Raw genomic sequence first — 60,948 nt, forward strand, 5'->3', positions numbered from 1 at the left:
AAAATAATCTTTATGAATAACGGTGAGGATAAGTGTCCACTGTATAATTTGTTTTTATACAAACCATAAAACACACTCATCCAGTAGATACACATGCAGTATATCATATACAGTGTTGGGAACATTACTTTATAAAAATAATTAGTTATAATTACTCATTACTTGCTCAAAAAATGAACTGAGTTAGTAATTGAATTACAGTACTTCATAATAAACGTAACTCGTTACCAGGCAAAGTAACTATTTTCACTATGTACTATTTTCAATACTTTTTTAATAAAAATAAACAATAAAAAATACAATTTTTTATATTATTATTATTTTTTTTTAATTATTATTAAAAATCTATGGTATTACTTTTTTTTTAATTATTATTATTTATACAAGGAATTCAAATTATGTCCATGCTGTAAAGGGTGTTTTCAATTATTTTTGTGAATATTTAATGTATGTCACACAAATGTCTCACTCCATAATGACAGATACAGTACCATGCTATGTTGGACCACTGCCAATTGGGTATTTGCCACGGATATGGCGGGACTTCCGACTTCCGTATGTCACGTACCTTCGCTGTTTCCGGTTACCGCTTGCGCCTTTTAGGCCACGTTCCAATACTTGCACTTCCACCCTTGTGTCCCTCAATTGCACTTTTCGGTCGATGGGTGCGAGTGTGTAGCGTGTCTGTCTCAGTTCTCCGAAGCATTTCAAAGGACTGAGACACCCTACACACTCGCACCCATCAACGGGAGCACGCAATTGAGGGGCACAAGAGTGGAAGTGCGAGTATTGGGACAGAGCCCAAATTGCTTTTCTTTAGAGTTGTCATGGTGTTTGTGGAGTTGTGAAGTCCCCTAATTGTTAGTAAATCGCTTCTCATGGCCGCCATGTTTGGGCAGATCTCGAACAAGGTTATTTTGACCAGCGTGATTCTTGTCAAATAAACCCCGAATGAGTTCCAGGCGAGGGCTGTGGACTCTTGCTAATAATGCTAACATGTTCATTGTGAAGGAAGACACGTCGTGACACGTTTCCTCCGGCACCTACAAAATAAAAGTCACTATGCATTCCAGCTGTCAAGACATCTTTAATGTGACGAGGCGCGACAACAAAGTGCCTCTAACTGTGGACAAAATACATTTTAATGAATGGACTGAGCCAGCTCCCGAAACCTACTGTAAACTTATTTCGAGGCTTGAAACTAATAAATCAAATGGAACATAACGCCTTTCACATACAATAACGATAACGGTGTTTCAAATATGAGTAAAATAATTAGATTACAGTGGAACCTCGGAGTTTGAACATCTCGGAACTCGTACAAATCGGACTTCAACCAAAAAAATCTGAGCAAAAAATGCCTTGGAGTTTGAACTGATTTTCGGAGAACACCCAAGCAAAGATAGCCAAGCCGAACGTACCTTGAAAACGCGTAGCCGAGTGAAGCCAAGCGATGCCGAGCAATGCCGAATGCTCACGTTGCGGTAGTTGAGACGATGCACTGCTCATTTCCAGTCAGATCGTGAATACTCCCGGAGGTGCTCCATACTTGCGAGTGCATTTTGATTTCTTTCACGACAATTTTCTTTGCCATGGGCCCAATGAAAGACAACCGTGCCAGTGGCAGCAAAGACAAACATACAGTGCTACGAACCACAGTGGAATTGGGAAGGAGATTATTGCGCCGTTGTAACTAACGTGACTACTTCCGTAAATACTGGCATGAGGACCCCCCTTAGCTGTTCAATAACATGCCTGATGTTAAACAACGCACGCAAGGACCGCTTAGTAGTCGATATGCCCAATGTAAAATACACAAACTCAGCACTGAACAAGAGCAAGCATTAACATAGCATTTACGATCCACTGATGCCATCACACCACAACAAAAAGGTAAGGTCTTTTTTATTGTTTAAATACTGTACAGGGTATACAAAAAAACATAAATAGAAATTAAAATATGAATTTTCAATTTTTGGAGCTTGGGAACGGATTAATTGCATTTACATTATTTCCTATGGGGAAAAAAAATCAGATTCGGACATTAAAAAATTCTGACTTTGAAAACTTTGCAGGAACAAATTATGTCTAAACTCCGAGGTACCACTGTACTCTGTTTATGAAAAAAAAGGACGGAGTTACCAACGCCGTTATTCCCAACATAGATTATACACTATTATTCTTCCTCCATTTTCCACACAAATTTTCTTCAATACTCATGTGAGCAATGACAGTGAGACCTGGAAGGGCCTCAGTGGGAAGAATGGCAGCCCCCGATTAGAACTCGAGCTGTAACTGGACTTCCCTAAGTGCACTTGGCACCAAGACACCCTGGGCCGCAGTTGATCGGCTTTGTGGTTGTGTTGGATTTGCGCCCCATATTTTGGACCCATGGGTGAAGTGAGGGGTGGAGCTGTCCACTGATTACCACCTGGTGGTGTATTGGCTCCATTGGTGGGGGAAGGGGCCGGTCCTACCTGGTAGACCCAAACGTGTTGTGACCATGTGCCACGGCTCCATTGCTCAGTCAGCTGATCGGAACTGTGGCCGTACAGTGGCTAGTGCCTGTCGTGGCAACAATCCCCTGAACCCGCTGGTGGACACCGGCGGTAAGTGTTGCCATCAAGCTGAAGAGGGCCTATTGGGCTTTTTTGGCCTGTGGATCCCAAAAGGCAGCTGACAGGTAACGTCTGGCCAAGCGGAACGCAGCATCGATTGGCGCCGAGGCAAAAACTTGCGCATGAGAGTACTTCGGCGAGGCCAGGAAAATTACTTCTTCAAAGAAAATTCTGGTCCATCCGCCATTTCAGGATGTGTACGAAACGCACAATTAACACTGTTTATTGGAGACTCGACTAGGATGTTGTGAGTCGGTGGTGAGAATACTTTGAAGACCTCCTCAATTTCACCAAAATGCCTTCCTTTGAGGAAGCAGTCTGTGGACTCTGACGTGGGCTCTCCTATCTCTGGGATTAAAGTCATTGAGATGGTGAAAAAGCTTCTTGGTGGCTGAGCCTTGGGGGTGTATGTGATCTGCCCAAAATTCCTAAAGGCTTTAGATGTTGTGTGGCTGTGGTTGACATGCCTCTAAAACATCGATCGCATGGACATCTGGGATAGTGCCTCTGGATTTGCAGACCGAGGTGGTGGTCTCTCTTTTTAGTGGGTGAGTTCCAACTACAGACAAATCACACTTTTCAGCTTTCTTGTTAAGGTCTATGCAGGGGTGCCGGAGAGAAGGGTCAGTCGAGAAGTTGAATCTCAAGACTGTCCTCCAAGTAATACGACCACAAAGGTCGTTTTGAAATGTGCCAAATTACAACCAAGTGTTGCATATTGTAGTTTAGCGACCCCTATTGGCCATGTAAATAAAAACAACAACAACAGAAAATAGTCAACTGAACCACAACGGGAGTTACTGGGACTCGAACCCTGCTCGGCTGGTCGAAAAACACACATCTATCTTAACTGAGCTAACCAGCAAGAAATTGTTTTAGTGTTGACTACATGTTTTGTAACATCAACCATACTACAACCTTAGCCGCTTCCTAACCTCAACCATTAGTGTCCCATGTGAAGACATAACATGTAGGCCGTACAACCTCACTGAAAGCCTAATACTAACCCCAACCATTAGTATCCCATCCCAGAAGTGATGATGAATTCCCAAAAGTGACGATGAATTGACGTCAAGAAGCATGCCCAGAACGTACCAGCGTCTTGTTCGTCTTGTGATGTGGGGGGACCTGTCGGGGAATACGCTCTATTTGGTCGTATTTTCGTGCATGGCAAAATAACCAATATGGTCATTTTTGTTGGAGAACTTGTTGGGAATATCAGATCCAGGAAGAGCAGGGTCATTTATGTCCTGGCCATGGAACAGTAGACCGGTTCTACACCCTTGCCAGGGTCTTCGAGAGTGCATGGTAGTTCGCTCAACCAGTCCACATGTGTTTGATGGGGGGTGCTTCTACCAAACCCCCTAATACGGGCTATTTGTTCCCTGTACCATCGTCAGAGTTTGGTTCGCATTGCAGATGTTCTTGCTCTAGATGTCGCATTGCACCACGTCATATTTGTTGCCAGTGAGAGTTGGACTCCAAGGCAGCCATTTGACACCCATTCTGTTCATAACCTTTTTGGACAGAATTTCCAGACACAGCCGAGGTGTTGAGGGGGTCCGGTTTTGTGTCCTTAGTCGGTCTCTTCTTCAAGCTGAGATCTCCAACTCTCTCTGTAGCGGTTTGCAGCAGAGTATAAAACAGTTGGAATGAGAATCAGCACCTCCAAATCTGAGACCATGGTCCTCAGTCAGGAAAGGGTGGAGTATCCTCTCCGGGTCAGGGATGAGAGCCTGCCAAAAGGGGAGGAGTTCAACATTCTTGTGGAGAAAGTCTGGGCTTCCCTGCTAAAGCTGCAGCAGGGACTGGACTTCGGTTTATAACCCCCAGGAAACGCATAACACAGCTCCGACAGACCTGAAATCCTGTCTGATAAGCAATCCCCAGACCATATTTTAGTGTCTGGCCTATCCACAGGAATTAGCCATGTGTTTTTTGGGGGGAAAACAATGCCCCATGGAATGTGTATGGTACAACAGTGCCCTCCAACGGTCACTATCGATTATCCTCAAGAATCCTGCCGCTCCTAATTAATCTGAAGTCTACATAATTCGGGACATACACGGACTCTATGTACTTGACTGACATCAAGTAACGCCTGTTGTTTATCATTGTAAACAACCTGTATGTCTATCTCAAATGAATGATGTGTGTAATTTCTGTAGCCACCTAAATTTCCCTAATTAGTAAGCTTAGTGGATTAAATAACTTTATGATCGTGGTAATGCTTGAAATGTGTTCAGAATGATAAATGAAGCATCTGGCTGCTTCATGCGCACGGAGGGGGTGTGACTCCTGCTTTTTAAAGCGCGCGAAAGAGCTTCTCTGTCTTTTCCTGCAACTCTCTTTTCCTGACGCTCTTTCCTGCAACTCTTTTCCTCACGCTCTTTTCCTGGAACTCTTTTCCTGAACCCTCTGCCCCTGAACTGCTCAAGGACTCTCTCATTCCTGCAACTCCTCCACCTCACGTCTGGCCCCGTGAACTTTTCCTGATTATCACGAGAAACGTGGTCGCTGAGGGTGACCAGACAGCTTCTTCCTTTGAGCCCTGGACTTGAGTCGCAACGCGCGTCCCCAAAACGTGCATCAAGCAAGGACTCACAAACACACTGCGCATCCCCAAAACGCGCGTGTCTGTTTCAGCTGTGAGTCCGAGGCACCCCCGCAGCCCTCACACAAGGACCTGCAGACCTCCAGGTCGCGTGTGCATCACCGGGCAGCATTCCAGCTGGACGTGAAGCCAGCCAAGGACCAGCCACTGCCTCAACACCGCGTGTGCACCTGACCAGCAGCCGGAGACCTGCTGCAGTATTCCAACATTCAACCGAGGATCGACGCTCGAGTCTCTCGCTCTCTCCCGTGTGACTGAAGCAGTTCGTGAGTTGCGCCTCCATTGCAATCTGATCATACACTACTAGTGCAACGCTTTTATTCAAACATGAAATAATTAACAGGTCAAGCGCTTCCATCTTTATCCCCCATCCACCTTTTTCATCATTTTCTTTTATCTTAATTAGTTAGGTTGCAAGTTTTCTTTTTATTTTTGATTCACATTTTTATTCCGTTTCATTAATAGGTTAGGCTGTGACTGATATATATATGTTTACTAAATAAATTTGTTGAAATTCAATTTCTGCCGAATCATTTGTGTTTACTGAGTGGAATAGTAATTCTCTTATGAAAGCAAAGATCTCCATGATTAACTAAAGTAGCAACTTCAGATTATGGATACTTGATAATAGGATTTTTATCGTTTATTTTGCTCCTACAAACAAGCAAAATTCAACGTGGTGCCCTCGAGGTTGCTGAGGAAATTACAACTCCCCTCAGTACCGTTTAAATTTCTCATAAGCCATTACGGCAACCCAAATAATCGCTACATTATTATTATTATTATTACCCTATTTGTGCTTCTTTTGGTCAAGCATGCAAGTGGAACATGGGAGAACTCTCCTGTGGGTGGTGTCCAAAACACAGCCTTGGTTATGTCAGCAGTGTTAACAACACAATGAAAAACACAATAGAAATGGTGGGGCTATTATGGCAACAGGTGGAATTTTCTCCCTGTTGGTATTTATTTATTTATTTATTTATTCGTAGCGCATGTAAGCATCAATCTACAGACAACAGTAAAATCCATAAATAGCTAAATGTGTTTGTGAAATTGCATGGCTCTGCAATCAACAACAAAACACATCAAGTCAGCCCAGCAATTTTGGAGAAAACCTCCAACTAATGTTGTTTACCAGTTTTGGCCAATACACTTTATATAGTGTAAATAAAGGGTAAACATATTATTGTTTGTTTCTCCCACCCAGTGTGAGTAGCCTTTTTTTGTAAAGGGATTTCTAATGTTGAATGAATCATATGTCAAAGTTTTGACAAAAGACAGCTTTACTCATACTGCATGTAATAATTATCCTGCTCATATAAAAACAGAGATCCATATATTTCCAAATATTTTATTTTTATTATTATTATTATTAGTAGTAGTATTAGTAGTAGTAGTTGTAGTAGTAGTAGAAGTAGTAGTATTTATTGTTTAAGGCCCTATTGGCCAGACACCACTTATATTTGCATTTTCTGTACAAGTAGGTTACATCACATTAAATCCTTTATGAGAGAGAGAGAAAAAAATCCTGTTTAAAACATTATTATTATTTATGACCATATTACCGTCCAAATGGCATGAAATAAAGAAAGACCTGCTGTACTACACACATGTTATTTCTACTTCTGTGACTGAGAGCCTAAGAGCTTAAAAGATGAAACTGGTACATCAGTGTTTGTATTACATTGGTCTCTTTGGGATGATGTTCCAATAGTCTGTAACGTGGAACACTTTTGCTGTTTAGATTGATGAGACATTTAGCATGGGACTCGATGACAAGGGGTGTTTCAGTGTGTGTGTGTGTGTGTGTGTGTGTGTGTGTGTGTGTGTGTGTGTGCGTGTGTGTGTGCGTGTGTGTGTGTGTGTGTGTGTGTGTGTGTGTGTGTGTGCGTGTGTGTGTGTGTGTGTGTGCGTGTGTGTGTGTGTGTGTTTATGCCTACACTGATTGACGTCACAGACTCCCACTCATTTCCATCTTGCCTGCATGCGCAGAGAATAGATTCCCATCTGCATCCAGATTTTCTCCCCTGGAACATTTTTTTGTACCCCTTTTTTTTTCTCCCGCCCTTAATGCTCACCTCCTGTTTCTTTCTATCATCCTTCCTCCCCTTGCCTTCCTATATTCACTTACTCGTTTGCATCCATGGGGCGCAGATAGCTTGGCAGATAAACAAGACAGTTAAGCATAAACATTTGAAGACAGCAAGACAACATCCTCTTAGAAAAGCACTTTAAAGACCCCTGCCATAAATGTCTGTTCATTTCAAGCATCACTAAGGTTCTGCATGGAGGGAGGGGGCATTGACTCCTGCACCTGATGGCTTCTTGTGTGTGTGTATGTGTGTACACTGTCCTCTTTTCTATTGTGTGTGCTTCTGTCTCCATGTGTGCTAAATTGTGACGTTGTTTCCACAGTAGATGTTCATCCACACTCAGCCGTCTGTATCCCTGGTGATGACAGGACATCATTTAAATCGCTTCCTCATGAAAGGTCATCCTCATGTTTTACGCAGAAGAAGGTGTGTGCAAACTCTCTCACCCTCTCTCACCCTCTCTCACCCTCCCCTCGCCCCCGTGTGCAAAACCATAACCATAATTAAGTGCACAGTAGGGCTGGGGAAGACAGAGGCTGAAAATGCGTGGGATGACAGGGTAGGACATCTACATGTTTGGAAAAAAAACAAACATGAAAGCTATTTTAGTCACCATTCCGAGACTTAGACAGGACATGGGTGCATAAGCAAGACTTGTGTGACCAAATATCCCCTGTGATTACCCTGAAACCCACTGACAAACCTAAGCAAGTGGAACAGAGACAAGAGGGTGCGCGTGTGTTTGTGTGTGTGATTTTCAAGTAAAGCCATTAACAAGTCAAAGGGCTGATCACAGGAGACAGAGTGAACGGACTGATCGATGCATGTGTTGGAACTGTGAAATATCACAAGGGCTTTGCAGATGAAAGAAAGCATACGGGTGCGAAGTAAAAAGGCATGACACCTCTGTATGATCAATGCACATTTTTTTTTGCTAATGATAAAGGCAGTGGATAATTCATGACACAAACAGCCTCAGCATGAGTATCTCTCAATCGAACTGTCTGAGGTTAATGGAGAAGTGTCATCAAATATAAATACATCAAAATAAAATCTGCAGTTAGTTTCCCTATTTCAGGTTTCCTTATTCAATTCTCTCTTTTTGGGCTGTGCCTGGGCAGGTGCCATGGTTTTAGTCCAGGTGCTTGCCACCAAGCCCCCTAGTGATTCAAATTTTCATTATAAGGGGTCATTCGAGCCGTTTTGTCTGGTCTGCTCACACCGCCATAAAGCCCCACCAACACCGTAGCTCTTAGAATCATTGAGACACACAAACCCATCCACCACTATTAGGTGACAATTCTTCCTTCGCAACCCAGGAAAGTTGGAGGACATCATTTAGACATGATCTAACTGTACTGTTTACGTTTTGTGCAAAATTGGCCCAGTTCTGAGTTTCTAATAAAACTACAGGTTGCAATTAAACTAATCAAAACGCTAACCTTGCTCTTGCAAGATGTATTCTCGCGATATTTGTGAGTTTACAAACTCCCGAGAATCCATCTTGTACCGCTCCCATTAATTTCCACCGATACGAACCACTGGTGGTTCGGACCAATCACAGAGCGACATTGTATTTAGGGGCGGGATATGCAGCTGTGATGAAAATAAGAAACGCCGAAGCCGTGGGAAGAAACAAACCAAACATGGCGACACCGGTGGACGAATGCGTGGACGCTGCAATTAATTTTGTTCTCGTCGAATTAGTCTATTGTATCCGCATATCAACATTGCAAAACCGACAACATAAACTCAACGCCATGATATCAGCTAGTCACAACAGTCGCATGTCGGTGACAGCATTTTCATCCATTGCCGTGATTGGTCGAAACTAAAGTTAGTTTGTTGTGCACACGATTCTGCTTCGTCCAATCAGCTCGAAGTGTTGTACACCATGCCCTGGGCCTTTCCCGAGCAAATCAACCCGGAGGAGTCCCAGACTGATATTGTGGAGAACTCCCTCGAGTGAAGCACAAATCAATCTGGCTATTACCAGGCTATCAAAACGCCTTTGCTTCGGCAAAAATACATGTGTATCAACCAGCAAAAAATTATAAAAATTTACTAAAAATTAGCAAGATGCATTTGTCTTTGAGAGGGGTGTCCACCATAAGACGCGAATGTATGGCACAGTGCTTTGCACACCACTGCTCGAATTGGACAGAAAAGAATTATAATATCCCTTGTTTGATGAACCAATCATTGGCCTCCAAAATAATTACGTCACATTTTGGAACTGGCATACTGTTTTTTAGAACCGCAAAGGAGGAGGTACCAGAAAAAGCGAGTAGAGTAGAGCAGGGTTGATTTGTTGGTGGAGATGGGGCAGAGTAGAGTAGAGTAGAGTAGAGTAGCTTTATAGAACATTAGCCACAGTCTCTCATATCTATTGTCGAACAGGCAACCCCCTCAACCACTCTTGTCCCAGTGTAGCGTGATGTCTTGTCAATTTTCTTGTATGAAGTTTCTTGCTTTCTTTCAGTGTTTGTTCACTGTTGTTTCTGTCATCGTCAGTCACGATTCCCTGAGTTGAATTTTGTTTACAGTGTTCCCTCTCTTTTGATGGTAATATGTTCCAAAGCCCTCCCCCAATAGGTGAATTTCCATGAAGGAGAAGCTGACTTGTTTCTTTTTTCTTTTTTCTTTTATGTATTTCTTTATTTTGTTTGGGGGGGTTACACCTTCATAAAGAGATTAAGGTGCAAATATTTGGATGGTGCAAATGTTTGGTGGTGGTTGGAGGTAACCTGGCAATAGCCAGATTGATCATTATGATTCGCTCAAGGGAATTCTCCACAATATCAATCTGGGACTGCTCCGCTGTGATTTGCTCAGGAAAGGCGGGACACTCTGAACAATACTTCCAGCTGATTGGATGATGCACAAACTTGTGCACCGCTACTAAACTTTTGTTTTGACCAATCACGGCAACGCATGTGAATGTCGTTGTTGTCGGGGGAAAAAAGCACAAACATCTTTACCAGATAAAAGTACATGACGCGCCTCTCGCTGTTCTTCATCAGAAAGGAAACTGTGAGTAATTCTGCAAGAATACAATTAATTGCAGCGTCTAGTCGTTTATTCACCCAAGTCGCCATGTTAGGTTTGTTTCTGATGGCTTCGGCACTTTCGTCAAAGTTGCATATCCCACCCCCAAACACATTGTTGTTTTGTGATTGGTCCGAACCACCAACGGTTCAGATCGGTGAAAATCAGCGGGCTCGGTACAATTTACAAGATGTATTCCCCGGAGTTTGTGAACTCACAAATACCGCAAGAAGGCCGTAGGCGCACACTGGCAGGCACATTTCATGGCTACAGATGTTGTTTACCAGCACCAAAGTGTGAATGTGTGAGTGCATTGTGAAGCGTCTTTGAGTGTCCTGAAAAGTGTGATATAAATCAGCTGCATTATAAATATTCAAAAATATTTCAAGAAGGAGAGGGGTGATGAATTAAGACAGAAACATAACTTTAAAATGCATTTCCAAAAATATGAATTATGCCTAAAACTATACAAATATCAATCAGAACAACATACAAAAAAAACAAAAATACAGTACTTTCACAGCATACAGAGGTAATGGTCACTAGATGTTCACTGGATTTCTGTTAATATTTTTTTCTAAGTATTTTAAACATAATGGAGATATTCAAATCAAATAGAAGCAATTATTCTTAAGCATGTGTAAGATGAATACATAAATCTGTCATTGTTTATTCCAACACTGCAATTAGATTGACAAACAGTAATATAGAATGATAAAACATAATACAACCCACATATACAGTGTATGAAACATCTGTTGTTCCACATATGTCAGCATTTCAATTTTATTGAATAAATAAAGAAGTGAGTGAAATTTGAACTGTATGATGTGATAGTTATAAGGCATGCGGTGTCCAACTCCGGAGTTGGTGACCCTGGTCTAGACTCTATAGTCCAAACACAGAGCAGGTTCAGGTTGTTTATTTCCTGCCCAAAGAAGTGGTTTCCTCTTCTTTGACAAAGCAGAATGAAGGGTATTATTATCGCTACCAAGTGTTTATTCATCAAACTGACAACTGACTTACTCCGAGTCAATTAATTTGAACACTAGCAATTCCATGACTGAGAGCTACTATTAATTTTCACAACACTTAACCACTGATAGCATAGACTCAAAATGTTGGCTAAAATGTATTAAACTTACTTTATTTCGCGAAAGGTTGCATGCATAACTTATACAATATTTAAAGCCACAGATTGTAATCTTTAGCACGGGGATGGGCAAACTCGGTCCTCGAGGGCCATAGTCCTGCAGGTTTTGGAGGTTTCTCTCTTCCAATACAAGTTGATTCAAATCGGCAGAATAATTATCAGGGCTATGCAGAGCTTGCTGATGAGATGATCACATATCAGCTGTGTTGGAGATGGAAACATCCAAAACCTGCAGTACTCCGGCCCTCGAGGACCGAGTTTTCCCACCACTGCTTTAGCACCATCTAGTGGTCAAGTAATAATTAATTCCATTTAAAAACCCATTATTGATTTCAATAATATGCCAAAAATATACAATAGTAGGTCTAGTCATCGCTATAGTAATTATATTTATCAATGCCCACTGCTGGGAGATGTGGTCAAAGTTATTTCAGGGTGTTTAAATTGAAACTACTTCTGACAGGGGAAACTGTGTATGGGATGTTCCCAGCAGACCCTCACAATACATTTAGGTCTGCCAGCCCGGTGGTGGTTGACAATAAGTTGATCACCAGACTGCTGTATAGGGTGTCTTGGTGCTGATCCATTGGCCTCTTCCACAGGTGGTGACCCCTTGTGAAGGGCCACATGGCAATCAGACCTGGCTCCAAATGCCCTGGTGATTCGTGCCTAGGCAATGGAAAACAGGGTCCACATTTTGGTTTTATCATAGGGAGGTGTTCACCAATACTTTGCCTAAGAACTGTTTGCCCAGGGTAACGAAAGAAAGAAAGAAAGAAAGAAAGAAAAGGTAAAAAAAAAAAAACGTTATTTTTTACAGGAATTAAAGTAATTTTAAAAAAACAAGGCCAATTTAATTTGAATATTTAAAGCCTCTGTTTGTCGAGCCAGAGCTCTGTGTTGAGCGTGGCATGGTCGCCACCTAGCGGCAGATACTTGCAACAACACCCAACCCTTGGGAAACATAATATCGACAAAATGGAGCCCAGTGCACGGCCAATGACGATTGTGGCTAGCTCAGAGAAGTCGCATCTGCTCCACAATAGACAACGAGCAGGAAACTAAAGCGATTATGACGTATTTGCTGTGGTGCATGCTGGCCGCGAATCATGGATGGATTTGCAGCATTTGCGGCCTGCGAAAGAGAAAAACAGTGGGGGAGGGAGAGAGAGAGAGAGAGAGGGAGAGAGAGTAAATCCCACTTTAACATATCCTATTTAGGTGTGAGTTCAAGCAAATGTGCACCATATAATGACAACACTCTGCTCTGAAAAGGTTTATGTACACTAAACATGCACAAAGGACTCATGCGTTTTGGTGTAGGTAAAAAAACAAATCCACTGAACCAAGAGAATTGGTTAGCTTAACAACACCATGCATCTTTCATGATTCTGCTTGCATGTAGGTCTCAATAGAGACTGAGCTAAATGTGGAGGAAGATTGTATAGAAATAATATAATAGTGCATCTGGGTCATGGTACTCACATAGGGACTCATGCAGAGTTGTATGTGAACATGTGAAGACTAAGGGGGAGATGCTGACTTTCAGATGACAGGAGCGTGCCAGAATGAACGACCTTGATCAGGCCAGACTCATTATTAATTAGGCATCATTATTTTTGTGATTCTGTTTATTTCGGTCTAGCTGTAAACACATCTTAATATTTTTATGTGTTACGTTAATGCATTTGACATTTTTCATTTACACGATTTGTATGTTATATATGCAATAAAAAAAATCAGTCTCCAGACACATGCTTCGAGGAAAATTCCCAGGACTTGTTTTTATTAAGAGAATTTCAGAACATAAGGGAGGGACCCGACACCTGCGTTTGTGAGTGATTTCCAAATTCAAATTATTTAAAAACACAACCGTTTAAAAAATAAGCTGACATGACAGCGTGGATCGCGGAGGAGCTGTTTTTTTCATCTTGCTCAAAACGCAGGGTCGTCTCGGACACAGGTCGGAGGCATCACTGTTCCAGGAATGTTTCGCATGTTCGTCTTCCTCTTTCTTATGGGCAATGCGCTTAATTACTTTGAAAAACACATTTTTAATGAGGAAAAAAAAATCATGTGACACAAGCAAAAGGGAACTCACTGCACATTAAGAGATCTAAAAGAAACAGCCACGACGACATGGCTGAACCGTTAATAAAACATGGATAGGAAGCTGAACTGCGGGAGAGGAGGGTCTAATCTGCAGAGGAGGTGGAGGGAGGAAAAGCACAGGAATACACAAGTCACGACAGAACCAATCCGGCAGGGGACACTTTCTACACCAAACAAGGCTTTAACAATCACGAAATGCCATTTAAAAAAGATTTTAGTGTGTTTGTCTTGCTTGCAGACACTTGATATGACCACTGCAAATCTGCAAGGTGCTCCATAATCAGCTTTGCATTTTGTGCTAAAAATCTGTACGGATACTTATAAAATCATTGATAAAAATATTCCTCTGTTAACAATACGCCTTGGAGGGAAACCATGTGAGAGACTTGAGAAGGGAGATTCAAGGGGAGGGGCTGTAGAGGAGGAACGCTAGGGCAGTGGTGCTACTCTGACTTGGCCTCCTCCTTGGCCTCCTCGGGTGCTTCCTCCACCTGAGGGACAAAACACAACAAGTAAGGTCAACGCCATCATTTCAGCTTTCCAAATCCACAGCCGAGGTATCCGCTCACCTCATTGGTCTTGGCCTCTCCATTCTCAGAGTGGTTTTCTTCATTGGCCTCTGCCTCGGCGTTCTCCTTTGTCTTCTTGGTCTTCTTGTCTTCCTTCTTGTCATTCACAGCCTTCTCTTTCTGAGAAAGGCAGCAAGATAAGCACTTAAGTGGATTCATATTCAAATGGTGGGTGGCGGTGTGCACTTTCCTACCTTCGCTGCCTTCTTAACCTTTGGTTCCACTTTAGATGTGGCCGGCTTCAGCTGACACGAACAGAAATAAAAATAACTCAAACAGGTGTTTTTTTGGTCATTTTCAAGATTTTTTTTTTTGCATGGGCACACTAGGTCCAAGGATACAATTTTTAAAAGCAATTGCTATCTCAGTTTCTCGTTCCTTTATTATACTGTAACAGTAAGAAGGATTTTAGAAATGTTTACAATATGCAAAACTAAGATGTTAGAGTATTGGGTTACTTTAAGGCAAGCTGCCAAATATGTCGTGCCCTTTTCTGTGCTGCTCTTATCAAATCATGCGATAGGGCTCCAAATTACTGTCCCACTGAGGTTTGTAAAATAAATAAGTCGATTAAAAAACAACAACATTGTTTTGCCTTTGATTACATTTTTAAAACTCACCAAAATCTAAAAGCAGCAAATTAAATAAATATCCATTATAAAGATACGCGAGTAGGGTCTAGTATCAAATTTCTACAACCACGGTTGGTTTTGCGATCTTAATTTTTGTCTGAGCTTTTGAATGTAATGTGAAAGTATTCTATTATAAACATCAGATAACTTTTTTTTTTTTTAAAGAAGCATAATTATCTAAAACAATGTTGGCTAATGCCACAACCCCTTTATGCTCAGGTTTCATATTATTCTGTAAAGAATATGAACCACTAACCTTTGTTGGAAACTTGTTTTAAACTTCTGAATGTAAAAGTGTATAATATTTGATAAAAATGCTTTTTTTTTAGCTTTAAGATGGCAGCCTGTGCTTCTACAAGGTATTGTGATTCAAATAAATTGTTGATTTTGTTAAAATGATTTAATTATAACTTTTTAAGCTTAATGTAAATTACCCTTAAAACTGCTGCGTTAAGAAATAAAGTTTTAACTCACATTGAACTGTTTGCAACCCATAATGGGTTGTTTTTAACCCAGCACTTTGAACGGTTTATATTTACCGTTTAGACTACAATGTTATTTATGAATGATTAATGTACACTCAAATGAATTAGAAAAATAAAAGTTTTGCCTGGAAAACTGCCTGTTTTCATCAAATTAGCTGTTTGCCTGTATTTGTTTAAGTGTCGTTTATCTCAAGTTAATTAGCCATATTATTTAATGAAAACATTATTTCTACTTTGGTTCTCTTACCTCTAATAACCGTGCTGATCTCCTCTTGGGCTGTAACAGAACACAGGTTATTTTAATCATGTTGCTTTGTAATCTTGGGACAGTGTGCAGATGACAAATATAAAATTACCTTTAAAGTGCATTATTTGTATACATTTGCATATAAAGTACAATTTAACATTTTAAACACTTACCTCCTCCTTGTCCTCTGTTTCTTGTCTCTGCAAAACAGAAAAACAACAGTTAAACACAGAAGCATGAAAATGACATTATTAAAAGCTTAATTTGTGATTATAAGCACAATAAAGTTCCACCATACGACTTGTGCACTTAATATGATTAACAACAGAGGTGTTGAAAAAACTTTTTCATATCATCCAAAAACATGAAAGTGTGACAAATAGAGCTGCTTTAAACCGTTTGGGGCTAGGAAATATGGCGGCAAAGCGTGGTGGGCGAGAGGGGCTACGAGAAGTTGAGCATGCGGGCCTCTGGGGACACATTTGGAGGGCCCCGGCCTCGCTTGTCCCTTTCACTCCCCCATGTCTGCCTCCCATTCAATGCATGCAGCTCAGATTTGAAAGCTGGCGCGGGAGTCTCAGAGAGGGGGGGGGGGGACCTCGCTTAGCCTCACAGGCGCCACCCGCAGGCACAGCGCCGCCACCGCAGCCATTTGGGACTACGAACAAAGAGAGAAAATATAAAATTGTATTCAAACGCGACGGCGAATGTCGGATTTTGCGGCCAAAACGCAAAGTAAAGTCACCGTAGTATTTTCTGGCGCTACTTTGGAGCGGTTTGGCGGGCAAACGACGATAAGCTAGCCGTTTGTTCTCGGCTGGCTCGCCGACGAAGGTGGACAAGAGCTGCAAAGCATGGCTGCTGCTGCTTGTGCTTTAACTGCATGGAGAGCCACCGACTTCGAGCTACATAACGGACCGCGGCGGCTTGCACCATTACAGACCGTATCAGCGCGGGAAAATGTTCATTCCAACACACAAAAAATCCACATTATTTTTAGAAAACTGGGAAAAATTACCAATTACATCCGAGTACTATACATTGCGTTATAATTAAGTAATGTCTCAGAGGAATGTCTCGCGCACGCTTGCATTGCATCCGCGTTCCCTGTAACCCTCTAAGTATTTTTACGTGTTTTAGATCACTCACCTTTCTCCTGGGCATGTTGATCTCTTGGATGTTTTAATGCAAACACAACTAAAAAAAACAGTTGTTCTCAGTGCATGTGAAGACGAGTGTCTCTCCTATGCTCGCCAGTGTAGTAAACACACAGAAACAGAGAGGCGAGTGGTTGAATGGGGGGAGGGGTGCGGCTAAGCGCTGGATTGACAGCTTGGCCAGCCAATCGCGTGTCGCCATTCAGGGCTGCGGAACACTTGGAATTTTGGAGCCGGTGATGGTTAGGGGCTCTGCACGAATGGCTTCCTCTTACAGGGGGAGATGGGAGGACGCCTGTGAGAATGAAAGGATTCGAGGACATGTTGGCCGAATACATGTGTAGTGATTGTTCAAGGGGAGGGAGGGATTCACGGGAAAGCCGCCGTGTTCGAGCCCCCCACCGGTGGAAACATGCAACGTAAAAGCCGCGCTTTCTTGTTGATTTTTCTAAATAAAACAAATCAAACCGACATCCACCGACAATGGGCGATTTTTGTCGTGAACTGTATTCGTGATTGAGTCCAATATGGCGCCCACTCTTCTCCTCGTGGACACATTTTTTTTGTTTCGGCTTTCCTAAATTCATTTGAGTGGAAAGGAGTGCGTCGTCTGCTCCAGACGCCTGCAGGGGGCCCACTGAGCACGTCTCTTGAACATGGCTGCCCTCGCTTCTCACTGCTGTCTAGTGCACAACCACACGCAGACAAAAAGACAAAAAAAACTCATTAGCGGCGTGTTCTATGCATGGCAACTCATTCATTCGCTTTTTTTTTTTAGTTTGACACATGTGCGTGTTGTAACGCAAAGAGAACAATGAGGTGAAGAAGGTTCAGCCAGACAGTCAAGCACAGTCTCGCCACCTTTTATTATTTGCCTTTCTGCAGTTACGTGTCTCTCTGCGACTCGAGCTGTGCACTTCTCACTGACTAGAATCTCTCGAGAGGGACTAAAAGGGGCGGGGAGGCCAGGAGAGGCGGAGGAGGAATGCAAAGCTCCATCCAGTGCAGTAGAGTAGGAGTGTTTGTGCAGGCAGTCTGTTTGTACCAGAGGATCAAACCTGAGAACTTTGTCGGTTTTCTCTCGCTCTCGCAACAATTCCTGCACACCAACCTGCCTCCAAAAGAGCCAGAGCAGCAAACGCTTGCATCCGGGATTGACCATGGTGATCAAAGTGTACATAGCGTCCTCCTCTGGGTCCACTTCGGTAAGGGATGAGACAATGTTACATCTTTGTTGTGATGTGTGGCTATTTGCAGCATCCCCTGCCCTCAAAAACCAATAGGAGGGCAGCTGAACTTTGCTTGAACTCGGAATATGTATCAGTATAGAAATGTCTGGCCCTGTTACATGACCTGTCATGTTTTGGATATTCTGTACACTTATTTAGCTGCGTTACAGGAGAGTTGTTAGAGTACAACGTACAACATGCTGCTGTCAACTGCTGGGGTTTTGGTTATTGTGTTTACTGACAAGTGATGTTGATGGCAGCTAAAACCAGGCTAGAAAACAGGAAATGCTAGCGGTTTACCAAACATTTGCTGCACATTCTCTGCTTGCTTGGAATGGTTTGGATTTGCTTAGGAACCGAGGGTGTTTAGTTTCAGGCATGCCAATTTCGCTGAGAGTGGAAAGGAATGATGGTGATGCAACTCTCCAGGGCCTTTATAAAAGTGCAGCTGCAGAAAGTTTAAGGCATTTTAGACATCTGGTTTAGGAGTGACACATTATTTTGTACATTAAAAATTAATCTTGGGTAGTACCTCTGATTAAAGTGAGCACACATCCACGGGTGCAATCACACGAGCTGTGTCTCACCCTGACTTTCACAAATGTTTATGTTTACACTATATGTTTATTATTGTAATGTAGAGAGTTGAACTGCGCTTCATCATATTGAGACATGTTGCCGATGTTTTTGTTTCCTAATTTAGTTACATGAAGTGCCATAACATAAGATAACATACCCCTCACAGTGATACAGGGCACTTTACTACCATCACAAACTACAAGTAGAGTCACAGTGTTGTTAAATTATTTCTACTTTTCTACAGTGTCATAAAACAGGACATTCCTGTAATATTAGCATTCAAAAAGGATCCAATTGGATGGCCTAATGTGGCCAATGAGTGTCATTCACTGTTGTAATCTTTTCAGTTGACTAAACTAACATGCCTTTGTTATGAGGTTTACATCACCTTAAGATTGTGTACTTACATTCAACACTCACAGTGACATAGAGTCCCTTTCTTTTCGGCCGGCAGTGCTTAAATGGCTTTATTACCCTTACAGTAAATGATTGGTGAAGACTGCGGTGGTCTAAAAGGACAGAGCCAGTCAACAATTCAGAGACACGCTTGCTATATCAGCCTTGATTCTGATCTGTTTTAGCAATCAGGAGCAACAGAGCCTGATGAATGTGCCATTACAAGCCTGGTCTGGTATATCAGCTCACATTACAGCTTAATTGACTTTCCCTAGGCATTTTCGACTGCTTGATGGGAAATTGTCCTTGTTTAGAGTACACGCGATATGAAAGTATTTGAATGGCTGACAGTTGTAGAAACAACTTCATTTGTCACCAAGTATTGCGACCAGTTTTGGGCTATTTGAAGGTTCTGAGTTGACCAAGCCATTTCAAAATAATATACTGCCCATGGGTTAATGCAATAAAAATGTCATTCCATGTGGCATAGTTGACATTTGCTAATAGAGATAGAAAGAACAGCTCAAATACAAGGACAACTCTTGTTCGTGTGTGAGTTACGGAGTTTTCAAATTATTTGTCTGCATAAATCGGATGGTTGTAGGGCATTTTCCAAGGCCACAAAGTATATTTTGTCTTCAGATTGTGTATTTTAGCTTATATCATTTAATGATAGCCTAATCAGTACTACCATACTTAGAACCACTTCATTAGACACATCTGTAGAGTCTAACAAGATTTAAATATAGTGCTGTAACAGTGTCTTTTGAAAGATCGCCGTGTCAGAGAAATATTGAGCCAACCGTACACTACATTTATTATTGCACTGGTAGTTAAGAACAGTACTGCACAATGAGATATACAGTATATGAATCTTACACTCTGCAAATAATCCCTAATAAAATCATATACATTTTACAAATATCTCATTAAATCCTATCTAATGAAGTTTATAGGTCCTGTGTGAAAGGTGTAATCAATCTAACTCTTGCACAGAGCAATGATCAGTCAGTCATGTGGTGTCCATAGATGTATTGTTTTGTTTACTTGCGTGTACCTATAAGTATTTACAATATAATATATCAAAACAAGACTGTGTGGTTTAGGTGACACAGTTCAGATGTTTTGTTTTCAAGTGCCACAATTTGGATATGGTCATGTAGGATAAAATTAAGATAAATGCATTTTCATCCGTGGCCGTGATTAGTCAAAAACAAATGTGCGCAATGCTTCATCGTCCAATCAGCTCAAAGTATTGTACATAATGTTCCGCCTTTCCCGAGCAAATCACCGTGGAGAAGTCCCAGATTGATATTGTGGAGAACTCCCTTGAGTGATTCACAATATCAATCTGGCTATTGCCAGGTTATGAAATTGCATGTTTTTATATTGGAATTCGACCTCTTCTAAAAAAAAAAAAAAATGTTTTAAATCTGATACGTTGCAGATACTTGCCAATTTGAGTCCAGCCTAAATGTACCTGGTCAATGCAATCTTGACGTCATCGAAAAACATACACACACAAGTATACACATCCATGTCTGCTGAAACAACACAAATGAAACGTAAAAAACAAACAAAAAACATCTATGTTAATTATTACATAAGCAAACTACACTAAATTTCCGCTATTTGTGAAAAGCAAAAAATAAAATAAAATAAACCGTGAGTAATGAAACGCTGCCCTGCTCCAAATGTTTAGAATTGACTATTTGTACATATTTTTCGGAGTTGCTCTTAAGTATAAGTTGCACCAGTCCAAAAATGAATCATGAAGAAGACAAAACATAAAAAGTCCCTTGATGGTCGTTTCTCATCCCAAAAGAATAATTCCATTCTTGGTGGTGGGGTGTGCCTCCAAATTGGAGCTTAAGTAGTTGGGTTTTCCACACCAACTCAGGCTGGTCAGTTCGAACCAAGCCTTGCTGCATGAACTAATGAAGCCTTTCAGATAAGAGGTGCAATGTCTTCTAAGACAACTGGATCAGTCAATGCCCTGTGAAAGAAATGGCCCGAATGAATGAGAAAATCCACAAACATGCAAACCAAATAAAAGTACAGCTTCATAAAGACTGCAAAGGTTGGTCAGAGACAGAAGATGGGCCAGATGTGGCCCGCAGACCATACTTTGTCTCTGTCAGGTTGCTGGTGTGTTTTGGATCATTGTCCTGCTGCAGAACCCAAGTGCCCTTCAGATTGAAGTCAAAATGATTTTTCCTCCGGATGTTCTGGTAAAAAGAAAGATACATTGTTCCGTCACTCACAGTAAACCATCCAGGTTCTGTAGAAGCAAAACAGCTCCAGACCATCACACTTCCCCCACAATGTTTGATTGCTGGTATGATGTTCTTTTTTTCTGGAACTCTGTGTTACATTTATGTCAGATGTAACGAGACACAGCTTTCAAAAATGAATATTTTCAAAAGTAAGATGAGCCTTGTGGTTTATATGTTTTTTTGTTTTGTTTCATGGCACTGCACTGCCCGTGTCAGAAGTAATGCACCTACATAGACTTTTAACCCACCTTTGGTGACTATTGTAGTTTTCATCAAATAAGCTAACAAACATGATCACAGGCTTGTGTAGTTTGACTGTTACCTTTATGTATGTATTGGGGAACAACTTATATTACCCCTGAACCCAGATAAAAGGTGGCCTCTCTGTACAGTGACATCATTTTTCTACCACAGTATGTTTGTGGCTCAAAAGACTTGTTGGAGAAGATGAGGTCATCCTAGTCCTTATAATTAGTTTTTTTATTATATACTGTATCATAAACACTCATAACACATGCCATTGTTTGATAGAGATTTTAAGTAATTTCCTGCTACATATCTTTACTGCCTAGTCCCTAGTACAATCCACTGTAGCCACACATGTTTTCCTTATTGCCAGCGAGATAAGGTTGTAACGGTGAATGCGATAACATATTTAGTACATATCTGCATTATTTGTGTGTCTTACTTCCCAGATTTTGTAGGTCAGACAATGTGCAATAGGTCAGTTGTAGGCTTCTGAGGGAGCCTAGCCAAAGCTGTTCTTTTGTAAGTGTGTTGCAATGCTGACGGAGCTCAGGCTTGGGTGGAGGCTACTGTTGCTGTCAAACCTCCAGCAAGCCTCTGTTTTCAGCACAAATCACATTTCCTTTAATCAAGGCCAAACTATTTTCACTGTAATACTCACATACATATATATCCAGTGGCTTGACTTGGGGGTTTCCTGCCTTCTGAAAACAAACATCTGTGTCTGTTTGTTTCATAAGTATTTGCATTTTTTGTGCGAAGAATTTTTAGATTTCTGTTTAGTATTTGAACTAAATGTAAGTTGACACTCATTGTGGGCTATTGACGCTTGTACTGGATACAGTTAATGTAATCAATCCCTGCTCTTGTCTGCCTGCAGTTAATGACTGGCCTTTTTTTAGGGATTGATCGGACCTGAATCTAATTTCACTTCCTTGACAACACAGCACTCAAATGCTGGTGATGATAACAATGATTATGATGATGTCATTTGTAACCCAAAGAGGATTCTTCTCACAAGGCTATACTGTATGCCAAAAATAAGACCTGGAGAGCTATGCAAAATCTTATTATTGTCTTACATTGTAGTTAGGTATAAGCTGTTTTGAGGTTTAAAAAAACAACAACATAAACAACTGACCTTATTGTTCAGTTCTATCCTATTCTACTCTTTTCCCTATGCTTAGTATTTATGCTAAATGAGAAATTTTATGAACAAGAGGAGTTCACAGGCAGCCTAGGGATTCTCATTCTCCCTCACAGTTCTGAATATACTAAAGTCCATATTCCAAAAAGACGCATGTTAGTTTAATTAAAGACTATAAGTTTGACTAAACAGTACATATTAGTGTTGCGCTAAATACCGAATTGAAGTTGAGTACTGTGAAAGGACCTTAACTGTGCATATAAAGTCCAAAGTGTTTTCTGTGATTATTTTCAGGGGTGCACATAAGTGTTGCACAGGTGTGCATGTATACTAAAAATTGTCATGTGCGCACCAGATTGGATGGCCTCAGTGTGCATTTGCATTTCAAGCATATCTCAGTTCAGTCAGTCAGCATGACTGTCGGCAGGCCAGCCTACAGCTGTGTCCAAATTTGCAAGATGGGTCTTTCAAAGGCCCCTCCTCATGCAGCCTCCATGGAAAGCATAAACCGTGGCGAATTTGGTTAGGCGCAAATAATTGTCCTGCAATGAGAGGCCGCTTCGAGCACAGTCGTCCGATGGAAACACATAAAACTAGTAAAAGTTCCGTCATCCTCCCCCTTTTTGGAAATGTTGAAGTAATTATGAAATAGTATATTATTGGAAGTAAAATTTCTTCAAGGTTTTTAGAGCTTCGCTATACAAAAATAATTAATTGTCAAAGCAGAATGCTCCACTGGAAACAGGGAAGACATGCACAGAAGAAGAGCGGCGTAGAAGATCGGAGCAATGTAGGCTATAAAAATGTGCTCCAAAGTAGTGTTAATTTTATCAGCCATATTTAAATTTAGTCTCATCTTAAGTCCAGTTTCAATCACGCTTTTTAGTTTTTAAGATAGTTAGACAATCTTATCCCATTTTTATTTAGTAAATTTTTAGTCGACTATAAATCTAGCATTTTAGGTCTTCATTTTAGTCCGAGAAAACATAGTTGTATTTACCTAGTCAACAAAAACTGTCAACATTTTAGTCTAGTTTTAGTCAAGACAATCATTTCACCCCTGTATATTTTTTGTCAGCAGATAATGTTGAACATTTCAGATCTAAAACTATTTCACATAAAATTTTCTCTCATCTTTTTGATGAAAAACAACTTGACACTCAATTTCAGTAGATCAAGTGGCTACGATGGTTTCATCCTATGAGCTAGTAAATTAGCCAGCATTAGTTAGCAGTCGGATTAACATTATTGTTGGAACGTTATAGTTGTTGGATTATTGTTACATTATAACTATAATTTACTTTTGTTTTTTTAAACCGTTCACTGTGAATCCACCTCCTGTCTGTCCCATTTTGCATGTTGCACTGGCTAACTGCAGATTTGAAAAGGGGTGTGTAGTGACAGATTAGCAGAGACAAGATTTTACAAAATCATAACATTTTCATCTTGTTTTTGTCCATGAACTAAAATGTCCATAGATTTTAGTCAAATTTTTCTTAAGTACATTTTTGTCTCGTCTTCATTAGTCGCCGAAATTATATACTGATTTAGTCCCAGTTATTAATGAGCGTTTTAGTCTAGTCTAGTCTAGTTTTAGTCCGGTGAAAAATGTGTGTTGACAAAAGTATTATTTTTTTTAGTTTTTGTTGACGAAATTAGCACTACTTCGAAGCAGCCTTTGCTCAGGGCCCATCTCTATGGGAATGAAGGCCAGATTTGAAGGCTGTGTGAATTTAGACAGCGGCACGCGATTGTGGCAGTTACTGTACATCATGTGGCCTTCAAATTTGGCTTTTGGAGGACACAGCCCATGAATCTGGACACACGGCAATAGTATACCAATCACAGCTCAGCCTTATAAAACAGATGATCGGTCACCGTGATTGGTTGCTACCTGAGGCCTGAGCAACTGGGATGTCAATTAAATTGACAGCAAGTTGTAAAATGGCCGCCCCCTGAGATGGATTTTCCTTAATTCAAATACAAATAATAATCAGAATACCGTGTTTAGACAATTGGGGCTTCAATTTTTGTGGGTTGACTTCTCCATGAATAACATATTAAAGATGCAGCAGGTGGTAATCAGTGGTACTTTAACCTTTTTATTACTCATTGTTGTTATTGATTTGCTTATGATGCTAAACATGAATGTAGAATTGTTGTTCATTAAATCCAGGCACTTTTCCTTAAAAATGTAGAAGGCTTTATACAAAAATGTGTTTGGCATGAGCGGAATGACCTGCATCAGCAGTCTTCATTCTCTGGGTATTAGAAACACATGATCCATTTCTAGACAAACAATACAATGTGGGTGCTACTTTTCCATGGGCCCATTCTCAGTGCTATTTGCTGAGCTATCTAGCTATATTGTGCAAGGCAACATAGTTTATGGAAATGAATTATTTAAAGCAGCAGACCACACACTGATTCAGGACTCTCACTTTAACATTCTTAGCATTATATACTCCCGTCTAAAAGTATTGGAACACTAAGGCCAGTTTTTTTTTTCTGGCCCCTGAAAACATTTGGGTACGTCAGCAAGAGGAATATGACCCAAGAGATCAACATTTCCGTTTTTTTTTCTCCATCTGGAACTGATACACACAGCTTAAACCACTGTTTCTCAGCCCTGGCCCTCGAGTACCCCTATCCAGCCTCTCCCCAGCCAACACAGCTGAGGATCGTTATCAGGCTTCATGCAGAGCTTGCTGATTAGCTGATCGTTTGAAACACCTGTGTTGCTTGTGGGAGACATGGAAAACAGGCTGGATAGGGGTACTTGAGGACCGCGGTTGAGAACCACTGGCTTAAACGATACAAAACTACGCAACACCACATTTTTAGGTTAGCAAAAATATTGGACTTATAGACTTAATGAATTCAAATGAATATGACAACAAGTTGCAGATTAGTACCTCTTGTGGTAGGCAGGTCCGGTAGATGCAAAAGAAGTCACTCACTTAAATGTGCAAAAATGTTGCAGTGGTTTGAATAATAAAAAAAAAGATTACGTGGTTAATCATGTTATTTTGTTGGTCATGTTGCATGTGTGGGATGTAAAATTGAGATAATGGGCTCAAATTTTGTGCCCAGTACAAGTCTAGTGCGGCGAGATGTCGAGCCCTACACGGAGGCAGGCTAGACAAAGTTTTGGTATTTTTGCAGGTGTATGCAGATTGCTGCAGTTAAAAGTGTGTGTTTTGTGCCGTTGGGCGTGAAGACACATGACTTGATTCGCCGCTGGCTCCTTTCATTCCCTTTAAAACCAGCTCACAAGAGACACAGCCCTTAACATGGCGGAAGTAGAAACTGTTGAGACAAAGTAGATTTTTATTTGTAGCGAACTGCAAGCAGACCTCCTTGGACGGATGATATAAAGTTGGCCAGGAGATTAAAGATCCGTGAATTGGGCACTTGGAGACTTCAAGCCCAACCTTTCATGTCCATTTGTGACCTCCTCACACTTCCCGTAGCTGTGCCGCGGCCATGATGGTGATTTTACACTCTAAAAACAGTTGGGTCTAAAGTAACCCAATTATGGACCAAAAATGGACCGATCCACTTTATGGGTCAATTTGACCCAACTTTCTGGGTTGTTTTGTACAAAATTGCCCTTTTTTTTTTTTACCCAAGTAAAGGATCTAAACAATATTTATGAGTTGTTTTACACTAAAAGACCAATGTCTTGACTCAAAGTTGGGTCAAAATGACCCAAGTAGAGGATCGGTCCATTTTTGACCCATAGTCGGGTTATTTTTACCCATCTGTTTTTAGAGTGTAAAAAATGCATAAAAATGATATTTTGTAATAATAATTGAATTGATTTATGATTTAAATACAGTAACTCCACCACACATGTCTGATGAGCAAATAATCTGTCTGCCTGTGCCCTGATCAAACTGTTATACTACCTGCGCCACTAGGTAGACATTGTCTCAGCAGCCGGCAGGCATAACGTTTAGTTGACTTTCAGCCACCAAATTGTTAAGTGCGCTAGGCAAATGTTAAAGGAAAGCACGATGCTATCTCCCCCATTATCACTCATACAATCCTGTAGTCCTTTGCCATGATACTGGTTAGCATTGCACCATGTGTGTGAGGCTGAGTGAGAGTGTGTGTGTGTGCGCGTGTGTATGTGTCAACTTGCTGCAGGCCTTATTTGGCTCTTGTTTGACTGGTTACCTCCTCTCAAGACCCAGAGGAGCGTTTGTTTCCGTCTGGCCTTGTAGGGCTATCCGCACTCTTACATGCACCCATCAAGGCCCTATTGGACCTATTGGACTCAAACACACATCCATGCAAGAGGCAGGGCTAAAATACACTCTCCAATTCAACAGAATGGCTGAAGGACCTGCACCTTCTTTCCTTTTCAGCTTGTCCCATTTTGGGTCACCACAGCATGTCATCCTTTTCCATTGAAGTCTATCTTCTGCACACTCCTCTCTAACTCCAAGGGCCTGCTTATTCTCTTAAAAAAATTCTTGCATCTAATATAATAAAAATATTCATACAAATCAGTGGTATAGGTTTTGTTAAATCAGGTGTGTAATATTCTTTTGTATGCTTCTAGAGACACACCCATTTTATGTTAAATCATAAGAAACTGATTTAAGATGTATATAGCTAATTTAATTTCCTTTAAATGTTAAATGCATGCAAAATTAGGGATGTTCGATACCACTTTTTTTTTTTAAACGATACCGATACTCAAATCTTCAGTACCCAGCGATACTGATACCAAGTGCCAATACCATTAGTACTTATGATACATAAAATTTCCCCAAAAAACAATGACAGATAATAATAATCAAAAAAAAAAGACATCCCAACTATAGCAAATTTTCTTAAAATTGCATGAAATTCATGGCAATTTTATTTTTTTCAATTTGCTCATAAAAGTAATTTTGCATAGAGCACACAATAAAATACATTAAAAAAAAAAAGATAAATAAAATGAAACAAATAATCCAGTGGCCAGGAAAAAAAGTCCCAATCAAAATATGTGGTTGTACAACTTCCGTTTAAGGAATACAGTGAAGTGCAAAGAATTTAATTCAATACAAAGTGCTTCAAGTAATTTAGTAATATCTACCATGTGAAGAATTCCTCAAGCTGTTTAGTGTGTGATGTTTAATTATATCTTATTTTGAAATCCATGCTTTTAATTTAGAAGGCTGCTCTGTATTTCCGTTTCTTGTTTCACGTTCTCCGTTCGTCATTCATCTCATATCAGTCAATGACGATATACTATATAATATTCAAAGATCTGTCTGCACTTCAGAGCTAATTAAATTGTTGCGTACAACTGAAGACGTATGTGCTCTCTTAACGGCGTCCCCTGTGGCGGTCAATAAATGCAAAATAACCAATTCAGCCTTTAGTTCTTGCCCGAAAAACGGCCACAAGAGCGGGGGGCGATACCAGTATTGATATCCGTCACGAGTAGTGTTGTTCCAGTACCGAGTAGTGTTGTTCCAGTACCGATATTGCATTAAAACAGCGGTACTACTATTAACTATTAATTAGTAACATGCCGATACCATTATTTCCGACGCTGATATAGGACTTTGGATGCAGCATCTTGTGTCTTTGTGCACAACATTCACTAAAGTGTGACGTGTTCGCTGCAAGCCGAGCCAAGAAATCTTATTGGCTCTTGAATGCTGTGAACCAATGGCAGGGCAGCTTTTTCATGTTGAAAAAAACAACAACAAAAAAAAATAGGTATTGGCATCGGCCGATACTGCAAAACTGGGTATTGGAATCGATATTGGGGGCCAAAAAACAGAACAACACTAGTCACGAGTACCGATACCGTGAAATGTGGCATCGGCCCGATATCGATACCTGGTATTGGTACTCGCCCATCCCTATGCAAAATTTATTGCTACTGAGACTTTCTTGATTTTTCAGTGCATTTAAATATGCAGGCAGATAAAATCAAAACTAGAATGTCACTCAGTGTAGCACACTGAGTGACATTCGAGATCAGGTGTGGTCATACACAGCCCTCAAGGGCCGGAGGCTTGCTGGTTTTGGATGTTTCCCTTCTCCAACACAGCTAATAGATGATCAGCTCATCAGCAAGCCCTGCATAAGCCTGATAACGATCTTGTTGTTTGGAATCAGCTTGTGTTGGAAGGGAAACCTCCAAAACCTGCAGGACTGCGGCCCTCGAGGCCTGAGTTTGCCCACCCCTGTTCTATATCTATTTCTATATCTAGATCTATTTTCTAGCAAGCTCCCCCCTGGTGTGAGTCTGAACGCTATGGACATTTTTAATGAAGGCATGTGAATGTTAAAAAAATTAATTACTTTTTCTACGCCAGGGGTGTCCAAACATTTTTCTTTGAGGGCCACAAACCGAAAAATCTGCGGATGCCAAGGCCACGTTGAAATTTTTTACTTAAATTTATCAAGCACATCAAACATCAGTCGATCAAGCAATTGCGTATTGTTCAGATATTAGAATGTTTTTTGAAAAACTGATACCTTAACAGCTTTCGAAAAGTAAAATAGTTAATAGGAGGAACCAATTCTTGCTTGTAAAAATGTTCTTTCTTTAGCAGTGTTATGAAAAGATATGTTACCTGTTTAAATGTAAATAGTTAATTTGCATATTTGCGTATTTTTAAAAATGCAAAAACATTTATTAGTTGCAGATGTCATTTTTAGTATATGCTGCGGGTCGCTTAAAAAGGGGTGGCAGGCCACAGTTGGGCCGCGGGCCATAGTTTGGACACCACTGTTCTACGCCAATATCAGGATCATTACTAATATATAGTGGGATATTCCCTGACCTTTTTTTCCCCCTTAAGTGTAACCTAGAAGTGAGTAATTTACAGTTTCATCATTCCGCTGATAAAAAAACAAAAACACGATAATTTAAGAGAGAGAATAGATTTTTATTTTATTTATTCAAATATTGAGCTCTCAAGTACAACGGCGTATTAGGGCCACGTACAAATATATATTTTTAAGAGGGCGGGGGCAATATTCCGAGAAAAAAAACTTGCAAATTTGCCACTTTAGAAAGTGGCAAAATTGAGAGAAAAAAACTCAGAAACTTACAAGAAATACACGTAGCATAGCTATAATCTAATCATGTGAGGATTTGTTGGTGGTTAATGGAAGGCTGTTTATAAAATGAAATGGCAGGATTGAGACAGATTCATTCTTAAATGAAAACTTTACGCGTCATTCACCGCAGATAGAGCGACAACATACTTCCTGATCCCCTATCAGTTGACTAACACTAACCAATCAGATGCTAGCATATTTAAGGTAAATGCTAGTGAATGAGCAGCAGATTCGACACATCAACTTAGATACTTGTACAAAAAAAATACCCAAATGTATGAATGTGTAAATAATAATTCTGGAAACATAAATGTACAAGTAAATATACATTTTAACAAATTAACTTGCTTAATCGTCCGGGTGTAGACCTTCGCAAAGTGAGGCGTCTTTGTCACTGGCCAGTGGCCATACACAACGCTTAAAAAAAAAAACGAATGCTCAACATGATATGGTTAATCTACGCTAAAGCAATTACTATCTCCTTATTTGGCAACCCGACCGAAAAGTATAGGCACAAACAGTCGAGTAGTACGCTACGTGTAGTTCTTGTAACTTTCTGAGTTTTTCTCTCTCACAAATTTGCCACTTTATAAAGTGGCAAATTTTAGAGTTTTTTTCTCTGAATATTGCCCCTGCCCTCAAAACATTTTTTTTTTTACGTAGCCCTAATGCGTCGTCGTACTCAAGTACTAATGACACAAATATTTTAAATATGTTAGCGTTCCTTACCACACAGTGAACGCTTTTCATGTGTGTTTTGTGTATCCCAGCAAAGAGGAAGTGTGGATCTTTTTTTGTTTTGTTTAGTTTTTTTGCAGATCCATGACGGTTGTGTGAAACCAAGCTGTGTTTCCTCAAATGGCTCCTCGCAGTTGACACATGACTAACTGACAACTTCCTCTTCACCACCCACCTACAGATTAAAAAGCAGCAGCAGGATGTGATGGGCTTCCTGGCAGCCAATAAGATCGGGTTTGAGGAGTGTGACATCGCAGCCAACGAGGCCAACCGGAAGTGGATGCGAGAAAACGTTCCCGAGGAGTCACGGCCGGCCACAGGGCACCCTCTTCCGCCACAGATATTTAATGATAGCAAATATTGTGGGGTGAGATAGAAGCAAATGATTCGAATTATTAGCATGATGGGAACTAGTACACTGTGGTACACGTCTGTTTGTCTGTCTATCTAATGTATTAACAGCATTCTCTTTTATATATGCATTTATTTTCTATATATTTTACTTTTTTACTTTAAATTATCATTCCTTGGAGGAGAGTTAGTTTTTTGGGGGGAGCATACGTCTCTAAAGTTGTCTTTCCTTCTCTTTCCTGGCTTCTCAGAACTACGAGGCTTTCTTCGATGCCAGAGAGGACAACGCTGTGTATGCATTCCTCGGTCTGACTGCTCCCCCGGGCTCAAAGGTAAAATTTTAGCAACCCATCATAACTGCCTTGTTTTCTTACAGCCCACAATAATTTAATTCCACATTTTTCTGTCATGCCACACAAACATGGCTCATGTGCTTCTCTCTGCTGCACAATGGCGCCTCCCTTCTGTCTTAATAGCCAATGACGGAAGGTCTGTTTTACCATAGAAACATAGAAGAGGTTTCCTCTTTTGTGTAGCAGGAGATATTTAATACATAACCAATTTTAATATCACACTCTATCTAACACCATGTCCTTCCTTACTTTCCATTTGTGTTACTTTGCAGGAGGCTGAGGCTCAGCTGAAGAAAGCACAACAGTAGCATTCACCTTTTCTGTTTGAGGACCAGACTGAGACTGAGAAGAATACGTTTAAAAATATATGTGAAAAATGTTACTCTTCATTTTTCAAGTTTTTACAGTTCTGTCATTAACTGTGCCTTGTCAGTTATTGTGAAATGAAGTACAACAAAAGAAAACCATATTCCGCTAAACAAGACTCTGCAAGTGCTTCCTCAACCTACCTTAACCTCAGCCTGCTAGCCTATTAGTCCAATCTCAAGTCAGTCATCCATTTAGCATCATTAAAAGATGTGCAATGTAGCCTCAAGACATCCTTGTGCTCAATATAATGTGCATGCCAGACTCATTGTGACGTTGATTTTTAAAAGGTCTTAAATCTTCTTGAATTACAGAAACATTTCCATTTTGTGCTCCTGTCTGTTCTGTTATTGCCAAAAGTGCAGCACCTTGTTCAGGAGCAATTCAGTCCCATTTTTTATGTGTATGTATCCTTCCTTCAAACTGTCTTAAAGCTGTTTTAACAGCAACCTTTTCTACAAGTAAATATATGTTTAACGATGAGACTTCAGACAGCAACTGATGTGACATTTTGATGTGCTGTTTGATTTTTTTGTGATTTTTTTTATTTTTATGAGTAGAACAGATATTATGTAAACCTCCTGTTTTATATTGTGTTGCAGAATGTTAGTTAACTTCCCGAAACAAAAATAAAATGCTGAACTAAAAATGTGTCTTCCTAGTCAGTTTGATAAAGGACAAGACACTTATTCATTATTGAGTTTAACACCTAGGCTTCATTTTCACATGGATGCTTACAACTGGAATGGTTCAGCAGTCAAACAATTTAAGTTCAAATTAAAAAAAGCTTACCATACTTGGCGTACTGCAACGAGGGACTCTCATAAGGTAATACGGATATTTAACTTCTTTTGTATTTGCATTCGAACTCTACCTTTCTCACAGCACTTTCTCTGGAATCACCAGATCACACCAAACTCATGAAATGACGTCCTGGTGGACTTGCTTTATGCACTACGCCGCAGTCATGCTGGAACAGAAAAGTCTTTACACAAAATCGGAAGCATAGAATTTTCCAAAATATCTCACAAAAATGAAAATAGACTATTAAAATGAAGAATAATGAATGTATTTTGATGTACAACAGAATGCCTATGTCTCAGGGGTGTCAAACTTAAGGCCCGAGGGCTAGAAGCAGCCCGTCACAATGTCCTATCCGGCTATTAGGGCTAAAACACATTACCGTATCTGTAATTTTTAAATTTAAGTAACTGTTGTTGCTGATTTCATCCACCGGAGGACAAACTGACAACCATTTCAATGACACAGCAAAATTGGCTTCTGCTCAAAATTTGGCACCTGATAATGATTCAGATTCAGACAACTTTATTTGTCTCACAAGCAGTGTTGTATCTGAACGAGTTCAATGAACGTTCATGAGCTCGTTCATATTTTGGGCAAACGTGAACTGAGCGTAGTGCATTTTTGCTTTGTGAACGTTTCTGTGAACTAGCTCATTCTGGGACAAATGAACGGCTTTGAACGCAGTTAATTTTTTATCCAGGTTGCCAGGTTTTCTCTTCTTAAGAAAACCAGAGATAAAGACAATGTAAATGTGCTTTAATTTGGCGTGAAATGCCACTATCTGGCAACCCCAGCGGCGACAAGCATCGCAAGGCACATACATCATCAAAATGCGACGCATGCTTGCCCGATGTAATTCACAGCCGAGCTGTGTGTTGTTTGTGTAGCAAACGCGGAGTGCACGTGTTTCTGCCGTCCCTAAGTGTAAACATGCAACAAAAAGAAATACACACATTGTATACTGAAATACAAAACATGCTTTGTTTATAGTATCTAATGCTAAAGTCAATGGAGGATACCATTCAAATGCTAACAGGAAATGAGCATCAACTTCGGGAGTGATACTCTTTTCAATTAACAGATATTCACAAACACTTTGGACAAAGGTAAGATAAGACTACTCAAAGGCTGAGTGAACTCCGGCAAGTAATTAAATTTATGTTTTGTATTTATTATAAATGTTTTAAGGTTCTTAAAACCCCTCACCACACAGTATATATTCATTTTTCTCATCGAGGCATTTACATTTTCTCACATTTCTCTCTTGTTTAAACATTTTCGATGTTCAAACCTACATAGATTGCATTAAATAGGTAAACTACTGTAAAAAAAAAAAAATGCATGCGAAATGGCACAAAAAAAAAAGATATTTAGATTTCTAAAGATTTATTTAAAGTACTGTATAAGTAAAAAAAAAATAAAAATAGAAAGAATAACTATGAACTCATTCATTTGTAAACCGATGAACTTAGTTAAAAAAAAATGTAAATATGAACTGAACTAGTTAATTTTAAGCTTCCCAGTTTGCATTCATAGTTAGTCCAGGAATTAATGAATGGATAGTATAATATAATGTAGGTAATATATACTGTATAGTAATATCAAGAAACACAATGAACACAGAGAGACTAATCTCACAAGCTAGATTGATAATTGTGATTTATTCACATTATCAATCTGGAACTTTACTCGGCAGACCTGTTCGGGAAAGGAGGAACTTGCTGACTGGACAATACGGCATCCTTGCACCTTTGTTTTGACCAATCAAGGCAACGGATGAAAATGCCGTCTTCCGTCTCGTTTTAGGGGAAGGTGGGGGAACACGAATATCTTTACCAGATAAAAATGTGCAAAGCACCTCTCACTGTTTAAATTCAACAAGGCAACAATGAGTAATTCTGCGAGAACAGAATTAATTGCAGCGTCCATTCGTCTGTTAGGTTTGTTTGTTTCTCCCGCGCCATCAGCACTTATTGGTTTCGTCCCGCCCTAAACAACGCCTGATTGGTCCGACCTAAGTACCGGGAGCGGTACAAGATGTATTCTCCCGAGTTTGTGAACTCACAAATACCGCGAGAATTCAGCTTGCTGGCAAGGTTACAGAGAGACGTCTGGGCCTAAGAAGTCTACAAATTGCAAGTTAAACAAGATATGATAAGATAAATGCAAATAAGGTAATACAAAGACTGTTCCCCCAAAAACAATAAATAAATAAAAAAACAGTAATGAGAGAAATCAGTAATGCATATGTGAAAGCTAAACGATGGTAAGGTAAGCGTGTGGATACCTCCTTTTTATTTGCAGACGGAATAGCAGCTTCAGTTCAAAAGAGATTGCTTTGACAGAAGCCTTTTATGTTTTTATTCATGTACTGCCACAACTTCTCTGTATTTTTTTGTCTTCATTTACAAGGCAGGGGGACAAGTTCACAATTTTTTTCACTTGAGTTTTTATGGTGTCAGTTGAGGTTGTTAGGATTTCCAGATGGATGTGTAAATTTATGTCAATTCAAAATAATTTCTAGATCTTAGCAAGTCATTTTAGGAATGGTAAAGCCACTCTGATGTGTACTCTGCACATGTAAATGAAAGCACTGACTCATATTGTTGTATTTGCAATTATTTTTGTGAAGAAATTTCAGATTGTTCATCTGGTTTGCAACAAGATAATAGTCACTACAAGTATATATCAGGTCACAAATGTAGTGTTGTGGTCGACAAGAGATCAAATTCGTGTGAATGTTGCCATTGAACACTCGAGCTGTGTGTCATTTACCCTCAAGAGTGTTTTTCATTGCTGATTATGAAATGGCATTTACCTTCTTCTCTTTTTTTATTTTCTTTTTCATTCTTAATAAGGGAAGTAAGTTGAGAGGGTGGAGGGGTCACTTCTCTGTTGGAGAAGTGACACAGGCCAGTAGAGCGCCACATTTACAGTACATCCGCATTCACATTTCACCTAGAAGAGCTCCTCCAAGAGCTGACGAACGGCAACAAAAAAAGGGAAAACGGCAAGATTTTTTGTGAATCATGCTAGGAGAAGGTTTTTTGAGTTTGTTGCATTACAAGGAGGACTACAAAAAGGATGCTGCAGTTTCCATGGGACACAAGTTGCAGACAAGTTCGATGGCTCCTCAGACAGATATTCAACAAAGAGGTGAGTGGCATTTTCGATGCTCAACGAGCGGCTGCAATGTGAAATAGACCTTGTTGTGGACTGATCCCACAGCCTGACACAAACTAAAAACTGTCTTATTGTATGTGTATCGTGTGTGTGGTCCAGGTCTAGACCAGGAAGATCCTGGCTTCAGACTCTCTCAAGGATTGCGAGCAGCACCTCTAGCTGTCGCAGGCCTTTCTATCCCCAGGTCTCCAACTGTTCAAACCCTGGAAACAGACCCGACACTCTACTCAGGCGCTTGCAGCCTCTTGGAACATTATCCTGATCTGCAGGTGGCCGACTCTGGCTTCATCTCCTCCAACCCTCTCAGAACCAGCGCCACTCAGCAAGATCTTTACACTGAGTCTTGTTCTCTGACGCGATCAGAGAGTGCAGAACAACAGCAGTTACTTCACCAGCCTCTCCTGTCACTTCCAGACCAGGGCCATCTAGTTATATGTGACGACGGAAACACTAGCTTGGGTCTGCCGGCTTCACAGTTAGAGCCCATGTCTAACTCATTGCTGAATGGACTTTTGGAGAAAAAGCTCGATGAGGTATATCTGCAACACCTGACTGATAACCTGGCTCGATGCAACTCCAACCTGGGGAACAGCCTCCTGCATGACCTGGTGCCTCCTCTGCAACCGAACAACCTTCAGCACGGCCCAGATTCACTAGAGTCCAGTCTGGAAAAGGGACCTGGAGGAGAAGGTGGCAAGAAGATAAGTCAGCTTAACACCCAAAATTTAGCTCCATGTTCATCCAACTTTAGCACCCCTATCTTTCGTATTTCTGAGGATCCATAATGAAAGCATTTAGCATGCTAGTTGTTGCATGCATTAAAAACAGAGCTGGTGTTTGATTTTTTTCATCCATCAAAAAAATCAAGGAGTAAAATGTGCTTTGTTGAACTGAAATTAGAAATTTTGCTCACTGTTGGTAACGTGAATTAACTTCAGCTGCTTGCATATGACACCTGCTGGTAGATTTTTGCACGACATCACTAGCTCTAATCGATGACTGTAAACCATTTATTAGAAATCGGACATTTAATAATAATATTTTTTTTCAAAGCGTAGAAATAAATAATGTTTTTGTTTGTTTGTATGTTTGTTGAAGGGGCCTAGAAAAATCAGAGATTGATTCCTGAGTGTTAGGACTAAACATGTACATAAGAAAGTCAGATTTATGTTAAAAATCAGTACATTCATCAAAATCAACATGCTTTGAAAAGTTACATCTAAAGGAATTGTGCATATGAATGTAATTTGTTATAATCCATTTTAAAACTTTTTTTTTGCTCATTGGTTTTATTGTGTGGTCTACAGTTAGGAGGTCTATGTTACTCAACCTGTTTGGAAGTTTGCAAGTTTGGCAATATATACTGTACATGTTTTAATATAAAGAAGTGTTTATGAATTTATAAAACAATGTACAAAGTGAACTTCAAACAATGTCCCCCACCCATCAATTTTACCTATCAAAGGTTTGTCTTGCAGTTTATGTCAACTCCATCAGATCTGTTCACCATCCTCAGTAAATTGGACAATAGCATGATATCCCCCTACCTCAAAACCCTGCCTGATCGGACTCCAATGCCTCCGGGAGAGTGACCCACCTCCGAACTCAAAATATTAGGCCTTTTTTTTTTTAATCATGTGACCATGCTATTAAATTCTCCACAACTTTATCCCTGACCTTCCTGCTGAGCTCTTGATGCTGTTGTTTACTTGTGTTGCGGAACAAACCTTCACCTAACATGTGTATTTATACTGAGACTAAATTACATACAAGGGTTACGGGAGGTAGATACAGTATATGGTGCTTGGCAAAACTGCCCTTTTTTTTATTTTAAATGTGCTGGCTTGTGATTGTCCACAAGATTACCAACAACCAGGCTAACATGCTACCACAAAGATTTACGCTGCAGTCATGAAAATTGAGCCCGTAATGATTAGTAAATATTTTCTTTATTTTTATTGAAAGGTGTGCCTTTGACCTGTAAATTAGTTAGTTTTTAGTTTTAAATTATTAGGGTTTTTTTTTCCATTCTTGCCGCCGCAACCAAGTCTAAGCATTCCCGAATGCTGCTGTTAAAATCATCGACCACAAAATCCCAGTGGGCAGGAAAAATGGGAAAAGGAAATTTATTTAATACATTAGTGAAGTTTGCAGCGACTTGAGGGGTAAGCTAGTGGTTTGTCAGTTAGAGGCCTCCTGCTGAATAAAAAGGGTGATATTATAACACTCAATGGTGGTCAGAGACAATAAGCACACTCTAGTGGTCTAAATCAACATTCAATTTGGGTACTTTTACATGATCCATTTTCATCAAAGGTGTCAAATCTAGGTCTCGAAATTACAGTTTTTCTCAATTGCCAAAACACATTTCTTGAAACCTGAACCCACTTTCTCATAACCTTAAACACAAATGCAAACATTCTAACAATTTTCACAAAACCCTTGACTTCTTACTTCAAAACCTTTTATCAGGTGTTCAAATCCAAACAAGATCATGTGTTGGACACTACATAAAATTACATAAGAGACAGCACCCAGGGCATGTAGTCAAAAGAAAGGTTTATTTGACATGCATGATCAAGTGAAAATCGGCACCTTGAACAAAAAACACACATTTAGCAAAACATAATCACTCAGTGATATCAGCATTCAAAAACATGCATTTAGCAAATCATAGTCAAAATGATATTAGCACTTGCGATTTGTCTTGTAAACTGAAAATTTGGTTCAGGGAATGGGGTTTAGTGTTTTAGCAACTGTGAAAAACTGTAAATACCTAAATAGCCACAGTTTGGCTTTAGCCACATGTGCTTGGGCGGGAGCTCGTTTACCTGCTGGTTAATTGAGTGGAAAAACCTGAGGCTAAATGCAAACTGTAGCAGGGTTTTTACATTCTGAACCTGGATGTAGCACTTCTGATTTTAATTAGAATTTATTTTCATATGTGTGTAGGTGTGTGTACCTCTCCTGCCTTTGTGTTTTTTATTGCTGATCATGTCGAAACACAAATCATTTGTATGTCATCTATTTCATTTCTATGTCATTGGGTATGTTTTATGTAGGAGACATTTGTCTCCAGTAGATGGCAACAAATACCACATTTTAAAGTTCTACACCCAGGCCATATGGGAATGCCAATTGTTCGTTGTTTGAGGAATAATGGTGGATATATTTTGACTTTTAAATTCTTTGTCAAGTCAAGTCAAGTTTATTTATATAGCTCTTAATCACAAAATAGTTTCAAAGTGCTTCACATGTCCACAGTTGACAAATGTTAACAACATCCCCCGATGGAACCACAAGAGGGCAAAGAAAAACTAAAAAATAAATAATAAAAACATAATTTTTGGGGGAAGATTCTGTTCAGAAAAAAATAAAACACATTGAAGTGTCAGTGAAATTATACAACACTAATTAAAAAAAAAAATCTCAAGATTTTCAAGTAATTTTGAGACCAAAACAAAAAATTGTGTTCCTCCTTCCCCTACATTATGTATACATAATGTCTTATTTTAACCTTTTTTTATAGGCAAAATCAAATGATAAATGTAGGCTACATGATACTGTACAATATCGTCACATAACCAGGAGTAGATTAAGTGGTAATTAGAGAACATACTGGTTTAGTCAGAAAATACAAATTATTATGAAAATTCAACTTTTATATTGTGTGATAACGCTTTTTAATTCATTTTTCAAGAATTGTACTCATAACACATGGCGGAACATAACTATGTGCTTTGATTTTTTATTTCATTTTTTCTACACTTATACCTAAACACTTGTTAGATAGAATGTATAAAGCACAACATTAAAATTAAAAACAACCAAACAAACAAACAAACAGAAATGTGTCATAGCTGATAGGTTGTCTGAATGGCAAACTATGGGTTAATGCCCTCGAAAGAGATCAGGAAGAGAAAACAAATGATACACAGGTAATTCTACAATTCAATGAAATATCTGCTTGATATTTAATATGAAACATTTAGAAACAAAGCAAACAGCAAAATGTGGTTGAGCACTGCCCATTGCTCATAATGTGTCACCACTGGAAAGGAGATAAAAGTACACATTGTGACATCATACAGAAAAAAAAAATATCCCATTGATGCTGTCCTCCATGCCATGCTAAGCACTCATTCGATAATAAAATCTTATCCCGCAAGATGGTCTCTGATAGTTTCAGTTCTACGGGCCTCATAGAAACATCCTAGCTTTGCTTTGGATCAGAAGATCAACACGGACAAAAAAGAGATGAACAGGAAACACATGACCATTACAGGGAATGTTTCCAACTTTAAAACCTTCCTTGACTTGAACTCCGACACGTTAAAGTTTCAAAGGTCATTTGCATCACCAGTCTAATTCATTTCCAAAGAGCTCCTCAAAGAGTAACACCAAGCTAACAAATACCTCGCGTTCCTTAATACTCACACACTTGCCGTCTTCATTTTACATAAACAACCGGTCCACAAATGCCCGGCACACCAAGGGTAATTTGACGAGGACAGACATGCTTCCTAAAATAACTCTGGCGTACCCCCGCCTGCCCTCCTTAGTCACTGGAGCTTCTTTCCCCCAAACAACACCCCGCATGCCAGGGAGTGGTCCAGAGACAGTTGGGCAGAGGGCTGCAAAGTGGACAGTGTCGAGCTGTCACTGATCTCAAAGTCTGAAAAGACGATACAGTCGTTGTCGAGAGGATTCGCGATTGGAGATATGAGGGTGGGAGCTGCAGCCTTAGCTGGGGGGATATTTGGAGCATTGGGGACCATATGTTTCTTTCTGGCCTTTGGAACAGACTACTGGTTTGTGGCCAGTGACAACTGCGGACCTTACACATGGCCCACCACAGAAACAATAGAAAAAGATGCCAATGGGACCGAGGTAAGACATGTATGAAGACTGATTGTCAAAAAAATGGGTGATGTGTATTTAGTATACAGGTACATATAAAAAGTATAGATTTTTTTTTGTTGGTTTGTTTTTCCCCACAAAATGGCCATTTATATACAAATGTCCAGTATTGTTATTTATTTATTTTTTTGTATTTTATTTTATTTTTTAACTATAGTCACTTCCATTGAGGTTCAGCAGACTGTGTCCAGTGCGTTCCACAACATTCCACAGATAATCATCAGATTTCAAGACTTCAAGTGTGCAGCTGCTACTATGAACATATAATATTTTGTTTACGTGGGATTGTAATACTCTAAACAAGCTACTTTTTTCATTGTAAAACCTAGTCAAAAGAGTGTATTTTTTATAGAATTAAACAAGTCACAATTATTCCGTGTTCTGTGCACTTATTTTATGAAATACATATTTTGAATTGTAGCCTCACATGGAGTAGAATCAATTACGCAAGCACACTCAAACTCATACTGTACACAATGCTGCACAAATTATTCAGTTGTGCAAATGTTATAACAGCCTTCAGGAGTCCTGGTGGTGAAATGCTAAAAGTTTATACCTGCACACAAGTCTTGATTTCTTGATATAGCGATGCTATAATGGTTTCAGAATATTCTTTTGATGCCACAAAGTAGGACACACATCCCATTAACAGAAGTGATAAAAAAAAAAAATACTACGTGTATTGTGTTATATGACTAACATAAAGTCCATTTGTTTGACAGTTGCCGTTACTGTTGTGCCTAAATTGTGGAATGCATTCCTCCTCTGTTGACATTTTCTGCTAACTGGACGTCTTACTAGTTGTTTACAATACCATAAAGACAGCTGTTATGATGGTAATTGTTTACAGCAACGCTAGTCATGGTCCGAGACGCATAATTTTTAGGACATGAGTATTTCAGCGTTCTTGGTTGCCTTTAACTAGCCATATTTTATTTCATTTACAAGTAATCTCCCATCAAGATTTTTGACACAGCCAGCATGTGCAAATTGGGAAAGAGCGTGGCCATACCAAAGATCCTTGCATGATTCATTAGAAATGATGGCTGCTTGGAAATCATGGAACATTGTTTTTTCCTGAAACTTGTGAATGTCCAGCAAAACTTACAATTTGAGGGATAGTGTATTTTTGTTTAAAAATTGGTGTGAAAAAATCCAGGTAAAGTACAGAACACTGTGCTTATGACTGAATACATATTTGGTGTCCCATTAAAATGGAAGAAGTCAACCCAGAAATTGTCTTTACAATGATATGTTCTATGTATGCCCACTAGTCAAAGCACTGTATTCTGATTAGTATTACATTCGTAATATCTTAGTTAAAGGTGAAGTCAACCTTAAACATTTCACAGTAAATAGACAATAAAATGTAATATGTGAATTTTGTATTTATATTTGTGGAATATAAATTATAAAGCAAAATCCAGCCATTTTTATTCATCTCACGGGGCAGCCATTTTGCCACTTGCTGTCGACTTAAGATGTCATCACAGTTGCTTAGGTCTCAGGTAACAACCAATCATAGCTAATCTTCAGAAAACAATGGAGCTGTGATTGGTCGTTGCCTGATCCCTGAGCAGGGACAAGTGGCAAAATGGCCGCCTTCTGATATTTATAAACACTGGTGCAACAACCAATCAGAGTTCACCTGTTTTCTGAAGCTGCACTGTGATTGGTTGTTACCTGAGACCTGAGCAACATTGATGTCATCTTCAGTCGACAGCACGTGGCAAAATGGCCGCTCCCTGAGATGGATAATAACGGCTGGATTTTCCTGCTTAGTTTATTCCACTAACACAATATTAACCAGAATACCATATTTAGACCAGTAGGGCTGCATAAAACATAATATTGTAAAAAAAAAAAAAAAAAGACAAAAAAAGACAGAAAAAAGGTTGACTTTCCTTTTTTAATCCATTTGTTTTTATCCATCTCAGGGGGCGGCCATTTTGACACTTGCTGTCGACTGAAAATTACATCACTGTTGCTCAGGGCTCAGGTAACAAGTTACAACCAATCACGGCTCAGCTGATGTAATTTTCAGTTGACAGCAAGTGTCAAAATGGCCGCCCCAGGGATGGAGAAGAACGGGTGGATTTAGCTGTATTTGTTCTTCTGGTCTGTAGGCCTACATGTGGCATGTTTTGAAATTGGATCCAAACTTCATGTCTAATATGAGGTTGCACCCTCTCGGGGCTTACTACAGCTTCAGAAGCATTGTCGTGTTGATCCACTCAGAATGCGTATCTAGCATGAAGGTGCGTAAATGGCAGAGTTCAGTCAAGGCACAGCTGCAAACGTATGCAATTGCAAGCATTTTCCCCTCTTACACACACACACACGAAAGAATATGGCCACTAAGTGGATAGTCTCACATTAATGAGAGCAAGTAGTGTTGAAAAGTCCAATCTGCTGTAAGTCTTTCATTTTCCATAAGAGGTTGATTAAAGTTTCTGTGTCATCAATCATATTTTTGACAAGTCGGCGGAATGTATGAGCATGCATGTTTCATAAGTTCGTGTTGAAAGCTGCACAAACCTCCCGATCAGAACCACATTGGAGGCCTTGGAACCTTTCAGTCAGCGATGTGCGCCCTCGGAGCAGCAGCGCAGCCACATGTTACTGACTGACAGATATTTCAGGTGTGTGTCTTTATTTAACAACTGATGTCAGCTTGTCTGTTTTTTTTCTTCAGCTGCAGTTTGTGAAAGCAGTCACCAGCTCTCCTGCGTCTCTCACCCTCCAACATGAAGGCTTTTTTTGGCGCTGTTTGTTCCATGTGGAACCCACCGCAAATGAAGTCTTGGCAACTTTTTTCAGTATGTGAAAGACTTTTATAATGAGGCTCGTTTTGCTCCGGATAGTGCACTGCATATTGTAATATAACAAAATACACAGACTAAATACACTAAACTTTTGGGCATGTAGTTTATGTTCATTTTCTTAAATAGTCAATCCAATTATTTTCTGCCAAAAGTATTTGTTTATTTTTATTTTTTCAATTTACTCAAACTCCAATGTATCAAATTCTGCACAGCCATTCAGAAAGACAATTTTCAATTTGAATTTTAATGAAATAAAATTCACTTATACAGTCATAACCCATCCAAGAACATGAAGCCTGGTGGGTTGCCAATCAGCGCCCCAAGAAATCATTCTTATCAACACAAAAACATTTTTCAAAAGTTTAAGTCAAAATCCTTAATGCTACCTTTACTAGGCCCCTCTTTGATATCAAGCTAACAATTCATTCATCAATTGAAATCGTCAGCATTCATCAGCAGACAGATCCTTCTTGTTTACATTGCGCATACAAATTTTGACTTGCTTCATATTGTGGAACACATCTGAGATAATGATAATCTAAATAGACAGAAAAAAAGAATATAGCATCTTCTTGTGTCTGTTCCTTTGTTCAGAATGACAGCATTTTCTCTCATGTCTAATTCGCCAACCATCAACAACTTTTTGTGGGCATTTGTAAGTGATGTTTTTTTGCATGATCATGCAAAATGTATCTGTCCTACTTAATTTACATGCCAAAATAATTGCACTGAAAAAGATACCTATTAAAAAAAAAGAGCTAATGGTGGTATAAGACTTCTGCACTACATAGAATACTTGATAAATTCATAATTTATTAGACCACATTGCAATGTAATAAAAACAATGTTGCTCTGCAATGATTAATACACCAATATGTAGAATCACTTCAATTCAAATAACTTTTATTTTATTTTATCATTAAGCATATTTATTACCGTTGGACAATAGTAATCTGTTGTCCATGAATAAAAAAAAGAACAAATGGTGAAGAACAATATCTTTTAATTAACAAAATTTGAGTTATTTCCTCATTTCAATCAGCTGAATTGCTTTAGTGGGTGAATGCTATATTTAATTTATTTCTGACTTTTCAGAAAAACTTTTCTAGAATGTGGGTTTCAGAAGATGTATTCAGTTTGAAATTCCTCATTCTTTTACAAATATAATTATACAAAAAAGGTGTTTTGATTGGGACCTTTTTTTTTAAACTTGGTTTTCCCTTTTTTTTGTTTTGTTGCAGCAAACCAACCAAAATCCAAAGTGTGTGTCCATGGCTACCTCTTCCCATTACCAGTTGCACTTGGACGAGTACCTCATCCCAGTTATGATGCCACAGCAGGTGTTGAAAACTTCAGTCATGACTCTACCATACATACAGTTACTTACTTTAATGCTATGATGAACAAAATATTTCCAGTCAAAAGCACAGATACACTTTACAGGTTCGATTGTTTCTAACTGCGATGTGCTTGTATTTGTTTCAGTGTTTCGAGGTTTCTGGACCGTGATTATAATTCTCGCGCTGGCCTCAGCCCTGACTGGAAGCTTCCTACTTGTCTGTGGGGTTCCCTTTATCAGCCATAAACTCTACAAACTGGGTGGAGCCTTTTTCATCATTGCTGGTAAGAGAGCTCTGCAAATAACACAATTGGTCTTAAATATATAGTAGATAATCAAAAGTATTGGGACAATTGGTCATTATTAGGGGTGTGCCCCAAAAAACGATTCTCATAAGAATCGCGATTCTCATTTAGTATGTTTCAGAATTGATTTTAAATGTCCCAAAATCGATTTTATTTAAATCATTTTATTCTGTCTTCCCTTTGTTTGTGTGTGCCTTTATTGGGAGCACTGTTCATGTTGTACCCGATTTGGCCACTTAGGGGCAGTGTGGCTCCATGAGGTCTGATACACTGTTAAGTTGTAGCCAGATTAGAGAAGAAGGAAAAAGTCACGATCAAGTTATTCCAATAAAAGTTGTTTTTTTGCAGCGTGGAGACGTTCTTTCGAGCAATAAAAGTGTCGCGAGTAGCGCACTAATTAACATTAGCAAGTCAGACTGGAGTAGATCATTACGATTCCTTGAACATCTATAAATTGAAGCAAAAATCCGTGTCAATCAAATCATTGTGAATCAAAAATTGCTTTTAATCGAAAATCGATTCTGAATCGAACCGCACACCCAAAAATCAGAATCGAATCGAATTGTGAGACATTCAAAGATTCCCACCCATAGTCATTATACTGTGCATTTCTGGAGAAAATGTGGAGTTGCCCCTTTTATAGCTTTAACAATTCTTGCTCTTCTGGGCAATCTGTGTATCTGAGGGACCTTTGCTAATTAATCAAGAAGAATGTTTATGAGGTCAGATAGTGACGTTGGATGTAAATATTTCATAATTTCTACTGTAATCCTAACGGTGTTTAGTGGAGTTGATATCAGGGCCAGGAATGTTTGGCTCACCAAACTCACCCAACCATGTATTTATGCACCTTGTTTGTTGTACTGGAGCACATACAGTAAAGGCCATGCTGGAGCACTACTTAAGCAAACATCAAAGAAAATTATTCAAAAAGGCTAGAGAATGTTTATTTTAGTGTATCTTGCAACGGAAATACATGTTGCAGTGATTGCTGACGATCTGACACTGACGCACAGGTCTCACTCACTGTTGTTATAATTATTGTGGGTGTAAACGTCACTACCATGGTATTGGTAAAAACAGGAAGGGTCATACATTAGTCCCCTAATGTATATTTCTCCACAGCATGCTTGTTTCTCCTTGTGCTGCTGCTCTTCGTACTTTGGATGGAGGTGGTGGATGTGAAGCGCTACATCCTCCAGGAGAGAGGGGAGGCTTGTAGCGATCTCCAGGTCTCGGTGCTCTATGGCCTGTCGTTCATGGTGGGTGCCGCTGGCGTGCCGCTGGAGCTGGTTGCTGGGTTGATCTTCATGCTCGTGGGACGAGCGCTGCTTGCCAACAAGTGAGCCAGGCCATCTGGCGTAGAAGAGGAGACAACTGACCTTTTTATGGCCTGCACAGGGACTGAGCAAAAATTCGCTCAAAATCACATCATTGTCCTTCAAAGGCATTGCTGCAGACGCTTTCATTTTTTTAAATATACAGCATGTAAAAAGTTTCTGTGCCATCCCTCCCATAGGTTCTTAGACATTTGTCACTGTAAGGATGTCGAAAATAAATTACAACCTAATTTGATACAAGCAGCTGAACAGATGTGGCAATTTGTTTGACAATGGGATCAAATTGAACAGTCACCGTATTTGGTAAAGTTTCTTTTCACCCATTAAATATCGATTGAGACTTTTCTCACATTTTTTCCTTTTTTTTTCGACACCACAAATGAAAAACAACAACAACTTGATTTAATGTAAAACAAGTTGCTTTATTAAAGATTAAGTTGGCTACTAACCAACCGTTTGGAAAACATAACATTTCAGATCTATCTATCTATCTATCTATCTATCTATCTATCTATCTATCTATCTATCTATCTATCTATCTATCTATCTATCTATCTATCTATCTATCTATCTATCTATCTATCTATCTATCTATCTATCTATCTATCTATCTATCTATCTATCTATCTATCTATCTATCCAGCTACCTAGCTAACTAGCTAGCTAACCTATCAAGGTATACAGTATAAGAAGTAAAGGACAAATAAAAGAAAAATTTAAAAAGTAGCCTCCAGTTAATCAATAATGAGATAACAGATAGTAGATCATTGTTAAGCATCTTAACAAAGCTTTACAAAGCTTTTTGTTAACATACATTAATGAAGCTTTGTTGATATTTAATTAAAACTACCCGATGCTAGACGAACAGTGTTTAATGATTCGGTTCATGAATTTCTGTATGTATCAATGCTGCAAGTGACAAAGGCAGGCGATGCAGCTGTGTTTCCTGTCCTTTGGCAAAGGATCAAACAAAATGGAGTGGCGCAAGACCAGGGTGAGTGGCTGGATGGACCAGAAACTGGAATATGGACAGGAAGGTGGATGCATTTTGAGTGACTGGTTAATATGCAGCATACAATCACCCAGCTCTCCTAACTAGCAAAACCAAGCTCTAACTAACAATCAGGGACCCCATTTTAACCAGCATCATCCAGCCATCCATTTTCTACGGCACTTGCCCTTATTAGGATCATTTATGAGCTGGAGCCTTTCCCATCTGACTTCAAACGAGAGGCGGAGTAGGCCTACGTCCTGGACTGGTCATCAGTTAATCATTCACAGAGAACTAAACAACCAACAATCTCAATTAAATCTATCAGCAGTCTAAGCCGAGGCCACCTTGCTGCCCACCAACACTATATTCATAATTTTCATCTAACATGGCAGAATAATTGTTGCCTATATTGATACCAATCAATGAAGTCAAAATCTCTTAAAATAAAGAAATAAAAAGAAGTTAAAAAGTTCCACCATAGTCAACATTAAAATTCTGTCTGAAAAGTAATTGTAGAGGAGACACTGACCCTCCATGAACAATAAATTCATTTATCACCTCAATAAACATTTTCCAACAGGCTTAATGGTCTAAATCAGGGACAGGCAACTGAAATGTTTTTTGTTTTTTTCAAGGATGGCACAAAACTGCTGGAATGTAAACCAACATTAAGTGCAAGAGCTGCTCAATGCAGAAAATTCAATTTTGAATCACTACTGCCACCTTTGGCCAAAAAATGAAACTGCACACATGCGCCCTTCTTCACAAACACAATGCGCACATGAAGTTACATACGCAGACAGGAGGTGGGAAATTCAGACCCAAACCCAGTCTGAAAACTACTAGCCATAGGCTTCTAGGAGTACCCACTGTGAACAGCTAAGGTGTTAATCAACTAATTAGAAGATGTTTCAGTCATAAATGGTCAAATAAAAAGGCTATTGTACAGATATTTTTGGGGCAAATAGCAGCTTTGATTTTGTTCATTATTTATCCACAAAAATTAACTCACTCATTTTTATAATATTTTTTATATTGTCCTTCAAGTCATTCCAAATCCGCATTTTTTTTAGGCCTACTCATGTTGTAGAATACGGCAGTATAAAACCAAGTGTAAGCACAACCAAGCCATGTCTGCCATCAAGTGGTGAATGGTGATATTACAATTCAAAACTAGGATTGGTGCAAATTCTACACCCACAAATTTGCATATATGCAGATTAACCCCACCCACCCCCATTTTTTTCCATCAATATATATTTTTAATTAGTTTTGTTTTGTTTGGTTGTTTTTCTGTACACCCCCCATATACCCCCCCCCCCGTGATTTTTACCCATTTACTCATGTTTTACATGGACAACGTATTTGCACGTGAACGTTTGTCAGCATGTTTTAAAGAATTAGATTTAAACGTGTATTAAAACTTTTTTGTTATTAATCAATGGGCCACCAGTTACTCAACCCTGGTCAGGTGTAAAGGGATTATTTGCATAATTCTATAAACAATAAAAAATACAACTTTAATCTGTGTGATGCATTGTGTCTTGATGGTAAACCCAAAGTGATACAGTCAGTTATTGATACACAAGTGATCTGTGCAACTGATTCTCTAATAATATGGCATGCAACTGGGACAGAAGCACCTGCAAAATAACAAAAATCCCATAAAAGCGCTTTATTCAAGCACTGTATTGAAAAGCAGCCCATGTTAAAAGAATTTCCACAAGTGGCCAGCAGAGGTCTCTGCAGCTCTCCACTTCCGAAGGAACGTTTTGCATGCATGCTTGGACACAAGGAAGAATTATGGTGGAAAAAGCACCGGAAAGGAAGGGAAAACATAAGAAGTAATACCAAACAGAAATTTAAACTTCAACTGACTGTATTTATTTTCAGGATTTTTTTCCCCTTAGCCCCTTATCAATAATAGTATGGAGAAATGTTCACTTCCTTGCAAAAAGTCTTTGTTAATTTTGTACATGAAACACAGTGGATGAACACAAACACTTACATTCCGCTTCATTAGGTACCCCTACAACAAAGATAAAAATGGGCTTGACCAGTTTTTGGCCCACAAATATTATGCATTGATCTATAATTTTGACTTGCATGAGTTAAACAGTTTTATTATTATTTTTAAATAAATTAAATTAAGGTCAATCATTACATAATTTATTAAAATGTTAAAATATCCCATAAAAATAGTATTCCGTCATGAACATATTGTCAGTAGTTAACACTGTCATTCAAAATTAAGCATTATTAATATATATATATATAAGATAAAATAAGTACTGCATGCAATATAAATTTGTAATATAGTGATTATTATGTTTTTGCTCCCCTGAGCACTGTTGAGAACCCTTCACAGCCCTCAGTCCTCTTTGGAGCACCAGGACCCAAATGCAAGTGAGCTCTAATCCAGTCAAAGACAGGATACACTTGGTGAGAACACTTTTCTTCCATACTCTAACCCTTTAACCACGCTGAGCCGATTACCTGCTGTGTGTGTGTGTGTGTGTGTTGTGTGTGTGCGTGCCCTCTCAGTGTGTTTGTATGTGTGTTGGTTATTTCCTCATGTTGTGAGGACATAAGTCTATTGACATAGATACATGTTTGGGTGTTAGCCTCTCTATTGGAGGTCGTTACTGTCGCTTAGCTTAAGGGAAGCGTTGTGAGTGGGACAGCAAAATGTCCTCAAAAATGATGCAAACACAATTTTAAGTGTTTATGTATGTATGCCTGCGTGTGTTTGTGTGTGTGGCAGCACACAGTTCCTCAGATAAAAGCTTTTCTCCTGTCAAAAATGACTGCCGAGATAAGTGCTGATATGAGAGAAAAGCAAGCCTTATGGCATCACTCCTTGCTTTTTTTTTGTACACCCTAAATCCCCAGGAACGGACCCACCTCCTCCAAATTCACTTGTGCGCGCGCGCACACTCACTCACACTCACACGCACTGCTAATATGTTTTGAGGGCTTAAGGTAGAAAGGCAGCAGGTGGAGGGATAAAGAAGAGTTGCTGTGTGCATTTCTTTCCCCAGTTTTGTATAAATAACAAGAGTGGACTTATGAAAGACATCCCTCCCCTTGACACACATGCGCACGCACACACACGGAAGTAAATGCAGGCAGATTATGTCTGAGACAGTCACAGCTCCTGCCTTCAATTAACCTCACAAAGACCGGATCACTTTCACACAGATGATGATAGCAGAAGGCAGTAAAAAGGTTGAACTAATGGAGAAGGGTATCGCGTCATAAGTGATTCCCATTTTGAGAAATAATATGCAACTGTGCATCTGAGTAAGAGCAATTAGGCTGCTCTTGCTCTTTTTTTTTTTTGACTAAACATGGTTAGGAATGCAAAAACATGACTCCTGTTTCATTATTCATCTATCACATACGGTGGACAAACTGTTTTAAAAAGTATACTTAATATCCGGAAGCGTTCCATTTTGGCATCATATAAAGGTTAAGGGGAGAAATATACTTTATAGTTGTGCAAAATTTGCGAGCACCAAAAGCGTCACTCTGCGTGTGTTTGTCTTTTTCTTGGCCAATGGACTTTTTTGTCAAGAAAAAATAACATGAGAAGTGGGGAAGAATATGCTTTACAACGGAAATAAGTGGGCTGCCATTCAAAACGGTAAGAATGCAGATTAAGCAAAAAATAGTTGCTGTGTGTTTTATTTTTTTATTTTCACTTTGAACAGTAAAAAAAAAAAGGGATCATTGACTTATTTAGCCATTTTCAGCAGTAAGTATTTTATCTAGAATTAATGTGATAACTTCATTGTTTCTTTATGTGCAATTAATACCTTTAAAAACACATTTTGCCACTTGCTGTCGACTGAAAATGGCTTCATGTGTACTCAGGACTCTAAAGACCAATCATGGCTGAGTTTGTGTAAGTCACATGACCAAACCCAGAAAACAGGTGCGCTTTGATTGGCCATTACCTGAGCTCTGAGCAGCTGTGATGTCATTTTCAGTCAACTGCAACTGGCAAAATGTGTTCTTAAAGGTAATAATTGTACATGAATAAAAGCGAAGTTATCAAATGCATCCTAGATAAAATAATAACTTTTTATTTCTGAAAATAGTATGTCTTTAAGAATGTGAGATGCACATGCAACATTATTCACCAATAAATTATACCTTTTGACACCATCTATCATTTAAAGTTCAAATTGATTGCTTGCTTGTTTTGTTTTTTTAAAGTACAAATGTATGACAATTGGAAATGTTAATCAAAGGCTTTGTGCTGGCCATTGTTGATATGTTTTCCTTTCTTTTTCTTTTTAATTTGCATGTAGTTTGACTTTTTTTTTCAACCCCAAAATCCAGCCTGCTAGACAGTTGCAGTGTTTTGTTACCATTGCAAGTGTTGCTTTAGCCGCAAAGCTTTTGAGCCAAAATGAATACCACAGCTCATTTTCTCTGTTTTCTTGGTTGGTGTTACTCACAATATTTGTGCCAGAGGAAAAGCAAGGCCGATTTTATGAAGACAGCAACTCCAGTTGGGATTTTTTTCCTTTCTTTTTGTATATTTTGGATTAACTGATGATGGATAGACAGTTGTTCTAAAGTAAATATTATCTTTATTGCGTAAATGTAAATTTTTACGTTATTCAATTTTTTTTATTATAATAATGACTCACAATTGAACTGTAAATGAAATAAACTAAGGATGCTCAATTCCTTTTTTTTTTCAGGCAGATACCAGTACGAGTAATCAACTCTTGAGTAGTCACCGATACCGATACCACTAATATCCCCCAAAAATGGCAAATAACTTTAAAGAAAGACCTACATGTATATATTCCAATATAGCATTTACCCTTAAAATTGCATGAAATTAATGGGATTTTTCTAAGCTTCTAATTAATCATTTCTGGCAAAAGGGCCACAAGAGGGCGGCCGATAAATCGCTTGTGGCGGCTCGAGTACTGATACCTTAAAATCCGTGTTGTGCTTGTTACAAAAAATAGTAACTAGTTAGTTCATTTTAAAAGTAACTCAATTACTCTGATGATTACGATAAAAAGTAACGTGTCACTATTAAAAGTAACTCTTTAGTCACTTTTTTTAAAATCAAAAGAACATACACTGTAACTTTATGCTCAACTAAAGTAAAGTAATGAGCGTATTTCCTTTAAAAAAAAACTCGTCTTGCACTCGCCTTGACTCTCCAAAACTGTCAAATCCGATACCCGCCCGCAATGCGTCTTCTTCGTTAGTATGGCAGCGACAATCCATTGTAAACAGGAAGTAGTACAGTACACAGCAGCCATCCATTCATTATTTGATTCTGGACCGCTTATCCTCACGAGTGTTGGACATTTAAATTTTTCAGTTAAATAATTTATCAAGTAACTGACTAACGCACGAGTTACTGTATTTAAAAAAGTAATGCTTTAGAGTATTAGTTATTGTAAAAAGTAAGTAAGTTACAGTATCGCGTTACTAGTAACTAGTTACTGCCCAACACTACTTAAAATAAAGCTGTCAGCCACATATGATATCTGGCATCAATACTTGCCCGACCCTAACATAAAGAAACAAGCAGCTGAACTGAATTTGAAGTTAATCAAGGGCATTTTAAATGGTGGCAGGTGTGTATTAGCTCCATTTAACATGAATTTGGAACCACAAAGAAATGTAAAGTGCATTACAAACACAAATTATTATTATTTATTATTATTATCATTACTATTATTATTATTATATTCCCCAAGTGAGTTGTATGTGTTATACGTCACATTCATGGTGAAAAAGGTTTAAAAACATTTTTTAACTACCATTTCCATCGGGGTGTGCAGACTTTTTATATCTGCTACATGGGTGACCTCCACTTGAATAACTCACCACAGTGCTTTCCAGATTTTTGTTGCAGCTGCACTGTTTGTGTTTCAGCAAGCATGACACACAAATCAATATGCACACGTACTTACTGCACACTCTCAAAGTTCTCTAGCAAACAAAACAAACGTGTGACTGATATTGTGGAATCCCCTTACATCCTGTACATCGAACAAGGGAAAATAAAACAAAGAGTTATGCTCATAGACAGACAGGAAGAGGTCTGCATGGACAGGAGAGTCTCGTTAGCGTGCCAACAATTCCTTTTTTTTTCTCGACAGTACGTCTGTATTTTCCTTTAATATCTCCTTAATGCACAGGCACACTCACGTTTCTCCAAATTCTTTCATTTCTCCTTAAGAAGCGAAAGAGAAGGAGGGAGGAGAAGGGAGGGCATTACAAATAGTTCCAGGACTGCAGCCCGGTTGATTGGCAGATGGCAGCATATGAAGCTGTGAGGCAGGTTAGCACACACTCTACCTTGGAGGAAACAAATATTTGCCTAAAGGAGAGAGCGGGGAAGAGAATAAGGAAGAAAAAAAATAATTAGTTTGCAAACGCAGTGAGAGATAAAAGGCAGCAAGACACATCCATCAAAAGGCGGCAGAGTTGCTTACAAAATTGAAATCTTCTCCAGGCTGACAGATCCGGTGGGTGGTTGGGAGAGTTGAACACATGCGCGCTGGATAAGCACACAGGAAGCCAACGTGCAGTGTACATTAACATCTGTGCGCAGCGAATTAACACTTGGGCATGAATCTTCCACGCTTCAGCAACATGTCTCAAGTCCTACCAATTATTTCTTAATTACCATCTCCACATTAAAACACACTTGTGTGGTGACAACACATACGCAACACGCCAGATATGTTTAAGGTGAAAGCACATCTTTTAGGAGATGTGTTCTTTGAGAATTAAAAGAGGATTTGCTTTTTTTCCTCTTTATTTTATTTTTTATGATTCCCAGTAAATAATAGTAGCAGTCTACATACAATAAAATGGCAATGTCTTTAAATAAAAATGGAATATTTCAGAATGAAATTTTAGGAGAAAATCCTGAAGATCACTCTTCATACCTCATACTGTTATTTTTTAGCACATTTCGACAAAATCGGCAATGATACGTTGTGCTTGCGATTCAATCAGAAAAACAAATGAAAAAGTAAATATTATAACTAAGATGATCATTACTGAATTGTGGGATATACTGTATTAGCCAACATTAGCATCCATCTCTAAATTTTCTGTCCCGCTTCTCCTGATCAGTGTCGCAGGGGCCAGGTGAAAGACAGACTGCACCCTGGACTCATCACCACTCAGGCTCACGTCACACGTAGACACACACAAGCATTCACACTCGCATTCACACCATCACCGAGTGAGAAGTATACCAATGCTGCCTGAACAGAAATAGGGCAAGTGAACCACTACACCATCAGTGACTGTAGTACTGACTGTAAACATATCTTTATATCTACAGGAGATGATATGCGGCAACATGAGCACCACTCACTATTGTTATCAGTCCAAAGAAGTCATTGGTAATCATTTTCCAACAAGTAGTTTTAAAGGACATCCAATATACACCACCAAGCCCGAGACAATTGTTCGGACAGCAGGTTCGGGGTCGGGACCACAAAAAACACATGTCGTACGTGTTTTGGTTGAGTCAGCATACGTATATCCAGGTTGGCCAACAGCACACAGACAGACTGTTACTGGGTTCACTGCTGCTAGTGTGAGTTTTAACTTTCACTTTTGTTTTTGGAGCAGTGCGCAAACTGTGCATGTTGTTGACACTTTGCAGCCGTAAGAGACTATATTATAAAAAGATGGCGTGTTCTATGTTTCCTGCTGAAAGTGAAGTGGACAAAAGTATGGACAGAAAAGACTGCATTTATTCAAACAGCATGTGTCAAACATCCTTAACTCATTCACTGACTTTGACGGCTATAGACGTCAAAAATTCATTTGAACTATTTCTATTAGTTTAACACCCCCCCCCCTTTTTTAACAAGAGTGTGAAAACCTAAACCATTTTTATTGTACATTTAGAACAGATATAAAATTTGTGATTAATCGTGTGTTAGCTAGTGAAGTCATGCTATTAATTACAATAAAAAAAAAATAATCGCCTGACGCCTCTAATTTTTGATAATCTTTTCTTTCTTTCTTTTTTTAAAAATCGTAAGGCGATTACATTTTTTAAATTATAATTATCACATGACTTCAATAATTAACTCACGATTAATCACAAATTTTATATCTGTTCTAAATGTGCAATGCATTTTTGGGGGGGTTCATACTCTTATTAACAGAAGTATAAAACTAATAGAAATAGTTCAAATGATTTTTTGACGTCTATAGCCGGCAATGGCAGTGAATGAGTTAATATGACAGGAGACTGTAGCTATGATGAAGATTTTCATTTTTTTTTTTTATTCAGATGTAAGAACAACAAAAATAATAAATAAATATTTAATTTGTCACATTGGTAATGGCATTTTGTTCTGAAATAAATTGACATTTTGATTTAAAGGTGAAGTCAACCTGAAACATTTCTTGACAATAATATGTTATATGTGACCTCACTAGTCTAAAGAAAAGCATTCTGATTAATATTACATTTGTGGAATATGAGTTATGAAGCAAAATCCAGCCGTTTTTTATCTCACGGGGCGGCCATTTTGCCACTTGCTGTCGAATTAAGATGACATCACAGTTGCTCAGGTCTCAGGTAACAACCAATCAGAGCTCATTTTCAGAAAACAATGGAGCTGTGATTGGTCGTTGCCTGATCCGAGCAGAGACAAGTGGCAAAATGGCCGCCTTCTGATATTGATAAAAACTGGTGCTTAACTCATATTCCACTAACGCAATATTAACCAGTTATACCGCCTTTAGACTAGTGGGGCTGCATAGAACATATTATTGTCAAGGGGGTGTTGACAAAATAACTTTGTGGCCTGTTAAGATTTATATTTGAACACCCCTGGTTTAGATGCATACATTTTGTTGTGGTTTCTGGTTTGTTTTGTATCTGATGATTACACTCAATTGAATTGTTGCAGTGATAATGCCATGACCTGTTTTTTTTTTTTTTAAGATCACATTTAGTTTGGTTGCCTTGTATGCCTTGTATGCCTTGTTTCCTTGAGCCTTTTTCATGTCTTGTTTGTTTTTGTTTACAGCTGTTCTCGTCAGACCGGTCCCTTGTGTTAACCAATCAGCTCCCTCCAACCACTTGCATCGTGTCCAGGTGTTCTTCGTTGTCTCGTTAGTTTGCATGTATTTAGTTCTCTGGGTTTTCTCAGTTCAATTTGGACAAAATACAAATGTAGAAATAGTTCATATTTTGTCATTTTGTGCCATATGAATCTTAATGATCAAATTCAGGCATATGAAGTGGGTGTCTATCGAGTTATGTAATTTGGTGCTGATCCAAATCAGCATTGTTCAGCCTTGGTGGTCCATTTTAGATCTGTCTTTCTTTCATTATTGCCATAAAAATAACCAATTAATTCCCTTACGCCAAACACAAAAAGCCAAACATGAAAAAGAGCTGCTCCGCCTTGATACGTTCAAACACTGACCATGGGATTATTCAGCATTGATAAGGTAATTAAGACACTATGATAGTGTAATTAAGCAACATCTGAGAAGAAAGGCTGCTGGAGTGGCGTATTGCTGTGACTGCATCAAAGCCGGTTGGCTGTGTTAGAAAAGGGGGGCCTGGCGATGCAAGACCATTTGGGATTCACACAGATCCCCTCGACAGTGAGACCCACGAGGGCCGGGAGAAGGCTTGAGGGAGGTGAGAATTTTTCATATACAGAAAGATTGCGAAATTAAATGACACAATTCAGCCACTTGAAATGGACAAAGATCATCCGGGGGAAAACAGTGGCAACGTGATACGCTTCTCTCTATCAGCACTCCACTGCAGCCGAATAAATGGGAATTGCGTGATTTCACTGAGGTGTTTACCTCGCTTCCCTTTATTTGTTGTCATCAGGCAGTCTGCAATGTTCTCCCACTTCTCCCCCGTGTGCTCTGAATCAGCAGAAATTACATTTTATTCTATTTATTTGCTTATTTACTCTTATCTGTTTTCCATTCCAGAATTCTCCTATCAGAGACCTGCAAGCCTCAGAAGGCGAATGGCAGGGGAGCTGTGGGCTGTGTGTTTGTGTGTGTAACGGTGCATTAGTGTCTGAGTGTTTCAAGAGATGGGTATGAAATTAAAATAGAAATAGAAAAAAAGCATTGGATTCATCACTTTTGTTATCACCAGCTATACAGTTTACAGCTTCCGCAGTTACTACATTTCTCTCGGGTGATGAAAAATAAATATTTTTGCATCCTGAACCACATAATATATTTGAGCAAAGCTCTGTTCACCCAATGACTAAAAATCACAGTTCTCACTTTAAATGTGTATGTTACCAACAAATTCTGTCACATACCCAGAAAGAAATAACATGTTCAACATCATGAATAAAAGATGTCTACATTCATTACCCCATATTGGAGACAGAATGTTAAATGTAAGAACTTTTCTCTGAACAAACATATTTTCCACTAGTTTTGATGTTCTATTTCTCACTTCTGTATTTCTATTCAAGATGATTATACACGGAGAAGTCTTATTTCCCTTCCGTCTGAGTGTGATGGCTGCATGTGAAGATTTGTGTTATTTGCATATAGTTAAATAGAATATAAAGTTCCATACAAGTGATACATACAAATTCCAGGAAAACAACAGAATTTGTTGTTGCCTAGTTACACCACCACATATGGTTTGTAAAATACAAACCGTAATTTCAATGAAGATAGGACATTGTAAATTGATAATGTAGATAATAAAATACATTGTTTTGCAAATAATTTTCAACTAATGTTCAATTACTGTTCATACCACAAAGACAAGATTTTTAATGCTCAGGCTGATGATTTTGATTTTTGTTGTTCTTTTTGTTGTTATTTTTGTTGAGACAGACTGTTACCGGGTTCACTGCTGCTAGTGTGAGTTTTAACTTTCACATTTGTTTTTGGAGCAGTGCGCAAACTGTGCATAATTTTGACACTTTGCAGCCGTAAGAGACTATATTATAAAAATATGGCGTGTTCCAAGTTTCCTGCTGAAAGTGAAGTGGACAAAAGTATGGACAAAAAAGACTGCATTTATTCAAACAGCATGTGTCAAATATCCTTAACTCATTCACTGACTTTGACGGCTATAGACGTCAAAAATTCATTTGAACTATTTCTATTAGTTAAACATTTTTCCCACTTTTGTTAACAAGAGTATGAAAACCTAGATTTTTTTATTGTACATTTAGAACAGATATAAAATTCATGATTAATCGTGAGTTAACTATTGAAGTCATGCGATTAATTACAATTAAAATTTTTAATCGCCTGACATGATTAAATAAAATAAAAGATTATTAAAAATTTGGAGCGCCAGGCGATTAAATTTTTTAATCGTAATTAATTGCATGACTTCACAAGTTAACTCACGATTAATCACAAATTTTATATCTGTTCTAAATGTACAATCAAAAATTCTAAGTGTTCATACACGTGTTAACAAAAATGCAAAAAAATGTTAAACTAATGAATATTTGACGTCTATAACCGTCCATGGCAGCGAATGAGTTAATTTGGAAAGGTACATACAGGTTCTGGAGCACTATATACACTACTCACAAAAAGGTAGGTATACTTGGCTTTCTGATGAAATTTATGGAAAATGTAAAAAGTTCACACTACAGTGATATCATACTATGAAAGTCGGACATTTAAGTAGAAGAATGCACTGGTGATTTCCTCATCTCAAACAATTAATTGAAAGAAAACTTAACGACAATGGTGGGTACACCATAACAACAAAATTCAACGTCTTAATAACGCGGCATGTGCCTTTGAGCATCAATTACAGCTTGGCAACGACTTCTCATGTTGTTCACAAGTCGACTCATTGTCGGCTGAGGCATGGCGTCCCATTCTTCTTGAAGGGCAGCCCTCAGATCATTGAGGTTCTGGGGTGCAGAGTTTCGGGCCTCTATACGGCGACTCAGCTGATCCTACAGGTTTTCAAAAGGATTCAGGTCTGGAGAAGGTGCAGGCCCTTAAATTTTAGGTACACCAGTCTCCAACAGCCGTTCCCTAATGATGCCACCTCCATGAGCTGGACCATTGTCGTCCATGAAGATAAATTTAGTGTTGTTCATGCAGGAGCACAATCACTGGATTAATGATGTTATTCACTTATTATGGGCTTGTCACTGTATCATTCACTAATGGCGCTTTTCCACCTGACCGGTTCCACACCAAAGAGGCATTTTTGTCCCCGGATGTTTGCGTCTCTATGGGACTTTTTTGGGGCTGAGCGGTTACAACAGAACCAGTGTTTAGAACCATCTCGGAGGGGATTCTGCAGCGCCGGTGTCGGTACCAGATGTGATCGGCCTGCCAGATCAAATCGGGCTCGCCTAACGAACACGTCACGCCACAGGATTGGCTAGAAATTAACCAATTGATGACAAACATAGGAAATAAATGATTAAAGATGTAATTTAAATAACAAAATCTATGGGCTGAAATTGTAAAAACGTAAATAAACCTAAGAATATAAAAGCAAGATATATTGAATAAATAATAAAATAGATTGAAGAAATGAAACACAAATTAATTGCCTGAGATGTGACAAATATTGGGGCAGCACGATGGCTGACTGGTTAGCACGTCCGCCTCCCAGTGCAGAAGACGTGAGATCGAGTCCGGGCTTCGGCCTTCCTGGGTGGAGTTTGCATGTTCTCCCCGTGCTTGCATGGGTTTTCACCGGGTACTCCGGTTTCATCCCACATTCCAAAGACATGCATGGCAGGTTAATTGAACGCTCCAAATTGTCCATAGGTGTGATTGTGAGTATGGTTGTTCGTCTCTGTGTGCCCTGCGATTGGCTGGCAACCAGTTCATGGTGTACCCCGCCTACTGCCCGAAGCCAGCTGGGATAGGCTCCAGCACCCCTGCGACCCTTGTGAGGAAAAGCGGTCAAGAAAATGGATGGATGGATGGTGACAAATATTGTCAGTTTAGATTGCTAATGTGGTCCTATTATCATTAAGACAATTTTTGTGATGTATTGTGATTTATGAACTGCTAAAAAAGAAACCAAACCGGAGTGAACACGTCTGAATCGCGCATTTCGTTAGCGCTGCTGTACTGATGTCATCGGCAAGCTCGACCGCGCTTCAATCTATTTTATTTTTTTCTTAAATCTTCAAGTATCCTGCTTTTATATTCTTAGGTTTATTTACGTTTTGACAATTTCAGTCCATACATTTTGTTATTTAAATGACATATTTAATATTTTATTTCCAATGTTTTCACGTCAACCGGATTTTTTTCCCAAATAACTTTATTGATCAATCCTGTAGCGTGACGCCATCGGTAGGCGACCCCGATACAATCTGGTAGCCCGATCACATCTGGTACCGACACCGGTCGTCTGGGAGCGGGGCGTGTCCTCACCTGTCATCTGATTGGCCGACAGCAACGCAGCAAGCAATGCCGTGGTACACGTCCATTTCCTGCTTTTATGCCAGAGAGGCAGAGGCGCCCGCCGGTCTAAATATAATAATGTTTTACAACAACGCTGAATTATTTTTACAATTTACAAGGTACTTGTGGATGGATTTTTAATGATTGTGGTTAAAAAAAAATCGCAAGTGCACTCGCTTGAATGAGAGCTAGAGCCACAGTTAAATGAATGAGGCTGATTTCTCCATTCAGAAATAGCGAAGGCAGCGAGCTTTGCAAGCCGGTCCTGAAATAAAGATCAAGATCAGTTGACTTCCCTTTAAGTCACTGTCACCTGCT

The 60,948-nt window shown here is 39.2% G+C and overlaps 4 protein-coding genes across 4 annotated transcripts; 3 read left to right on the forward strand and 1 right to left on the reverse strand.

Annotated features, from left to right (window-relative positions):
* Positions 1 to 13,284: 13,284 nt before the first annotated feature.
* On the reverse strand, positions 13,285 to 16,871 carry hmgn6 (high mobility group nucleosome binding domain 6). The gene is made up of 6 exons (XM_077578894.1): positions 16,721 to 16,871; positions 15,745 to 15,771; positions 15,572 to 15,601; positions 14,402 to 14,452; positions 14,208 to 14,327; positions 13,285 to 14,129 (listed from the first exon to the last, which is right to left on the reverse strand). Exons 1-6 carry the CDS (start codon positions 16,733 to 16,735, stop codon positions 14,082 to 14,084), a joined length of 291 nt encoding a protein of 96 aa, XP_077435020.1. The 5' UTR covers positions 16,736 to 16,871; the 3' UTR covers positions 13,285 to 14,081.
* An 826-nt stretch (positions 16,872 to 17,697) lies between these two features.
* sh3bgrl (SH3 domain binding glutamate-rich protein like) lies at positions 17,698 to 32,138 on the forward strand. Its single transcript, XM_077578970.1, has 4 exons — positions 17,698 to 17,933; positions 30,601 to 30,786; positions 31,022 to 31,102; positions 31,396 to 32,138. Exons 1-4 carry the CDS (start codon positions 17,889 to 17,891, stop codon positions 31,429 to 31,431), a joined length of 348 nt encoding a protein of 115 aa, XP_077435096.1. The 5' UTR covers positions 17,698 to 17,888; the 3' UTR covers positions 31,432 to 32,138.
* Positions 32,139 to 35,254: 3,116 nt separating this feature from the next.
* Positions 35,255 to 36,899, forward strand: LOC144059325 (uncharacterized). The gene is made up of 2 exons (XM_077578316.1): positions 35,255 to 35,449; positions 35,576 to 36,899. The coding sequence occupies exons 1-2, from the start codon at positions 35,323 to 35,325 to the stop codon at positions 36,259 to 36,261; spliced, it is 813 nt and encodes a 270-aa protein (XP_077434442.1). The 5' UTR covers positions 35,255 to 35,322; the 3' UTR covers positions 36,262 to 36,899.
* A 3,197-nt stretch (positions 36,900 to 40,096) lies between these two features.
* LOC144059433 (transmembrane protein 182-like) lies at positions 40,097 to 46,513 on the forward strand. The gene is made up of 5 exons (XM_077578524.1): positions 40,097 to 40,366; positions 43,092 to 43,215; positions 44,463 to 44,561; positions 44,707 to 44,844; positions 45,991 to 46,513. Exons 1-5 carry the CDS (start codon positions 40,199 to 40,201, stop codon positions 46,209 to 46,211), a joined length of 750 nt encoding a protein of 249 aa, XP_077434650.1. The 5' UTR covers positions 40,097 to 40,198; the 3' UTR covers positions 46,212 to 46,513.
* Positions 46,514 to 60,948: the final 14,435 nt, after the last annotated feature.

The sequence above is a fragment of the Vanacampus margaritifer genome, chromosome 10, assembly GCF_051991255.1.
Source record: "Vanacampus margaritifer isolate UIUO_Vmar chromosome 10, RoL_Vmar_1.0, whole genome shotgun sequence".
Classification (NCBI taxonomy): Eukaryota; Metazoa; Chordata; class Actinopteri; order Syngnathiformes; family Syngnathidae; genus Vanacampus; species Vanacampus margaritifer.

What these genes read in the sequence shown, in the direction of transcription:
- hmgn6 (XM_077578894.1), bottom strand. An exon ending in AAACAGAGGACAAGGAGGAG is followed by an intron (nt 15,602 to 15,744) that starts GTAAGTGTTTAA and finishes GTTCTGTTACAG; the next exon opens with CCCAAGAGGAGATCAGCACG. An exon ending in GATCAGCACGGTTATTAGAG is followed by an intron (nt 14,453 to 15,571) that starts GTAAGAGAACCA and finishes TGTTCGTGTCAG; the next exon opens with CTGAAGCCGGCCACATCTAA.
- sh3bgrl (XM_077578970.1), top strand. Translation starts at nt 17,889, where the DNA reads ATGGTGATCAAAGTGTACATAGCGTCCTCCTCTGGGTCCACTTCG. An exon ending in CCTCCTCTGGGTCCACTTCG is followed by an intron (nt 17,934 to 30,600) that starts GTAAGGGATGAG and finishes ACCCACCTACAG; the next exon opens with ATTAAAAAGCAGCAGCAGGA. An exon ending in CTGCTCCCCCGGGCTCAAAG is followed by an intron (nt 31,103 to 31,395) that starts GTAAAATTTTAG and finishes GTTACTTTGCAG; the next exon opens with GAGGCTGAGGCTCAGCTGAA.
- LOC144059325 (XM_077578316.1), top strand. Translation starts at nt 35,323, where the DNA reads ATGCTAGGAGAAGGTTTTTTGAGTTTGTTGCATTACAAGGAGGACTAC. An exon ending in GACAGATATTCAACAAAGAG is followed by an intron (nt 35,450 to 35,575) that starts GTGAGTGGCATT and finishes TGTGTGGTCCAG; the next exon opens with GTCTAGACCAGGAAGATCCT.
- LOC144059433 (XM_077578524.1), top strand. Translation starts at nt 40,199, where the DNA reads ATGAGGGTGGGAGCTGCAGCCTTAGCTGGGGGGATATTTGGAGCATTG. An exon ending in CAGTTATGATGCCACAGCAG is followed by an intron (nt 44,562 to 44,706) that starts GTGTTGAAAACT and finishes TATTTGTTTCAG; the next exon opens with TGTTTCGAGGTTTCTGGACC. An exon ending in AGCCTTTTTCATCATTGCTG is followed by an intron (nt 44,845 to 45,990) that starts GTAAGAGAGCTC and finishes ATTTCTCCACAG; the next exon opens with CATGCTTGTTTCTCCTTGTG.